The following is a 72089-nucleotide window of genomic DNA, read 5'->3' on the forward strand; positions in this document are numbered from 1 at the left end:
ACAAGATTATGCGCATCACAAAGCTCCCTGGATCTTTGAGCTTTGGTGGGATACCTCTTTGGATCACAGCACTGCATTCTTCAGTGAGCATAATGGTTTCCTTCTCATGCCAGCTTCTCTTTTTGTTGATGAGCTCTTTCAAGAATTTTGCATATAGACGCATTTGCTCTAATGCTTCAGCAAGTGGGATATTAATCTCCAGCTTATTGAAGACTTCAACGAACTTGGGGAAGTGTTGATCATTGGTTTCCTTGTTGAACCTTTGAGGATATGGCAGAGGAGGTGTGAAAGTCTTCTCCACCTGCTTTTTTCCTGGAGATGGTTCCTCCATTACTTGCTTCCCTTCCCTTGAATTTTGTGGTTGGTCATCTTTCTCTTTAAGCTTCTCTTTGTCCTTCTTGCTTGCTATCATCTCTTCCTTGTTGTTAGCCTCATTTTTCTCAGATGGCTCTTTGTCATTCTCCTTTGGCTTCTTATTGGCTTCAGTGTTACTCACCAAGGTTTTTCCACTCCTCAGTTGGATGGATTTGCATTCTTCTTTAGGATTTGGAATGGTATCACTTGGGAGTGAGCTTGTTGGCCTTTCAATCATTGCTTTCTTGGACAGTTATCCAATTTTTCTCTTTAAGTTTCTCATTGAAGCTTCCTGATTCTTGCTTGTTAACTCCTGATGCTTCATTATTTTTTCCATTAGTATCTCCAGGTTTGAGATTCTTTGAGTATCTTGTGGTATCTTGTGGTAGTTATTTTGGGGTTTTCTATATGGATTGTGGTTAGTATTTTGCTAGTTGTGGTTGTTTGTGTTTCTTGAGTTATTTTGGTTTGAATTCTTCTGCCAGGGTTGCTGGTTTTGAGTGTGGTTATTTCCCCATCTTAAGTTTGGATAGTTCTTCCAAGAGGTGTTGTATGTGTCTCCATGAAATTCATTCTGGCTGGATCCTTGGTTGTGCATGTAGTTCACTTGTTCCTGCTACTGATCTTCACCATTTTTCTCACTTTGTCCCCACCCAGTTGGTGGTTGATTGGTGACATTCACTAATGCAACTTGTAAGCTATCAATCCTCTTAGCCATTTGCTCAAATTGTTGCTGGATTTGCTGCTGCATCACCGTGTGTTAAGCTAGAATGGTGTCCACTCCTTCCAACTCCAGTACTCCCTTTCTTTGAGCTGGTTGGCATTGCCTTTGATGAGTAAAAAAGTATTGATTGTTTGCCACCATATCAATGAGGTTCTGGGCTTCCTCTGCTGTCTTCATTAATTGCAACGAGCCTCCTGCTGAATGATCTAGTGCCTCCTGAGCTTTCAGAGTCAATCCTTCATAGAAATTATGAAGTACATCCCATTCATTAAACATTTTAGGGGGACATTTTCTAATCAGGGCCTTGTATCTCTCCCATGCCTGATAGAGAGATTCTACATCCATTTGTGTGAAGGTTTGGACCTCTGTCTTGAGCCTGATGATCCTTTGAGGTGGGTAGAACTTGGCTAGAAACTTATTCACTAGATCCTCCCAGCTAGTGATGCTTGATAAACCCCTATTTTATGGTTTATCTTGTGATCAATTGATTGGATTTTATCAAGTCTTTGCACACTTATTCATACAAAATGCATGGTTTTACAATTTCCTTCCTAATTCTGTGCTTTGATTGAAAACATGCTTCGTTGCTCTTAAATTTTACTAATTTTAATCCTCTCTTATTATCATTCGATGCCTTGATATGTGTGTTAAGTGATTTCAGAGATTACAGGGAAGGAATGGCTTAGAAGATGGAAAGAAAGCATGCAAAAGTGGAAGAAATACAAGAAACTGAAGGAACAGCTAAAGCTGTCCAGCCTGACCTCCTGGTACTAAATTGACCATAACTTGAGCTACAGAGGTCTAAATGTTGCGGTTTTAGTTGCATTGGAAAGCTAACGTCCGGGGCTTCACAACGATATATAATTTTCCATAGCTTCCTGGTGCACAAAATTGTGATTACACTTTTCACTGGGTCGTCCAAGTAATACCTTACGTGAGTAAGGGTCGATCCCATAGAGATTGTCGGCTTGAAGCAAGCTATGGTTATTTTGTAAATCTCAGTCAGGAGATTGATGATAATAGTGGTTATATTTATGAAGATAAATAACATGAAATAAACAGTACTTGTAATTCAATAGTGAGAAACAGGTTGAGGTTCCAGAGATGCTCTGTCCTCTGAATCTCTGCTTTCCTACTGTCTTCTTCTCCAAACACACACGGCTCTTTCCATGGCAGGCTATATGATCCTCTCGGATGAAAAAAAATCCATATGCGCTGTCACCACACGGCTAATCATCTGTCTGTTCCCGCTAGCGTCGGAATAGGACCATTGTCCTTTTGCACACTGTCACTTGTGCCCCACATTCGCAGATTTGAAGCTCTTTATAGTCATCCATTTCCAGATCCTACTCAGAATACCACAGACAAGGTTTAGACTTTCCGGATCCCAAGAATGGTGCCAATTGGTTCTAGCCTATACCACGAAGGTTCTAACCTCCAGACTCGGTCCCTGGATCAGAAACTAAAGAGATATGCATTCAAGCTGTTGCCCAATGACTACGTTGAGCTCAGATAGAACGGGAGTGGTTGTCAAGCATGCGTTCATAGATTTGAGAATAATGATGAGTGTCACGGATCATCATCTTCTCCGGATTGAAGTACGAATGAATATCTTATAATAGAATCAAGCGTGATTGAATGGAAAACAGTAGTAACTGCATTAATTCATTAAAACACAGCAGAGCTCCTCACCCCCAACCATGGGGTTTAGAGACTTATGCCATCAGAAATATAATATCAAGTGTAAAAATGTCATAGCCTTCTCAATGAATCTCTAAAAGTAGTTTTTATGCTAGACTAGTAACCTAGGTTTACAGAAAATGAGTAACTAAGTGCAGATAGTGCAGAATTCCACTTCTGGGACCCACTTGGTGTGTGCCTGGGCTGAGTGATAAACCACTATTTTATGGTTTATATTGTACTCAATTGAGTGGTTTTTATTAACTCTTTACCCACTTATTCATACTATTTGCATGGTTTTATATTTCCTTCCTAATTATGTGTTTTGATTGAAAACATGTTTCTTTGGACTTATAATTGCTAATATTAATCCTCTCTTATTATCATTAGATGCCTTGATATGTGTATTAAGTGTTTTCAGATATTATAAGGCAGGAATGGCTTGGAGGATGGGAAGAAAGCATGCAAAAGTGGAAGGAATGCAAGAAGTTGGAGAAATTGCTAAGTTGTCCAGCCTGACCTCTCTGAACTCAAACTACTATAACTTTAGCTACAGAGGTCCAAACGACGCGGTTCTGGTTGCGTTGGAAAGCTAACGTCCGGGGCTTCGATTTGATATATAATATGATATAGTTTACCTGACGCTAGGTGACACGACTGCGTGATCCATGCGGCCATGTCACAATGACGGAAATCTAGCATTGCAAAATTCGAACCCAGCGAATTCTGGACTGTTTTTGACCCAGTTTGCGGCCCAGAAAATACAGATTAGAGGCTATAAAGTGGGGGACTGCATCCATTCATGAGAAGGCTCTCATAATTCATAATTTTAGGTGTAGATGTAGTTTTTAGAGAGAGAGGTTCTCTCCTCTCTCTTAGGATTAGGATTTAGGATTTCTCTTAGTTTTAGGAGTGACTCTCAATCCCAGGTTCAACGTTCTTTTACTTTATATTTATCTCTTACGTTCAGATACTTTAATGCTTATATTAGTTATGTTGCCTATTTGGCTTATGCTACATTCATGTTACGATTTTCTTAATTAATATTATTTGAGGTAATTCAGATTTAAGATTGCTTTGCTTTTAATTTAACTTAGATATTTTCTTCCTTTTGGCTTTGGTTAGGTAATTGGTAACACTTGAGTTGTCAAACTTAGGAGTGGTTGAAATTGGCAGATTTTGCTTTAGCTAGGATTGCTCTAACACTAGTCTCTCCACAGGAGTTGACTAGGACTTGAGAATCAAGCTAATTAGTCCACTTGACTTAACTCAGTGGGATTGAAATCCAATTCTCATCACATTTAATAAGGATAACAAGGACAGAATTTCCGGTTCTCATACCTTGCCAAAAGCTTAGTTTTTAGTTATTTATTTATTTTTATTGCTTTGAAAATATACCTGTGCCCATTGCCCAAACTCCAAATATTCCCAATTTACAAACTCATAACCAATAATAAGAACATACCTCCCTGCAATTCCTTGAGAAGACGACCCGAGGTTTAAATACTCGGTTATCAATTTTAAAAGGGGTTTGTTACTTGTGACAACCAAAACTGTACGAAGGGATTTCTGTCGGTTTGGAGACTATATCTACAACGCGACTATTTTTATGACATTCTTTACTAGCAAAAATCCTAACGTCAAAATGGCGCCGTTGCCGGGGAATTACAAACGTTTGCCTTATTATTGGTTATTGTAAATATTTTTTGCTTTTTGTTTGTTGATTTGTTTTTATTTTTGTTTTTATTTTGCTTTTTCATAAATTAAGAGGTTATTGGTTTTTATTTAGTTATAAAAAATTTTTTTTTCAAAAATTTGTTCTTAGTGTTCATCTTGATATTCAAGTTGTTCTTCACGTTCATCTTGACCTTCAAGCTGTTCTTAGTTGTTTTCTTCGTTTTGATCTAAAAATTTGAAATTTGGTATCATTTTATTGTTTTTCTCTTTCTTCATTAAATTCAAAAATATTTTTAATTAATTTTTTCGAAAAAAAAGAAAAATTTCAGATTTTTATTTTTAAAATTTTTATCTTATCTTATCTTATTTCAAAAATCAAATTTCAAAATTCAAATTTAAAAATTTTCAAAATATAAATTTAAAAATTTGCAAAATTCAAATTTCAAAAATTTCAAAATTTCAAATTTCAAAATTTAATTTTCAAATTCAAAATTTAAATAACCTTTTAATTTAAATTTATTTTCATTTTTAATTTTTATTTTGCTACTATGAACTCTCACCCCTTTGGCTATGAGTCTGGTTACAATTATGTTGCAGGAAGAAGAAATTACAATGAGAACAGGCATCAAGGTTGGAACAATCAAAGATGGGAGGAGCCACAAGGATTTGATCAACCCTTATGGCAACAACCACCTCCAATGGACTATCAACAACCACCACCATATGTCTGTGAACCCTTTCCTCAACATAACTTTGAACCACCAAACTCACAAGCCCCTTTCCGCCATTCACCTCCATATGACCCTAACCCTCAACCACCATACCAACCACCTTATGAGCCATATGAACCATATATAGAACCACCCCAATTCCAATCGAATCACTCCCAACCACCACCACTTTCTTTTGTATCATGTCCAAGTCCGGCAACCCGAGAAGCAGAGGATCGCCTAAGGGAAACAGTAATTAAATTTCAGGCAACCGTTCAACAACTGGGGCAAGTATTAATTCAATGGGCTTCTAGACGCTTAAATACACAAGGATCAGCCACAGCCCCATGTGGACAGTCTAGTGAAGAGCGTAGCATGAAGGAGATACTAGAGGCCCCAGTGGACAAGACAGAGAATGAATTCGTACTAGAACAAGTAGAAGAAGCTGTCATTGTTCAAGAAGAAGAAGAAGTGGTTGAAGACTTAGGAGATGGAGAACCTCCATGGGAAAGTCCACTCATAGAACCCCCTTCCAAGACGTTTGAAATTGATGCTAAGGAGGGTGTACAACCTCCAAGGCATATCATAGTTGAAGACTTGGAAGAGGTTGATCAAGAGATGGAGATTCAAGAAGAAGAAGCACAACCTCCCATGCCCTTGGAAAGCAATGAAGAGGAGATTGAATTGAAAGAGAGCTACCAAGAGGAAGAGGTTGAAATTGAAGAAGCTTGCAAAGAGGTGGTAATTATCAGAGAAGAGCACAAGGGAGTGGAACTTGCAATTTCATTAAAAATACCTCCCTCTAAGTTGCCATCATCCTTCACAACATTCAAGTGGGTAAAATTCATATCTCATAGCTTTCTAATCCCACTTGAATATGGGCTACTGGAGACGGATGGTCAACTTATAGCTCTTTGTGATATTAAGAGTAAGAGGAAGATGGCCAGTGGTAAGAATTGTCCTGCAAGGTTCATCATGGTTGGAAGCTTTAAGTTCAAACGCAAGGGTTGGTATAAAGCTCAACTGAGTGGGTCTAGGAAGTTGTTTGGTCACTGCAGTGAGAATTCACATCACCTTTCACCCGGCTGGAAAAATGCAGATCGAGACAAAAACGGGTGTAAAAGTAAAGTTTGGAATCCTGGAATCTGTTCTGGCAATTGTCACCCTGGGAGCCTAAGAATCTGTTTGAAGCTTCTTAAAGGCTTTACATCCCTAGTTTGGGACCCCGGAGGCCATTGGAATCACAAACATTAGTGGAGATTCCTGGATGAGTTCAAACACAAGCCACCATAACAGGGAGCTCACCAAATGTCCAACTTAAGGACTTTAACTAAAAGTGCTAGGTGGGAGACAACCCACCGTGGTATGATCGTTCCTTTCTCATTTTTATTTAGTTTTATTTGTTTTTGAATTCTATTTTATTTTGTTATATTGAACCTGGAGTTTTGCATCACATTCATATTAACACTGCATTCTGCATCTTTTCAGATTAAAAAAAAAAAAAGCGAGCATGCAACGCGATTGCATCAGCGACGCGTCCGCGTCGCAAGGAGATGAGAGACAATATTAATATGAACAGAGAGTTACACAGGAGCAGCGTTGGAGGCGTGCCAATGGCACAAATCACCCCACGCGACCGCGTCGCTGATGCGACCCCGTCATATGGGAATAATGGCCTCCCACGTGACCGCGTGCCCCACGCGGCCGCGTGACCAGGATTTCGACGTCAAAAGAGTGCATGGCCGAAAGTTGAGCTGGAGTTGGGCTAGACCCGTGCTAGTAGCACAAGCCCTGCCACGCGAACGTGTCACCCACGCGTCCGGGTCATATTGGAAATAAGGCCACCCGCGCGATCGCGTCGACCACGCGACCGCGTCACCCAGAATTTTGGAAAAAAGAGTTTCGAACAGAGAGTTGTGCGACCGCGAGGCTGCACTCGCGCCACTAGCACAAATCAAGTCACGCGATCGCGTGCCCCACGCGTCCGCGTCACCTGACCTTATTGCGCACCATGCGACCGCGTCACCCACGCGACCGCGTCGCCAGCGTCGCACAACCTATCCAGATTAGTGCCAATTTTCTTATCTTTTCTTTTCTATTCCTAAATTCTCCCTTCTCTCTCCTTTCTCACTTTCTTTTTCTACTTCTCATTATTTTTCACTTTCATTTTATTTTATTTAATTGCATACTCTCATTCATTGCATATTTTTATTTTTTCTAAATTTATTATTAGTGTACAAATGTTCTTATTCAACTGTTACATCTTTTCTGGTATTTTCTTGGTGCTTCATGACTTGCTTTATTCTGATTGGGTAATATTATTTAAATCAATGCTAATTTTTATATTACTAATATTCCTTTTGCATTGACATGAATTTACATTGTCTTTCATTACCCACCTTTTTCCCCATGGTTGCAAATTTTGCACCACTGGTATGCCATGGCTTCTATTGTTTTCTCCCTTACATGTTGAAGCTACCATGCAATTGAAACCCTTATCATTTGGCATTAACCCACCCATACTTCTTTTATTTTTTTATCTCTATTTCTGGGTTACTCTTCTTCCCTTTTTCTTTCAGGATGGCCACCCGGAAGGGAACCGGAAGACGTTTACATGGGGAGACAGACAAGTCCATCTGCACAATCCTTAGAGAAAAGCAACAGTTGAAACAACCCATCCACCTGCAAATCTCAGCATGCACCGAGGACGGTGCAATCTTTAAGTGTGGGGAGGTCGATACCGATCTCCGTGGGTTAGTACTTTCTTTTCAACACCAATAATCTTATTTTCTTTATTTGTTCATTGTTGCATCTGCATATTTGATTGCATATTTATTTGATTTTGTGCATTTAGTTACTACTTGGTTAAAATAATAAATCTCTTTTTAAGATCCTATTTTTGAAAAAAAAAAATTTTTTTCACCAATTTAAATAAAAATTTTTAAAAATTTTTATGTGTTAAATTTGTTTGAAGTTGTATTTGGAACATGGTTTTTGAGTCAAAGAACACACAACCTGTGAGACTTTGAGCTTATTTACATGGTTACATTATTTAACCATAAATATTTTATTCCTGTGTGTTCCCTTCTCTATGATTGTAATCTATATTTTGTTCCAACCTATATGTCCATTATTTAGTGTATTTACATGTTTGCATATGATTGAGGCCATTATTTGATTTTAGCTCACTTATCCCAAATAAGCCTACCCTTTAAATCACCCTTGTCAGCCACTTTGAGCCTTTTAACCCCCTCTTGTTCTATATTTTACCACATCACTAGCCTTAAAGCAGAAAAACAATTAAATATCCCAATTGAATCTTTGGTTAGCTTAAGATAGTGTGTTAATTAAGTATGGGGAAACTGTGGGAACATGGGTTAATAAAGGAAAAGTATAATGTTTCTAATTTATTTGAATATCAGGAATTTGGGAACCTACTCATGAAAAACCAAAATAGAAAAATAATAGAAAATCCATGTGCATTGATAAGTTATGTTTGTTTCTCTAAAAAAAAAAGAAGAAAAAAAAAAGAAAAAAGAGAAAAACCCAAAAATACTCAATAAATAAGTAAATAAGGGGACAAAATTACCCCAATATTAAGTTTAATAAAAGATCAATGCACATGTGATAAAAATTAAAGAGAATTTGGTACATGAGTTTGGAAATTATACAAAAGTGAGAATTATGGGTAGCTAGGTATGATTTTAAAGTTATATAGAGTATATGTATATTAGGTGAGAGCATAGGTTAATTAAAGATTCATATTATAGCTCACTTGGCCATACATATATCCTTACCTTTACCTCAGCCCCATTACAACCTTGAAAAGACCTCATGATGTTTGCATTGGTACATTAAATATTTGTTGATTGGTTAGACGAAGAACAAGGTTTAGAAAGCATGACTAGAGAAGAGTAGAGTGAAAAACCCTATACACTTGAGAGATTAGAGTGATATACACTACCAGTGAGGGTTCAGTGCTTAATTCTATGTCCCTGCTTTCATAAGCTATCTTCTTACAAGTTTACTTGTCTTTTACTGTATAATTTGAATTAGTGAAATCTGATTTATGTTTGTCTTGAAGAGCTTATTTACTTTTTAACCAAGTAGGTAGAATCATTTCACATTTAGTTGCATTCATATAGATAGGATTGCATTTCATACATTCTATCATTCCTCTTCACCTTTATAGCTTCTCTTGAGCTTAGCATGAGGACATGCTAGTGTTTAAGTGTGGGGAGGTTGATAAACCACTATTTTATGGTTTATCTTGTACTCAATTGAGTGGTTTTTATTAACTCTTTACCCACTTATTCATACTATTTGCATGGTTTTATATTTCCTTCCTAATTATGTGTTTTGATTGAAAACATGCTTCTTTGGACTTATAATTGCTAATATTAATCCTCTCTTATTACCATTAGATGCCTTGATATGTGTGTTAAGTGTTTTCAGATATTATAAGGCAGGAATGGCTTGGAAGATGGGAAGAAAGCATGCAAAAGTGGAAGGAATGCAAGAAGTTGGAGAAATTGCTAAGCTGTCCAGCCTGACCTCTCTACACTCAAACGGCTATAACTTTAGCCATAGAGGTCCAAATGACACGGTTCTGGTTGCGTTGGAAAGCTAACGTCCGGGGCTTCGATTTGATATATAATATGATATAGTTTCCTTGACGCTAGGCGACGCGACCGCGTGATCTATGCGGCCGCGTCGTAATGACGGAAATCCAGCGTGGCAAAATTCGAACCCAGCGAATTCTGGACTGTTTTTGACCCAGTTTGCGGCCCAGAAAACACAGATTAGAGGCAATAAAGTGGGGGACTGTATCCATTCATGAGAAGGCTCTCATAATTCATAATTTTAGGAGTAGATGTAGTTTTTAGAGAGAGAGGTTCTCTCCTCTCTCTTATGATTAGGATTTAGGATTTCTCTTAGTTTTAGGAGTGACTCTTAATCCCAAGTTCAACGTTCTTTTACTTTATATTTATCTCTTACGTTCAGATACTTTAATGCTTATATTAGTTATGTTGCCAATTTGGCTTATGCTACATTCATGTTACGATTTTCTTAATTAATATTATTTGAGGTAATTCAGATTTAAGATTGCTTTGCTTTTAATTTAACTTAGATATTTTCTTCCTTTTGGCTTTGGTTAGGTAATTGGTAACACTTGAGTTGTCAAACTTAGGAGTGGTTGAAATTGGCAGATTTTGCTTTAGCTAGGATTGCTCTAACACTAGTCTCTCCACAGGAGTTGACTAGGACTTGAGAATCAAGCTAATTTGTCCACTTGACTTAACTAAGTGGGATTGAAATCCAATTCTCATCACATCTGATAAGGATAACAAGGACAGGATTTCCGGTTCTCATACCTTGCCAAAAGCTTATTTTTTAGTTATTTATTTATTTTTATTGCTTTGAAAATATACCTGTGCCCATTGCCCAAACTCCAAATTTCCCCAATTTACAAACTCATAACCAATAATAAGAACATACCTCCCTACAATTCCTTGAGAAGATGACCCGAGGTTTAAATACTCGGTTATCAATTTTAACAGGGGTTTGTTTCTTGTGACAACTAAAAACGTTTGTACGAAGGGATTTCTGTCGGTTTGGAGACTATATCTACAACGCGACTGTTTTTATGACATTCTTTACTGGCAAAAATCCTAACGTCACTGAGCTTTCAAGCTTTCACGTTCATATACTCAAAGTTGGCGTTAAACACCACCCCAGGTGCTAGAATGGGCGTTTAACACCGAAAAAGGTGCCAGTTCTGGCATTTTACGCCAAACAGTTTTAGGCTGACTTTAGAGGCTAGTTTGGGCCATCAAATCTCAGGCAAAGTATGGACTATTATATATTTCTGGAAAGCCCAGGATGTCTACTTTCCAGCACAATTGAGAGTTTGCCAATTGGATTTATGTAGGAGGGTTAGAATCCAACAGCATCTGTAGTCCTTTTTCAGCCTCTGAATCAGATTTTTGCTCATGTCCCTCAATTTTAGCCAGAAATTACCTGAAATTACAGAAAAACACACAAACTCATAGTAAAGCCCAGAAATGTGATTTTTGAATAAAAACTAATAAAAATATAATAAAAGTAACTAAAATATACTAAAAACTATATAAAAACAATGCCAAAAAGGGTATAATTTAGCTGCTCATCACAACACCAAACTTAAATTGTTGCTTGTCCCCAAGCAACTGAAAACAAAATAGGATGAAAATAAGAGAATATACAATGAATTCCAAACTTATCAATAAAGATTAGCTTCAATTAGATAAGCGGGATTTGTAGCCTTTTTGCTTTTGAACAGTTTTGGCATCTCACTTTATCCTTTAAAGTTCAGAATGATTGGCATCTATAGGAACTCAGAATTCAGATAGCGTTATTGATTCTCTTAGATCGGTATGTTGATTCTTGAACACAGCTACTTTATGAGTCTTGGCCGTGACCCTAAGCACTTTGTTTTCCAATATTACCACCGGATACATAAATGCCACAGACACATAACTGGGTGAACCTTTTCAGATTGTGACTCAGCTTTGCTAGAGTCCCCAGTTAGAGGTGCCCAGAGCTCTTAAGCACACTCTTTTTTTGCTTTGGACCACGACTTTAACCGCTCAGTCTCAAGCTTTTCACTTGACACCTTCATGCCACAAGCACATGGTTAGGGACAGCTTGGTTTAGCCGCTTAGGCTTGGATTTTATTCCTGTGGGCCCTCCTATCCATTAATGCTCAAAGCCTTGGATCCTTTTTACCCTTGCCTTTTGTTTTAAAGGGCTATTGTCTTTTTTTTTTGTAAGCTTTTTCTATTCATTGCTTTTTCTTGCTTCAAGAATCAATCTTATGATTTTTCAGATTATCAATAACATTTCTCCTTTTTCATTATTCTTTCAAGAGCCAACAATTTTTAACATTCATAAACAACAAATTAAAAAATATGCACTGTTCAAGCATTCATTTAGAAAACAAAAGGTATTGTCACGGCATCAAAATAATTAAACTAATTTCAAGATATAATTCGAAATCATGTACTTGTTCTTTTTGTAATTAAAAACATTTTTCATTTAAGAAAGGTGAATGATTCATAGGACATTCATAGCTTTAAGACACAGACTCTAATTTTTATTAATCATAAAAATATGACATAAAATAAACATAAAAGTAGACCAATAATAAAAGAAAAAAAAATTAAAAACATAAAAATAAATGACTCTTAAAATAGATTTCTAATAACAAAAGTTATCACAGAGTTAGGACTCAACAACCTGCATTGGGAAAGGCAAGTACTCCTTCAATTTGTGGGACGCCTGGCTCTTCAAGGGACAGGTTCTGGCGCTTTTTGTATCTCATGCTCTTGCTTCTCTTGTTCTATGAACAGTTTGCAAAGAATGCTGGTTTGATTCTGCTGTTCCTCTTTGAGTTGATTTGCAGCTTCTTGCAGTTTGGTGACAGATGCTTCTAAGCGAGTCCAGTAGTCAAATTTAGGAATTTCTGGAAGGAACTCATGCGCCCTCCTCTTGATGAGGTTGTCTTGAACTTGCTGTCCATCCATCACCCTTTTGGTGATTGGGTGTTCGACTGGGATATACTCATCAACACCTATTTGTACTCCCGCATCTTTACATAACAGACTGATCAAGCTTGGGTAGGCCAATTTGGCCTCAGTTGATTCCTTGTTTCCAATTGTGTAAATTTCATAAGGAATTAACTGATGGACCTCCACTTCTTTTCCTAGCATAATACAGTGGATCATAACTGCTCTTTTGATAGTGACTTCAGAGCGGTTACTAGTGGGAAGTATGGATCGCCCAATGAAATCCAGCCAGCCCCTAGCAACTGGCTTGAGGTCTCCTCTCTTCAGTTGGTTTGGGACACCATTTGAATTGGTTATCCACTTGGTTCCAGAGAGGCATATGTCCTCTAGAACTTGATCCAACTTTTTATCTTTAGCCATTCTCCTGTTAAAGGATTCTGGATCATCCTGCAGTTGAGGGAGTTTGAGAACTTCTCTCACTTTGTCAAGATGGAAATAGATAATCTTGCCTCTGACCATGGTTCGAAAAGTGTAGAAGGCAGATCCCCCCATTCTTTGCTTATCTCTCAGCCACAAATTTGCATAAAATTCCTGGACCATGTTTCTTCCCAAATTCATCTCAGGATTAGCTAGGATTTCCCAGCCTCTGTTTCGAATATACTCTTGGATCTCCGGATATTTGTCTTCTTTCAGATCGAACTTGACTTCTGGGATCACTAATCTTCTGCACACTATTTTGAAGTAATGATCTGCATGTTCTTTGGTGTAGAACTTCTCATGCATCCATTGTAGTTTTGGATTGTTTTATTTCTTGCTTTTTGGAGTGGTTTATTTTCCTTTAGGGGCCATTATCTTGGTCAGTGATCACGGAAAATCACACCAAACTTAGAGGTTTGCTTATCCTCAAGCAAAAGCACATAAAGAAGATGAGTAGATGGAGAGAATGATTCGAATGATGGAGGAGGGGTGATGGCCGAATGTATAAATAGAGGGGAGGGAGGGTATGGTTTCGAAAATTTAAAAAAGAAAAAGATATGATTGAAAGATATGATTGATAAAAGATAAACATGATATGCAAAAGAGAAGTTTGTTTTCAAAATTTAAGAGATATGAAGAAGATATGAGGAAGTTAAATATGAAATTTTTTTTGTTTATGTATCTAAGAAATAAAAGATAATATGAATGTATTGAAAAGATTTGAAAAGAAATTGGGAAGATAAATGAGTTTTTAAAAAAGATTTGAAAAGAATTCGAAGGAGAATTAAAAGGAATTTATAAGATTATGAATTTTTGTTAATGGAAGTTAGAAATTGAATGTTTGTAATGTTTAGATGCAGAAAACTTTGAATTAAAACAAGAAAATTCGAAAAAATTTGGATTGAAAGTGAAATTACCTCTCCCCTGTCTGTTCTGGCATTAAACACCCAGAATAATATCCATTCTGGCGTTTAACGCCCATCTGGTGGCCATTTTGGGCGTTTAACGCCCAGCCAGGTATCGTGGCTGGCGTTAAACGCCAGAAATCCTTCTTCACTGGGCATTTTTCTGAACGCCCAGAATGCTGCCAATTCTGGCGTTAAATGCCCAGAATGCTACCTATTCTGGCGTTTAACGCCTAGAATGATACCTTTACTGGCGTTAAACGCCCAGAATGGTAGCCATTCTGGCGTTTAACGCCCAGTTTGCCTCCTTACTGGCGTTTTGACGCCAGTGAGCTCCTTTTCTCTGTGATTTCTCTGTTTTATATCTTGAACCTCCATTTTCCTGACTTTTTCACTGAAAATATGTTAATTAACAAGAAAAACAAAATTAAAAAGACTTATCTAACTGTTACAAACATCTAATTATTGATAATGGCTGGGATTCTTTATTGTCTTTAGCTGGACTTTACTGAGCTTTTAACTTAGTCTAAGCTTTGAGATTTCTTGCTCAACATTTCCCTCAAGATAATGTTTGATTCTTTATCCATTAACAATGAACTTTTTGTCAGAATCAATATCTTGAAGTCCTACATAGCCATATGGTGATACACTCGTAATCACATATGGCCCCTTCCACCGGGATTTCAATTTCCCGGGGAATAATCTGAGCCTTGAGTTAAACAGCAGGACCTTCTATCCTGTCTCAAAGACTCTAGATGACAACCTTTTGTCATGCCATATTTTTTATTTCTCCTTATAAATCTTGGCATTTTCGAAAACATTGAGTCCGAATTCTTCCAGCTCATTCAACTGGAGTAATATCTTCTCTCCAGCTACTTTAGTATCAAGGTTTAGGAATCTGGTTGCCCAGTAGACCTTGTGTTCTAGTTCCACTGGCAGATGACAGGCTTTTCCATACAAAATATGGTATGGAGAGGTCCCTATAGGAGTCTTGAATGCTGTTCTGTATGCCCACAGAGCATCATCTAGACCTCTTGCCCAATCCTTTCTACGGACATTTACAGTCTGCTCCAGGATCTGCTTTAGTTCTCTATTTGAGACTTCAGCCTGCCCATTTATCTGTGGATGATATGGAGTTGCTACTTTATGGTTGATTCCATATCGGACCAGAGCAGAGTCAAGCTGTTTATTACAGAAATGAGTTCCTCTATCGCTGATCAGTATCCTAGGGACACCGAACCTGCTGAAGATATTCTTCTGGAGGAACTTCATCACTGTCTTAGTATCATTAGTGGGTGTTGCAATTGCCTCTACCCATTTAGATACATAGTCTACTGCCACCAGAATATAAGTGTTTAAATATGATGGTGGGAAAGGCCCCATGAAGTCAATGCCCCATACATCAAACAACTCAATCTCTAAGATCCCTTGCTGAGGCATGGCATAACCGTGAGGCAGATTACCAGCTCTCTGGCAACTGTCACAGTTACGTACAAACTCTCGGGAGTCTCTATAGAGAGTGGGCCAGTAGAAGCCGCATTGGAGGACCTTTGTGGCTGTTCGCTCACCTTCAAAATGTCTTCCATATTGTGATCCATGGCAATGCCATAGGATCTTCTGTGCCTCTTCTCTAGGCACACATCTACGGATCATTCCGTCTGCACACCTCTTAAAGAGATATGGTTCATTCCACAAGTAGTACTTTGCATCAGTGATTAATTTTTTTGTTTGCTGCTTACTGTACTCCTTGGGTATGAATCTCACAGCTTTATAGTTTGCAATGTCTGCAAACCATGGTACTTCCTGAATGGCAAATAGTTGCTCATTCGAAAAGGTTTCCAAGATCTCAGTAGAGGGGAGGGACACTCCTGCTGTTGGTTCTATCCAGGACAGGTGATCTGCTACCTGGTTCTCTGTCCCTTTTCTAACTCTTATTTCTATATCAAACTCTTGCAGAAGTAACACCCTTCTTATGAGTCTAGGTTTTGAATCCTGCTTTGTGAGGAGATATTTTAGAGAAGCATGATAAGTGTACACGATCAATTTTGATCCCACTAAATAAGATCTGAACTTGTCAATGGCATAGACCACTGCAAGTAACTCCTTTTCTGTGGTTGTGTAATTCTTCTGTGCATCATTTAAAACACGTCTGGCATAATAAATGACATGCAGAAGCTTGTTATGCCTCTGTCCCAATACTGCATCATCACACATTAGTTCGAATGGTAATGTCCAGTCTGGTGCAGAAATAACTGGTGCTGTGACCAGCTTAGCTTTCAAAGTTTCAAACGCCTGCAGACACTATGTGTCAATGACAAATGACGTGTCAGCAGCTAGCAGATTGCTCAGACGTTTTGCAATTTTTGAAAAATCCTTTATAAACCTCCTATAGAATCCTGCATGCCCCAGAAAGCTTCTGATTCCCTTAATATTGGCAGGTGGTGGTAAATTTTCAATTGCCTCTACCTTAGCTTTATCCACCTCTATTTCCTTGTTCAAAATTTTGTGCCCAAGGACAATTCCTTCAATCACCATAAAGTGACATTTTTCCCAGTTTAAAACCAGGTTAGTCTCTTGGCACCTTTTTAGAACAAGTGCTAGATGGTCAAGGCAGGAGTTGAATGAGTCTCTAAATACTGAGAAGTCATCCATGAAGACTTCCAGAAACTTCTCTACCATATCAGAGAATATAGAGAGCATGTACCTCTGAAAGGTTGCAGGTGCATTGCACAGACCAAATGGCATCCTTTTGTAGGCAAATACTCCAGATGGACATGTGAATGCTATCTTTTCTTGGTCCTGAAGATCTACTGCAATTTGGTTGTAACCTGAATAGCCATCTAAAAAGCAGTAGTATTCATGACCTGCTAGTCTCTCTAGCATCTGGTCTATGAATGGTAAAGGAAAATGATCCTTTCTGGTGGCTGTATTGAGCCTTCTGTAGTCAATACACATATGCCACCCTGTAACTATTCTTGTAGGAACCAATTCATTCTTTTCATTATAAACCACTGTCATGCCTCCCTTCTTGGGGATAACTTGGACAGGGCTCACCCAGGGGCTATCAAAAATAGGATAAATAATCCCAGCCTCCAGTAACTTAGTAACCTCTTTCTGCACCACCTCTTTCATGGCTGGATTTAGCCGCCTTTGTGGTTGAACCACTAGCTTAGCATTATCCTCCCATAGGATCTTGTGCATGCACCTTGCTGGGCTAATACCCTTAAGATCACTTATGGACCACCCAAGAGCTGTCTTGTGTCCTTAGCACCTGAATTAGTGCTTTCTCTTCCTGTGGATTTAAAGCAGAGCTTATGATCACCGGAAAAGTGTCACCTTCTCCTAGAAATACATATTTCAGGGATGGTGGTAATGGCTTGAGCTCGGGTTTAAGAGGCTTATCCTCTTCCTGAGTTGTTTTCAGAGGTTCTTTCGTTCTCTCTGGTTCCTCTAGATCAGGCTGAACATCCTTAAAAATGTCCTCTAGCTCTGATTCGAGACTCTCAGTCATATTGACCTCTTTTACCAAGGAGTCAATAACATTTGTACTCAGGTAGTCTTTTCATGTGTCTGGATGCTACATAGCTTTGACAGCATTCAACTTAAACTCATCATCATTAACTCTCAGAGTTATCTCTCCTCTTTGGACATCAATGAGGGTTCGTCCAGTTGCTAGGAAAGGTCTTCCTAGAATGAGGGTTGCACTCTTCTGCTCCTCCATTTCCAGCACTACAAAAAATCAGTAGGAAAGGCAAATAGCCGAACCTTTACAATCATGTCCTCAATTATTCCTGATGGAATTTTAATGGAGCCATCAGCAAGTTGGAGGCATATTCAGGTTGGTGTAACTTCATCAGTCAAACCAAGCTTTTTGATAGTGGATGCAGGTATTAGGTTGATACTTGCCCCAAGGCCACACAGAGCTGTCTTGGTACAAGCACCCTCTAATGTGCACGGTATCATAAAGCTTCCGGGATCTTTAAGCTTTTCTGGTAAGCTTTTCAGAATTACTGCACTGTATTCTTCAGTGAGAAAAACTTTTTTAGTTTCTCTCCAATCCTTCTTATGGCTTAAGATCTCTTTCATGAACTTAGCATAAGAGGGTATTTTCTCAAGTACCTCTGCAAATAGAATCTTTATTTCAAGAGTCCTGAGGTAGTCTGCAAAGCGGGCAAATTATTTATCCTATTCCGCTTGGCGGAGTTTCTGAGGATAAGGCATCTTGGCTTTATATTTTTCAACCTTAGTTGTTGCAGGTTTATTTCCTACAAATGTTGTTGGAGAAGCCTGCTTAAGGGGGTTATTATCAGCACTTGCAAGTGTCTAACCCTTTTGTGGCATTTGAACGCCAGAATTGGGGGCTACATGGGCGTTTAACACCAGATTGCCACCCTTTTCTGGCGTCTGGACGCCAGAATTGGCTATCTCTTGGGCGTTTAGCGCCACTTTTCCATCTTTTTCTGGCGTTTGAACGCCAAAATCATTCTTCTCTGGGCTCTTACTGTCCTCAGAGGGATTTTGGGTAGTGGTTTGGTTATCCTTTGTCAGCTGTTCTTTTCTTGGCTTCCTGCTACTTTGGATTGATACATTCAGTGTTTTCCCGCTCCTTAATTGAACAGCTTGGCATTCTTCTATTATCTATTTAGATAGCTGCTGTCTTGTCTGATCCAATTGTGCTTCCATATTTTGGTTAGCATTTTTAGTGTCCTGGAGCATCTCTTTGAATTCTACAAATTGTTTTGTTATGATAAGCAATTGCTGATTGAGTTCAGCAACTTGTTCTTGAGGACTAAGTTCAGTGGATACTGCTTTAGCCTCTTCTTTTAGGGAGGACTCACTACTCCAATACAGTGCTGATATCTAGCAACTGTATCAATGAGCTCTTGAGCCTCTTCAATTGTCTTTCTCATAAGTATAGATCCACCAGCTGAGTGGTCTAGAGATATTTGAGCTTTTTCTGTAAGCCCATAGTAAAAGATGTCTAACTGCACCCACTCTGAAAACATTTCAGAGGGGCATTTCCTTAGCATCCCTCTGTACCTCTCCCAGGCATTATAAAGAGATTCATGATCCTCTTGTTTAAAGCCTTGGATGTCTAGCCTTAGCTGTGTCATTCTTTTTGGAGGGTAATATTGATTCAGGAATTTGTCTGATAACTGTTTTCATGTTGTTATGCTTGCTTTGGGTTGGTTATTTAACCACCTCTTAGCTTGATCTTTTACAGCAAATGGAAACAGTAATTATCTATAGACATCTTGATTCACTTCTTTATCACGTACTGTGTCAGTAATTTGTAAAAACTATGCCAGAAACTCAGTAGGTTCTTCCTGTGAAAGACCAGAATACTGGCAATTTTGCTGCACCATGACAATGAGCTGAGGATTTAGCTCAAAACTGCTTGCTCTAATGGGGGGTATACAGATACTACTCCTGTATATAGCAGTAATGGGGTTAGCATATAACCCCAGAGTCCTTCTAGACTATTCATTTCCACTTAGATCCATAATGGAGAAAAGGGAATTGATGTGAATTACAAATAAAATATTTTTTTATTTTTATTTTATTTAATTAAAAACAAACCGAATAAGTAAATAAAAAAAGAAGATAAAATAAAATAATTGAAAAATAAAATATAAAATTCAAAAACTAAAAGAAAAAGAAAAAGAAATTTGAAAACTAAAATAATTAATTAATTAAGAGGATTTGAAAAACTTTGGATATGATTTTTGAAGAAGATTTTGAATTTTGAAATTTTAAAGCTTAAGACAAGATAAAATAAAATTTTTAAAATAAAATCTTAATTTTTAATTGAAATTTTTGAAAATTCGATTAAATAAATAGAAAAGATATTTTTGAATTTAGTGAGGGAAGAAAAAAACAATAAAATGACACCAAACTTAGAATTTTTAGATCAAAACAAGAAAAACAAACAGAAAAACTTTGAATATCAAGATGAACACCAAGAACACTTTGAATGTCAGGATGAACACCAAGAACAAATTTTAAAAATTTTTAAGAAAATAATACACAAAGGACACCAAACTTAAAATTTTTTTTATATTTTGGACACTAATAATTCGAAAATATATAAGATAAACAACAACAAACACCAAACAAGAAATTTTATAGATCAAATAAGGAAAATTATCAAGAACAATTTGAAGATCAATGAAGAACTAAGAACATATAATTCGAAAATTGAAAGAAAAATAGAGTCATGCAATTGACACCAAACTTAAAATATGAAACTAAACTCAAACAGAAGACTAAATTATGAAGTTATTGGTTTTAAAATTTTTTGAAAATAATTTAGAAAAATAAAATAAGGATTTTAAAATTTTAACCAAAAACAATAATAGAAGACTCAATTTTTGTGACTCTAAACCAAAAAGATAAATTTTTCCTAATCTAAGCAACAAAATAAACCGTCAGTTGTCCAAACTCGAACAATTCCCGGCAACGGCACCAAAAACTTGGTGCACGAAATTGTGATTACACTTTTCACAACACTGCACAACTAACGAGCAAGTGCACTGGGTCGTCCAAGTAATACCTTACGTGAGTAAGGGTCGATCCAACAGAGATTGTCGGCTTGAAGCAAGCTATGGTTATTTTGTAAATCTCAGTCAGGAGATTAATGATAATAGTGGTTATATTTATGAAGATAAATAACATGAAATAAACAGTACTTGTAATTCAATGGTGAGAAACAGGTTGAGGTTCCGGAGATGCCCTGTCCTCTGAATCTCTTCTTTCCTACTGTCTTCTTCTCCAAACACGCACGGATCTTTCCATGCCAGGCTATATGATCCTCTCGGATGAACAAAAATCCATATGGGCTGTCACCGCATGGCAAATCATCTGTCGGTTCCCGCTAGCATCGGAATAGGACCATTGTCCTTTTGCACACTGTCACTTGTGCCCCACATTCGTAGGTTTGAAGCTCTTTACAGTCATCCCTTTCCAGATCCTACTCAGAATACCACAGACAAGGTTTAGACTTTCTGGATTCCAGGTATGCTGCCAATTGGTTCTAGCCTATACCACGAAGGTTCTAACCTCCGGACTCGGTCCGTGGATCAGAAACCAAAGAGATATGCATTCAAGCTGTTGCCCAATGACTACGTTGAGCTCAGATAGAACGGGAGTGGTTGTCAGGAACGCGTTCATAGATTTGAGAATAATGATGAGTTTCACGGATCATCATCTTCTACGGATTGAAGTACGAATGAATATCTTATAATAGAATCAAGTGTGATTGAATGGAAAACAGTAGTAATTGCATTAATTCATTGAAACACAGCAGAGCTCCTCACCCCCAACCTTGGGGTTTAGAGACTCATGTCGTCAGAAATACAATATCAAGTGTAAAAATGTCATAGCCTTCTCAATGAATCTCTAAAAGTAGTTTTTATACTAGACTAGTAACCTAGCTTTTCAAAAAATGAGTAACTAAGTGCAGATAATGCAGAATTCTACTTCTGGGATCCACTTGGTGTGTGCCTGGGCTGAGCTTTCAAGCTTTCACATTCATATGCTCAAATTTGGCATTAAACGCCACCCTAGGTGCCAGAATGGGCGTTTAACGCCGAAAAAGGTGCCAGTTCTGGCATTTTACGCCAGACAGTTTTAGGCTGACTTTGGACGCTGGTTTGGGCCATCAAATCTCAGGCAAAGTATGGACTATTATATATTGTTGGAAATCCCAGGATGCCTACTTTTCAACGTAATTGAGAACGCGCCAATTGGACTTCTGTAGCTCGAGAAAATCCATTTCGAGTGCAGGAGGGTCAGAATCCAAGAGCATCTGCAGTCCTTTTTCAGCCTCTGAATCAGATTTTTGCTCAGGTCCCTCAATTTTAGCCAAAAATTACCTGAAATTACAGAAAAACAAACAAATTCATAGTAAAAAGTAACTAAAACATACTAAAAACTATATAAAAACAATGCCAAAAAGGGTATAAATTATCCGCTCATCATTGCCCCGAAGCCAGGCGACGCGCACGCGTGACCTGGCAAAAACCCAATCCACGCTAACGCGTGGATGATGCTTCCGCGTGGCTTTGCACCGACCTGTACGAACCAAAAATCGCTGGGAGCGATTTCAGGGCTGTTTCTGACCCAGTTATCGGCCCAGAACACACAGATTAGAGGCTATAAAGCAGGGGACTCAAGCCATTCATTAAAAGAACAATTGATACAACATTCAGAATAGATAATCTTATGTTTTAGATGTAGCTTTCAGAGAGAGAGGCTCTCTCCTCTCTCTTAGGATTTAGGATTAGGATTAGGATTTAGGATTTCTATTATGATTAGGCTACTTCTCTTCATTCCAGGTTCAATGCTCCTTTAATTTATTTTCTACTTTTATTTATTCTATTACTTTAATTGTTATTTATCTTTTCAATTTGGCTTATGAACTTCACGTTAGAGTTGATTTCTTTATTTAATATAATTTGAGTTATTTCATATTTAAGATTTCTTTCTTTTATTTATGTTACTGCTGCTTCCAATCTGAAGGCATTTTTATTCGAGTAGATTTTCTCCCTTTTTGCTTTGGTTAAGTAATTGGTAACACTTGAGTTATCAGACTTAGCAGTTGATTGAAAATTGGGAATTGTTGATTGATTTGGATCGCTCTAAAGCTAGTCTTTCCACAGGAGTTGACTAAGACTTGAGGATCAAATTGATTGGTCCACTTGACTTTCCTTTATTTAGTAAGGGTTAACTAAGTGGGAGCAAATAACAATTCTCATCACACCTGACTAGGAGAACTAGGATAGGATTTCCAGTTCTCATACCTTGCCAAGAGATTTTCAAATTATTAATTTATTTTTTCTTGTCATTTAAATTATTTGTTCCCTATTTCAAAAACCCAAAAGTATACCTTTTTCCATAACCAATAATAAATCATACTTCCTTGCAATTCCTTGAGATATGACCCGAGGTTTAAATACTTCGGTTATAAATTTTATTGGGTGTTGTTACTTGTGACAACCAAAATTTTTGTACGAAAGGATTCTTTGTTGGTTTAGAAACTATACTTACAACGCAATTATTTTTATAAAATTCTTTACTAGCAGAAATCCGATCGTCAAAATGGCGCCGTTACCGGGAAAATTCTTTACAACATGATTATTAATTTTTATTTTCTTTAGCTACTATGAATTCTCACCCCTCTGGCTTTAAGTTTGGTTCCAATGTTGTTGAAAGGAATGGAAGTGGTATGCGAAATTGTTACTCTGAGGTTGTAAAATTTGTTGTTCGTTCTCTCCCTGGCATGGCGCCAATAACTGGTGCACAATACCATGGTCCAAACATAACTTCACAACTTCGCACAACTAACCAGCAAGTGCACTGGGTCGTCCAAGTAATAAAACCTTACGTGAGTAAGGGTCGATCCCACGAAGATTTTCGGTATGAAGCAAGCTATGGTCATCTTGTAAATCTCAGTCAGGCGGATATGAAATGGTTATGGAGTTTTCGAAAATAAATAATAAATAAATAGAAAATAAAGATAGAAACACTTATGTAATTCATTGGTGGGAATTTCAGATAAGCATATAGAGATACTTTCGTTCTTCTGAACTTCTGTTTTCCTACTGTCTTCATCCAATCAGTCCTACTCCTTTCCATGGCAAACTTTATGTAAGGGCATCACCGTTGTCAATGGCTACATCTCATCCTCTCTGTGAAAATGGTCCGATGCGCTGTCACTGCATGGCTAATCCTCTGGAGGCATCACCGTTGTCAATGGCTACATCCCATCCTCTCTGTGAAAATGGTCCGATGCGCTGTCACTGCATGGCTAATCATCTGGAGGTTCTCAATCATACTGGAATAGGATTTACTATCCTTTTGCGTCTGTCACTACGCCCAGCACTCGCGAGTTTGAAGTTCGTCACAGTCATTCAATCCCTGAATCCTACTCGGAATACCATAGACAAGGTTTAGACTTTCCGGATTCTCATGAATGCCGCCATCAATCTAGCTTATACCACGAAGATTTTGATTAAGAGATCCAAGAGATAATCATCCAATCTAAGGTGGAACGGAAGTGGTTGTCAGGCATGCGTTCGTATGGGAATGATGATGATTGTCACGTTCATCACATTCATATTGAATTGCGAATGAATATCTTAGAAGCGAAATAAGTTGAGTTGAATAGAGAAACAGTAGTACTTTGCATTAATTCGTGAAGAACAGCAGAGCTCCACACCTTAATCTATGGAGTGTAGAAACTCTACCGTTGAAAATACATAAGTGAAAGGTCCAGGCATGGCCAAATGGCCAGCCCCCAAACGTGATTAATATGATCTAAAGATGAACTAAAAATCATAAGATGATCCGAAGATGTAAATACAATAGTAAAAAGTCCTATTTATACTAAACTAGTTACTAGGGTTTACAGAAGTAAGTAATTGATGCATAAATCCACTTCCGGGGCCCACTTGGTGTGTGCTTGGGCTGAGCTTGAAGTTTACACGTGCAGAGGCTTCTTCTGGAGTTGAACGCCAAGTTCTAACGTGTTTTTGGCGTTCAACTCTGGTTCGTGACGTGTTTCTGGCGTTTAACTCCAGACTACAGCATAGAACTGGCGTTCAACGCCCATTTGCGTCATCTAAACTCGGCCAAAGTATGGACTATTATATATTGCTGGAAAGCCCCGGATGTCTACTTTCCAACACAATTAGAAGCGCACCATTTTGTATTCTGTAGCTCCAGAAAATCCACTTTGAGTGCAGGGAGATCAGAATCCAACAACATCAGCAGTCCTTCTTCTACCTCTGAATCTGATTTTTGCTCAAGTCCCTCAATTTCAGCCAGAAAATACCTGAAATCACAGAAAAACATACAAATTCATAGTAAAGTCCAGAAATGAGAAATTTAACATAAAAACTAATAAAAACATCCCTAAAAGTAACTAGATCCTACTAAAAACATACTAAAAACAATGCCAAAAAGCATATAAATTATCCGCTCATCACAACACCAAACTTAAATTGTTGCTTGTCCCCAAGCAACTGAAAATCAAATAGGATAAAAAGAAGAGAATATACTATAAATTCCAAACTATCAATGAAACATAGCTCCAATCAGATGAGCGGGACTTGTAACTTTTTGCCTCTTGAATAGTTTTGGCATCTCACTTTATCCATTGAAGTTCAGAATGATTGGCATCTATAGGAACTCAGAGTTCAGATAGTGTTATTGATTCTCCTAGTTTCGTATGTTGATTCTTGAACACAGCTACTTTATGAGTCTTGGTCGTGGCCCTAAGCACTTTGTTTTCCAGTATTACCACCGGATACATATATGCCACAGACACATAATTGGGTGAACCTTTCTAGATTGTGACTCAGCTTTGCTAAAGTCCCCAATTAGAGGTGTCCAGGGTTCTTAAGCACACTCTGTTTTTGCTTTGGACCTTGACTTTAACCGCTCAGTCTCAAGTTTTCACTTGACACCTTCATGCCACAAGCACATGGTTAGGGACAGCTTGGTTTAGCCGCTTAGGCCAGGATTTTATTCCTTTAGGCCCTCCTATCCACTGATGCTCAAAGCCTTGGGATCCTTTTTATTTACCCTTGCCTTTTGGTTTTAAGAGTTTTTGGCTTTTTGCTCTTGCCTTTTGGTTTTAAGAGCTTTTGTATTCACTGCTTTTTCTTGCTTCAAAAATCACTTTTATGATTTTTTAGATTATCAAATAACATGTCTCCTTGTAATCATTCTTTCAAGAGCCAACATATTTAACATTCTTAAACAACAACTTCAAAAGACATATGCACTGTTCAAGCATTCATTCAGAAAACAAAAGGTATTGTCACCACATCAATATAATTAAACTAAGTTCAAGGATAAATTCGAAACTCATGTACTTCTTGTTCTTTTGAATTAAAACATTTTTCATTTAAGAGAGGTGATGGATTCATAGGACATTCATAACTTTAAGACAAAGTTACTAAATACTAATGATCATGTAATAAGACACAAACATGGATAAGCACTTAACATAAAGAAAACGAAAAATAGAGAATTTAAGAACAAGGAATGAGTCCACCTTAGTGATGGTGGCATTTTCTTCTTGAGGAACCAATGATGTCCTTGAGCTCTTCTATGTCTCTTCCTTGTCCTTGTTGCTCCTCCCTCATTGCTTTTTGATATTCTGTAATTTCATGAAGGATGATGGAGTGCTCTTGATGTTCCACCCTTAATTGTCCCATGTTGGAAGTTAATTCTCCTAGGGAGGTGTTGATTTGCTCCCAAAAATTCTGTGGAGGAATGTGCATCCCTTGAGGTATCTCAGGGATTTCTTGATGGTGAGCTTCCTCATGAGTTTCTTGAGCTCCATGAGTCGGCTCTCTTGTTTGCTCCATCCTTTTGTTAGTGATGGGCTTCTCTTCCTCAATGGGAATGTCTCCTTCTATGAAAGCTCCAGCTGAGTAACATAGATGGCAAATAAGATGAGGGAAAGCTAGCCTTGCCAAGGGGGAGGACTTTTTGGCTATTTTGTAGAGTTCAAGGGAGATAACTTCATGAACTTCTACTTCCTCACCAATCATGATGCTATGAATCATGATGGCCCGATCCACAGTAACTTCAGATCGGTTGCTAGTGGGGATGATGGAACGTTGGATGAACTCCAACCATCCTCTAGCCACAGGCTTAAGGTCCAGTCTTCTATGTTGAACCGGTTTGCCTTTTGAGTCAATCTTCCATTGAGCTCCTTCCACACATATGTCCATGAGGACTTGGTCCAACCTTTGATCAAAGTTGACCCTTCTAGTGTAGGGGCGTGCATCTCCTTGCATTATAGGCAAGTCAAACGCCAACCTCACATTTTCCGGACTAAAATCTAAGTATTTCCCCCGAACCATGGTGAGATAATTCTTTGGGTTCGGGTTCTTACTTTGATCATGGTTCTCAGTGATCCATGCATTGGCATAGAACTCTTGAACCATTAGGATGCCGACTTATTGGATGGGGTTTGTTAGAACTTCCCAACCTCTTCTTTGGATTTCATGTCGGATCTCTGGATACTCATTTCTCTTGAGCTTGAAAGGGACCTCGGGGATCACCTTCTTCTTGGCCGCAACATCATAGAAGTGGTCTTGATGAGCTTTGGAGATGAATCTTTCCATCTCCCATGACTCGGAGGTGGAAGCTTTTGTCTTTCCTTTCCCTTTTCTAGAGGATTCTCCGGTCTTAGGTGCCATCAATGGTAATGGAAAAACAAAAAGCTTATGCTTTTACCACACCAAACTTAGAATATTGCTCGCCCTCGAGCAAGAGAAGAAAGAATAGATGAAGAAGAAGAAGAAAATATGGAGGAGAGGAGGGAGAGGTATGTTCGGCCAAGAAGGGAAAAAGAGGGTTGTGTTGTGTGAAAATGAGGAAGAATGGAGGGCTTTATATAGGGAGGGGAGGGGGTTAGTTTCGGCCATATAGGTTGGGTTTGGGTGGGAAATTGATTTTGAATTTTGAAGGTAGGTGGGGTGTATAGATGTGAGTGGTGAATGGAAAACAGAAGGGATGACTATGAATGGAGAGAGAGAGGGTGATATAGGATTATGAGGAGGTAAGGTGAGTGGAGGTATGTGGGGATCCTGTGGTGTCCACAGATCCTGAGGTGTCAAGGATTTACATCCCTACACCAATTAGGCATGTAAAATGCCTTTGCATGCAATTCTGGCGTTTAAACGCCGAATTGATGCTTGTTCTGGGCGTTCAACGCCCATATGCAGCATATTTCTGGCGTTGAACGCCAGCTTCATGCTTGTTTCTGGCGTTCAGTGCCAGCTTTCCTCAGTGTGCATTCCTGGCATCTGAACGCCAGGATGCTGCCTGTTTTGGGCGTTCAACGCCAGATCCATGCTCTGTTCTGGCGTTGAATGCCAGCCAGATGCTCTTTACTGGCGTTTAAACGCCAGTAAGCTCTTCCTCCAGGGTGTGATTTTTCTTCTGCTATTTTTGATTCTTTTTTTTATTTTTCTATTTATTTTGTGACTCCACATGATCATGAACCTAATAAAACATGAAAAAACAATAAAAATAAAAATAGAATTAGATAAATAAAAATTGGGTTGCCTCCCAACAAGCGCTTCTTTAATGTCAATAGCTTGACAGAGGGCTCTCATGGAGCCTCACAGATGTTCAGAGCATTGTTGTGACTCCCCAACACCAAACTTAGAGTTTGGATATGGGAGTTCAACACCAAACTTAGAGTTTGGTTGTGGCCTCCCAACACCAAACTTAGAGTTTGACTGTGGGGGCTCTGGTTGACTCTGTTTTGAGAGAAGCTTACTGTGCCTCTTTTCCATATTTACAGAAGGATGTCCTTGAGTTTTAAACTCAAGGGAGTCCTCATTCAATTGAAGGACTAGTTCACCTCTGTTAACATCAATCACAGCTCTTGCTGTGGCTAGGAAGGGTCTTCCAAGGATGATGGATTCATCCTCATCCTTCCCAGTATCTAGGATTATGAAATCAGCAGGGATGTAAAGGCCTGCAACCTTTACTAACATGTCCTCTACTTGTCCATAAGCCTGTTTTCTGGAATTGTCTGCCATCTCTAATGAGATTTTAGTAGCTTGTACCTCAAAGATTCCTAGTTTCTGCATTACAGAGAGTGGCATGAGGTTTATTCCTGACCCAAGGTCACATAGAGCCTTGTCAAAGGTCATGGTGCCTATGGTACAAGGTATTAGGAACTTTCCAGGATCCTGTTTCTTCTGAGGCAATCTCAGTTGATCCAATGCATTTAGTTCATTGGTGAACAGGGGAGGTTCATCTCCCCAAGTCTCATTACCAAATAGATTGGCATTCAGCTTCATGATTGCACCAAGGAACTTGGCGACTTGTTCTTCAGTGACATCCTCATTCTCTTCTGAAGAGGAATACTCATCAGAGCTCATGAAGGGCGTAAGGAGGTTTAATGGAATCTCTATGGTCTCTAGATGAGCCTCAGAGTCCTTTGGTTCCTCAAAGGGAAACTCCTTATTGATCACTGGACGTCCCAGGAGGTCTTCCTCCTTTGGATTCACGTCCTCCCCTTCCTTCTTGGATTCGGCCATGATGGTTATATCAATGGCCTTGCACTCTCCTTTTGGATTCTCTTCTGTATTGCTTGGAAGAGTACTAGGAGGGGTTTCAGTGATTCTTTTACTCAGCTGGCCCACTTGTGCTTCCAAATTTCTAATGGAGGACCTTGTTTCATTCATGAAACTCACAGTGGCCTTAGATAGATCAGAGACTAAGTTTGCTAAATTAGAGGTATTTTGTTCAGAGTTCTCTGTCTATTGCTGAGTGGATGATGGAAAAGGCTTGCTATTGCTAAACCTGTTTCTTCCACCATTATTAAAGCCTTGTTGAGGCTTTTGTTGATCCTTCCATGAGAGATTTGGGTGATTTCTCCATGAGGGATTATAGGTGTTTCCGTATGGTTCACCCATGTAATTCACCTCTGCTATTGCAGGGTTTTCAGGATCATATGCTTCTTCTTCAGAAGATGCCTCTTGAGTACTGTTGGATGCAGCTTGCATTCCATTCAGACTCTGAGAAATCATATTGACTTGCTGAGTCAATATTTTGTTCTGAGCCAATATGGCATTTAGAGTATCAATTTCAAGAACTCCCTTCTTTTGAGGCGTCCCATTACTCAGAAGTGTACATAAACTGGTTGTTAGCAACCATGTGATGAGATATTTTGGTGAGAAACGAATCTCTCCCAAAACACCACAAATCTAACCGGCAAGTGCACCGGGTCGCATCAAGTAATAAAAACTCACGGGAGTGAGGTCGATCCCACAGGGATTGAAGGATTGAGCAATTTTAGCTTAGTGGTTGATTTAGTCAAGCGAATCAAGTGTTGGTTGGGTGATTTGTGATTTGCAGAATGTAAATTGCATGAAATTAAAGAGAGCAGGAAATTGAATTGCTGAATCTTAAAGAACAAGAAATTAAATAGCAGAAACTTAGAGTGCAAGAAATGTAAATTGCGGAATCTTAAAGTGCAAGGAATGTAAATTGCTTGAAATGTAAAGGGGATTGGGATGTGGATTTGCAGAATTTAAACAAGGAAAAATTAAATTGCATCAAACAGAAGAGTAAAAGGGAATTGGGATTGAACCGGATATGAAGCAGAAAAGTAAATGAACATAAGAAGCAGTAAACAGAGAATTGAAATGGGAAATTCAGATCTCAGGACCCAGAGACTAGAAAAACCAAGTCTAGATCTCAATGCCTTCCTAGATCCAACAAGAACAATTGCAAGGAAATTGTAAATTGCAAAGAAAAGAGATGAAGAGCAATTAACCGGAAATGAAATTCAATTAACAGTAAAGAAACAGAGAGATCCAAGATTGAGATTGAAACAGAATTTCTTCAATTCTCCAAGATCCAAGACAAAAGTAGAAAATGAAATTGAAAGCAATGGAAACAAAGAAATTAAAGTTCACTCAAAAGCTCTTCGAAAACTATTATGAAAATTCCAAAAGGAAAGCTCCCCGAAGAACTTGAATTCTATCCTATTTATACACTTTCAAAAATGATCTTCAAGCCTTGAGTTGGGCCTTTGCTCTTGGTGGAATTGGGTTGAAAGAGGCCTTGGTTGATTACTCTTGAAGTTTGGAGAAGAACCAAAGTGAACCAATTGAACCGGTTTTGAGGTTAGCAAAAGTTGGACCAAAAGTTTGAGCCAAAGTTAGGGGTCTAACTTTGGCTCCAACTTTTCATAGCAGCAAACACATTTTTCTGGTATGCACGTTGGTGCCAACGTTAGGGGTCTAACTTTGACCCTAACGTTGGCCTTCCCTTATATGCTAATGGCGCCAACGTTAGCCTCCAAGTTAGGGGGCTAACGTTGGCGCAAACGTTGGCCCTTCTCCCTTATGTTTTCATGTGCCAACGTTAGCCTCCAAGTTAGGGGGCTAACGTTGGCGCAAACGTTGGCTTGCCAGGGAGGAATTCATGTGCCAACGTTAGCCTCCAAGTTAGGGGGCTAACGTTGGCGCAAACGTGGGATGGCCAGGGAGGAAATTTCAAGTTCCAACGTTAGCCTCCAAGTTAGGGGGCTAATGTTGGGGCTAACTTCTTGCTTCCTGGTTCAATTTCACTTATTCCATTGTCCTCTCTTCACTCCTAGCCATTCCTCTTTGCTTCAACCTTTCTCCAAGCTTTCTTCACCTATCATTAATCAACCAAACTCATCAAAGCTATGCTCAAACTCATGAGATATTCATTCTTTCATAATATGTAACAAATATAGCATAAAACCTCATGAAATGGCATGAATTCATATATGGTTGGTTCAATCAAGGGAAACATGAAAATCTACTCAATTAGCTTGCTTGTAGCTCAAGAAAGTGCATAATTCTAATGAAAACAAAAGAAAAAGACTAGTTAAAATAGGCTAGGATGACTTGTCATCACAACACCAAACTTAAAGCTTGCTTGTCCCCAAGCAAGAAAAGATTTATGCTCCAAGGTTCTTTCAATTAAGATGGATTGAGGAACAATTGTAAAGTGCAGTGAGTGAAGTGATCAAGTATCAGTGGGGTGAACTCTAAATCATATGCTCATGCAAGGGCTTCAGTGCTCACTAGTCCTTACATGTTGGGAGTCATAGGTCTTAGGATTTTCATCCAAATGGTATCATGGAGATCTCTTTATATGTAGTCACCTTGAAGCAGCTTATAGTTTCTATGCTTTGGCCTCGACTCTAAGTATCATGTCTCAAAGCGGCTCTTTAGATAAACTTTCAATCAATACTCCTAAACCAGTTGGTTTTAAGGTATTAGGTGTTGAAGCACCCCTAAGGATTTACTTGCTCAAGCCTCTTTCCTTGACACATCTCAACCACAAGCATTTACTAGGATAACAACTCTTTGAGTTTTTGTTTCTTTCTTTCTTTTTCTGCCTAGTAATTGATGCTCAGAGCCTTGGGCCATATTCCTTTTGTTTTTGTATTTTCTTTTCTTTCTTTTGTTTTGTTTGCTGCTTCTTGGATCAATAAATTTTTGAGAATCTCCACAATACTTCTTTGAACTTCATGTCCCGCCTATGAGCTCCCATGCAAGTTTTCACAAGCATGCAACCTCAATACATGATCATACAACTAGAACCACCACTTCTCCTAATCTTTTGCTTGCCTCAAAATTGTTTAATTCCTCAATCCTTCTTTTCAAAGAACTTTCATGTGATGCATTTCTTGAAAATTGAGTGCAAACAAGTTTTGAAGATAAGAATGTTGTGAATGATCAAGCATCTTGCTTATTGAATTATAAAGAAAGACTATGCTATGCAGGCAGGCAGGGCAGATAAGGATACAATCCAACTTTCAATTACAGCAATATTTGATGCAAAACAATTACTTAACAATACAACCTGTTGAAGTTTACTTGCTTTCCTTCTTCTCATCATCATTGTTGCTGACCTTCATGTTCATCTTTCTCCTTTTTGATGATGTTCAAATCTCCAACAGCTTGTATGACATTCTGCAATGATATTGAAAGTTGCTTGTTCCCCAAGCACTTGGAAACAATGGTTAATTTTTCATGATTTATTTGCGGGCTTTTTGAACTTACTTTGGTGTGGGAACACCAAACTTAGTACCTTGCCAATGGTTAACCATTTGTGATAATTTCTTTTTCTTTTTCAAAAGTGATAGAACTGAAAACTAAGAAAAACAGTAAAATGGCTAACTAGTTCATCCAGTATGCTTGAAGCCTACATTATACAGAAAGTGAGAATGTGTGTTATAATGGGATTTTGGTGTAACACCAAACTTAGAATCCTGCATTCTCTTTTAAATTGTTTAGGTGTGCAACACCAAACTTAGCTTCTTGCATTCTAGATAGAACTAATTAACCATTTTATTAAAATAGTTATGAACAGAAAACTACCTCGGGTTGGGTTGCCTCCCAACAAGCGCTCTTTTATTGTCACTAGCTTGACATCCTTCACTCTGTGCTCATGGAAGTTGAGGCTTCTGTTGCCTTAGGTTTCCTCCTCTTGCTATGGGCTTCCTTCCCTCTGTTTCTCTTTCCATAGCCTTCTTGTTTTCCTCCATGACTCCCTTCTCTTTCAACACAGCATCCTTTTCATGGTTCTTTGGGTTCAAAGTCCCCTTTTTCTCACCCAATTCAGCAAGGTTTTGCACCAATTGTTCCACTTGCCTTTCAAGTCTTCTGAGTGAAGCCTCCTGGTTCTTGCTTATCATCTCTTGATGCTTCTTTATTTCTTCCCGCTCTATTGCCATCATTTCTTGAATTTTGATGGACCTCTCCATCAGCATTTCTAGAATATAGATCCTTTGAAAGGTTGGAAGTGGTTGTGGCAATTGTGGTGGTTGATGAAGGTCATTTTGAGCGAATGGTGAGGTAGGACGGGGTTGGAAGTGTGTGTGATTGTTGTTGTGGGGGTGTGTTTTAAGTTGATTTTTGAAGTTGGGATTGTTGCAGTTGAAGTCCCTTGGTCTTTGGTTTTGGTTCTCAACCCCCCTCCCATTAGAATGAGTTCTCCAAGGTGGATTGTACACATCATTCTGAGGTCTGTTCTGGAGCATGCTAGAGTGATTGCTTGGAGCTTGTAGTTGCTCATAGCTTTGTTGCTCATGGTTAATGGCCCCAAAGCTTTATTCAGCTTGATTACACCCATATGAGCTTTGAGTCAGGTTGTATGTATGTACTACAGCATGTCTCAACTCAGTGATTTTTTTAGCCATCATATCTAATTGTTGTAGAGTCTGCTGATGCATCTGCTTGTTTTGGCTTATTACTGCACGAGCACCTTCAATTTCTTTCTCTAATGGATGCACTTCTGCCTCTTGCTTAACAATTCTTTGTGATGGGTTAAATTTGACTACGAGTCCATTCATCAGTTCTTCCCATCCGATAATGCTTCCTTGTGGAAAAGCTTCAAACCATTGGACAACATCATTCATGGCTGTGGATAGTTGCTTCGAACCATGGGTTACATTATCGTCCCTGGTGGGGGTATTACTCTCATGATTGCTCGAATTTGTTGAGTTCCCTTCCATGATCTGCACAGTCACAACCAATTCAAGTGAAGATAGAGCATATTCAGGCCAGGATATGATTGAAGGATCAGTTGACACAAAGTATCAAACAGTTGGCAAACTTGAGAGAGAAATGAACGAAAACCACTCCTCTCGTTTGTTTTTCAAACTATGAAAATCATATTCAGCAGGATGAGCCAAGGAAATTTCACTCTATTGCTAGAATGAGGTTTCTATTAGCTCAGGCAAAACTTCAAACAGTTAGTGGGTTAGTCAAAAATTAAAGAAAAAGTGCTTGATCTAGATCACCACCTCACTTAATCATTGTCAATCTAATCAATCCCCGGCAACGGCGCCAAAAACTTGATGAGATATTTTGGTGAGAAACGAATCTCTCCCAAAACACCACAAATCTAACCGGCAAGTGCACCGGGTCGCATCAAGTAATAAAAACTCACGGGAGTGAGGTCGATCCCACAGGGATTGAAGGATTGAGCAATTTTAGCTTAGTGGTTGATTTAGTCAAGCGAATCAAGTGTTGGTTGGGTGATTTGTGATTTGCAGAATGTAAATTGCATGAAATTAAAGAGAGCAGGAAATTGAATTGCTGAATCTTAAAGAACAAGAAATTAAATAGCAGAAACTTAGAGTGCAAGAAATGTAAATTGCGGAATCTTAAAGTGCAAGGAATGTAAATTGCTTGAAATGTAAAGGGGATTGGGATGTGGATTTGCAGAATTTAAACAAGGAAAAATTAAATTGCATCAAACAGAAGAGTAAAAGGGAATTGGGATTGAACCGGATATGAAGCAGAAAAGTAAATGAACATAAGAAGCAGTAAACAGAGAATTGAAATGGGAAATTCAGATCTCAGGACCCAGAGACTAGAAAAACCAAGTCTAGATCTCAATGCCTTCCTAGATCCAACAAGAACAATTGCAAGGAAATTGTAAATTGCAAAGAAAAGAGATGAAGAGCAATTAACCGGAAATGAAATTCAATTAACAGTAAAGAAACAGAGAGATCCAAGATTGAGATTGAAACAGAATTTCTTCAATTCTCCAATCCAAGATCCAAGACAAAAGTAGAAAATGAAATTGAAAGCAATGGAAACAAAGAAATTAAAGTTCACTCAAAAGCTCTCCGAAAACTATTATGAAAATTCCAAAAGGAAAGCTCCCCGAAGAACTTGAATTCTATCCTATTTATACACTTTCAAAAATGATCTTCAAGCCTTGAGTTGGGCCTTTGCTCTTGGTGGAATTGGGTTGAAAGAGGCCTTGGTTGATTGCTCTTGAAGTTTGGAGAAGAACCGAAGTGAATCAATTGAACCGGTTTTGAGGTTAGCAAAAGTTGGACCAAAAGTTTGAGCCAAAGTTAGGGCCAACTTTTCATAGCAGCAAACACATTTTTCTGGTATGCACGTTGGTGCCAACGTTAGGGGTCTAACTTTGACCCTAACGTTGGCCTTCCCTTATATGCTAATGGCGCCAACGTTAGCCTCCAAGTTAGGCGGCTAACGTTGGCACAAACGTTGGCCCTTCTCCCTTATGTTTTCATGTGCCAACGTTAGCCTCCAAGTTAGGGGGCTAACGTTGGAGCAAACGTTGGCTAGCCAGGGAGGAATTCATATGCCAACGTTAGCCTCCAAGTTAGGGGGCTAACATTGGCGCAAACGTGGGATGGCCAGGGAGGAAATTTCAAGTTCCAACGTTAGCCTCCAAGTTAGGGGGCTAACGTTGGGGCTAACTTCTTGCTTCCTGGTTCAATTTCACTTATTCCATTGTCCTCTCTTCACTCCTAGCCATTCCTCTTTGCTTCAACCTTTCTCCAAGCTTTCTTCACCTATCATTAATCAACCAAACTCATCAAAGCTATGCTCAAACTCATGAGATATTCATTCTTTCATAATATGTAACAAATATAGCATAAAACCTCATGAAATGGCATGAATTCATATATGGTTGGTTCAATCAAGGGAAACATGAAAATCTACTCAATTAGCTTGCTTGTAGCTCAAGAAAGTGCATAATTCTAATGAAAACAAAAGAAAAAGACTAGTTAAAATAGGCTAGGATGACTTGTCATCACCATGTCAATGAGTTCTTCAGCTTCTGCATGCGTTTTCTTTAGGTGAATGGATCCATCTGCAGAAGTATCCAATGACATCTTAGCTAATTCTGACAGACCATCATAGAATATATCCAGGATGGTCCATTCTGAAAGCATGTCAGAAGGACACTTTTTGGTTAGTTGCTTGTATCTCTCCCAAGCTTCATAGAGGGATTCAACTTCCTTCTGTCTGAAGGTTTGAACATCCACTCTAAGCTTGCTCAGCTTTTGAGGAGGGAAGAACTTGGCTAAGAAAACCGTGACCAGCTTATCCCAAGAGTTCAGGCTATCTTTGGGTTGAGAGTCCAACCACACTCTGGCTCTGTCTCTTACAGCAAAAGGGAAAAGCATGAGCCTGTAGACTTCAGGATCTACTCCATTAGTCTTAACAGTATCACAGATCTACAAAAATTCAGTTAAGAACTGAAAAGGATCTTCAGATGGAAGTCCATAAAACTTGCAGTTTTGCTGCATCAGAGAAACTAATTGAGGTTTCAGCTCAAAATTGTTTGCTCCAATGGTAGGGATGGAGATGCTTCTTCCATGTAAATTGGAATTAGGTGCAGTAAAGTCACCAAGCATCCTCCTTGCATTATTATTTTTGGCTTCCATCTCCTCTTCCTGTTCGAAAATTTCTGTAAGGTTATCTCTAGATTGTTGTATTTTAGCTTCTCTTAGTTTCCTCTTCAGAGTCCTTTTAGGTCCAGGGTCTGCTTCAACAAGAATGTTCTTGTCCTTGCTCCCGCTCATATGAAAAAGAGGGAACAGAAAAATAATAAAAATAGGGATCCTTTTTACCCAGGTATAAAGGTTCCCCTGTGTGAGTAGAAGAAGAAAAGAATGTAATGTAAAGAAGGGAAGAAGAGAAAATTCAAACACAGATGGAAGAGGGGGTTCGAATTTGGGTGAGATGAAGTGTTAGTAGGTGAATAAATAAATAGAAGGAGATGAGAGAGAAAGAGGATTTTCGAAAATAAAATTTTAAAAAGGGGTTAGTGATTTTCGAAAATTAGGAATGAAATCAAATTAAAATTAAAAATTTAAACAATTAGTTAATTAAAAAGAATTTTTGAAAAAGAGGGAAGAGATTTTCGAAAATTAGAGGGAGAGAGTTAGTTACGTAGTTTTGAAAAAGATAAGAAACAAACAAAAAGTTAATTAGTTAGTTGAAACAAATTTGAAAATCAATTTTGAAAAGATAAGAAGATAAGAAGTTAGAAAAGATATTTTAAAATCAAATTTTTGAAAAAAGATATGTTTTAAAAAGATATGATTAAAAGGATATGATTTTGAAAAAGATAAGATAAAAAGATCTTTTTGAAAAGATATGATTGAAATTAGTTTTGAAAAAGATTTGATTTTTAAAATCACAATTAATGACTTGATTCACAAGAAATCACAAGATATGATTCTAAAACTTAAAGTTTGAATCTTTCTTAACAAGTAAGTAACAAACATGAAATTTTTGAATCAAAACATTAATTGTTGAGGATATTTTCGAAAACTATGAGATAAAATTAAGAAAAAGATTTTTGAAAAATATTTTTAAAATTTTCGAAAATAAATAAGAAAAATGAAAAAGATTTGACTTTTGAAAAAGATTTTGAAATAGATAAGATTTTTAAATTGAAAATTTGATTTGACTCATAAGAAACAACTAAATTTTAAAAAGTTTTGATAAAGTCAATCCAAATTTTCGAAATTTATGAGTGAAAAAGGGAAAGATATTTTTTTGATTTTTGAATTTTTAATGATGAGAGAGAAAAACATAAAAAAATGACTCACAACATGAAAATTATGAATCAAAACACATGATGCATGCAAGAAAATTATGAATCAAAACACCTAATCTGAGCAACACGATGAACCGTTAGTTGTCCAAACTCGAACAATCCCCAGCAATGGCGCCAAAAACTTGGTATGCGAAATTGTTACTCTGAGGTTGTAAAATTTGTTGTTCGTTCTCTCCCTGGCATGGTGCCAATAACTGGTGCACAATACCATGGTCCAAACATAACTTCACAACTTCGCACAACTAACCAGCAAGTGCACTGGGCCGTCCAAGTAATAAAACCTTACGTGAGTAAGGGTCGATCCCACGGAGATTTTCGGTATGAAGCAAGCTATGGTCATCTTGTAAATCTCAGTCAGGCGGATATCAAATGGTTATGGAGTTTTTGAAAATAAATAATAAATAAATAGAAAATAAAGATAGAAACACTTATGTAATTCATTGGTGGGAATTTCAGATAAGCGTATAGAGATACTTTCATTCTTATGAACTTCTGCTTTCCTGCTGTCTTCATCCAATCAGTCCTACTCCTTTCCATGGCAAACTTTATGTAAGGGCATCACCGTCGTCAATGGCTACATTTCATCCTCTCTGTGAAAATGGTCCGATGCGCTGTCACTGCATGGCTAATCATCTGGAGGCATCACCGTTGTCAATGGCTACATCCCATCCTCTCTGTGAAAATGGTCCGATGCGCTATCACTGCATGGCTAATCATCTGGAGGTTCTCGATCATACTGGAATAGGCTTTACTATCCTTTTGCGTCTGTCACTATGCCCAGCACTCGTGAGTTTGAAGTTCGTCATAGTCATTCATTCCCTGAATCCTACTCGGAATACCACAGACAAGGCTTAGACTTTCCGGATTCTCATGAATGCCGCCAATCTAGCTTATACCACGAAGATTCTGGTTAAGACATCCAAGAGATAATCATCCAATCTAAGGTGGAATGGAAGTGGTTGTCAGGCACGCGTTTGTATGGGAATGATGATGATTGTCACGTTCATCACATTCATATTGAATTGCGAATGAATATCTTAGAAGTGGAATAAGTTGAGTTGAATAGAGAAACAGTAGTACTTTGCATTAATTCGTGAGGAACAGCAGAACTCCACACCTTAATCTATGGAGTGTAGAAACTCTACCGTTGAAAATACATAAGTGAAAGGTCCAGGCATGGCCGAATGGCCAGCCCCCAAACGTGATCAATATGATCTAAAGATGAACTAAAAATCATAAGATGATCCAAAGATGTAAATACAATAGTAAAAAGTCCTATTTATACTAAACTAGTTACTAGGGTTTACAAAAGTAAGTAATTGATGCATAAATCCACTTCTGGGGCCCACTTGGTGTGTGCTTGGGCTGAGCTTGAAGTTTACACGTGCAGAGGCTTCTTCTGGAGTTGAACGCCAAGTTATAACGTGTTTTTGGCGTTCAACTTTGGTTCGTGACGTGTTTCTGGCGTTTAACTCCAGACTGCAGCGTAGAACTGGCGTCCAACGCCCATTTGCGTCCACTAAACTCTGCCAAAGTATGGACTATTATATATTGCTGCAAAGCCCTGGATGTCTACTTTCCAACGCAATTGGAAACGCGCCAGTTTGAGTTTTGTAGCTCCAGAAAATCCACTTTGAGTGCAGGGAGGTCAGAATCCAACAGCATCAGCAGTCCTTCGTCTACCTCTGAATCTGATTTTTGCTCAAGTCCCTCAATTTCAGCCAGAAAATGCCTGAAATCATAGAAAAACATACAAACTCATAGTAAAGTCCAGAAATGTGAATTTAACATAAAAACTAATAAAAATATCCCTAAAAGTAACTAGATCCTACTTAAAACATACTAAAAACAATGCCAAAAAGCGTATAAATTATCCGCTCATCAGGAAGCTATAACAGGAACATGCATCAAGGTTAAAACAATCAAAGATGGAAGGAGCCACGAGGATCTGATCAAGCCTTTCGGCAACAACAACTTCCAAGATACCTTGGACAACGACCACTCTACAATGCATGCCAAGACAATATTCATGGTGGACCCTTTCGTGACAAACCACCTCCACCAAATTACTATAGTCAAGAGCCATTCCGAGGAGCATACCAAGATGATAGATATGGTGGACCCCTTGTAGTTACCAACAAGCCCCATCATATACCTATGAACCACCTCCTCAACATAGTTTTGAACCACCATACTCACAAGCCACCTACAACCATTCACCTCCATATGACCCAAACCTTTATCCACCCCAATTCTAATCCAATTACCCCCAAGAACCACCACTTCCATATGCACCATGTCCATATCCATTGATGCAGGAATCACAGTCTCGCCTCAAGGAAATAGTAGATCAATTTCATGCAACCCTTCATCAACTGGAGCAAGCAATAAATAAATTACCTTCCAAACATTCAGACACTCAAGGAACCCCAATGGCTTCATGTGGAGAATCTAATGAAAAACGTAGCATGAATGAGACACTAGAAACTCCGGTGGATAGTAATGAGCATGACTTTGTATTGGAACAAGTGGAGGAAACCAGAATTATCGAAGAAGAGGAATTGGTTGAAGACTTGGGAGATGCGGAACATCCATGGGAAAGCCCAGTCATAGAGCCCCCTTCTAAGGAGTTTGAATTTGTTTTTGAGGAGGGTGTACAACCTCCAAGGCATATCATGGTTGAAGACTTTGAAGGGGATGATCAAGAGATGGATTCAATCATTGATGAATTCTTATCTACATTTGAATCCTCTCCCATTGGACTTGACATGGAGATTAAAGAAGAAGAAACACAACCTCCCATGCCCTTGGTAAATAATGAAGAAGAGATCGAATTGGAAGAAAGCTACCAAGAGGAAGAGGTTGAAATTGAAGAAGCTTGCAAGGAGGTGGAAGTTGTCAAGGAAGAGCTCAAGGGAATGGAGCTGGAAATCACCTTGCCAAAGTTGTTGGAGACTTCTCCCCCAAAGCCATCACCATCCATACCTTCATTCAAGTGGATAAATCTTTCATCTCTAAGCCTAATTAGCTCACTTGAATATGCTTTGCTTGAGACGGATGGGCAACTTAGAGCTCTTTGTAGCTATAAGAGCAAGCGGGAGATGGTTAGTGGTAAGAGTTGTCATGCAAGGTTCAATATGGTTGCATGCTCCAAATTGAAGTATAAGGTTTGGTATAATTCTCAATTGAATGGGTCTAGGAAATTGTTTGGATGTCTCGGTAAGAATTCCGACTGTTCACCACCCAAGTGGAAATATGATGATCAACAAGAAGACAGGTGCAAAAGCAAGGTTTGGGACCCTGGAATTAATTCCAACAATCAACACTCTTGGGGCCTTGTCACTTGCTTTAACTTGCTTGAAGGCTTTATGCAATTAGTGAGGGATCCCGGAGGCCATTGGAATCACAAACATTGATTGAGATTCCTAGATGAGTTCAAGCACAAGCCACCATAACAAGGGACTCACCAAATGTCCAACTTAAGGACTTTAACTAGAAATGCTAGGTGGGAGACAACCCACCATGGTATATTCTTTCCTCTTTGTTCTTAGTTTTATTTTATTTTATTTTCATTCGTGTTCATTCATAATTTCTGCATAGTCATCTGCATTCTGCATTTTGCATTTTGCATTCTGCATACTGCATAAAAAAACGTGTCCCACGCATGCGCGTGAACTACGTGCACGCGTCACATGCGATGCTAAACCTTACAGAGAGTTGCACGGGAGCATAGCTGGAGGCCTGCCTCAGGCACAAACATGCCCCTGACGCGTTCGCATCAATTACAAAACCAGCCTTCCACGTGTACGCGTCACCCACGCGTACGCGTGACCCAACAAATCGGCGTAAAGAGGTGTTAGGCCGAAAGTTGTGCTGGCCTGGTGCGGGCACTGTACCCAAGGCACAAAATCACCCACGCGTACGCGTCCCTGGTGCATGCGTATCATTTTGCTTTCAGACCACCCACGCGTACGCATGGACGATGCTTACACGTCGAATGGCCAACTCACTTTTCCCGCGTACACGTGATGCACGCGTACGCGTCGTGTCCCGTTTTTAATTTCCCTCCCTTTTATTCTATCTTCTCTCCTTCTTTCTTCTTCTTCATCTCTTTAACTTCTCATCTTTTATTCTATTTTACTTAATTTATTTGCACGCTCTCATTCATTGCATTTTAATTTTGTGCATATTTTTATTTTCTAAATTTATTATTTTTCCATTGGTGTTAAATTTTCTTTTTCAACTGTTGTATCTTTTTTGGTATTATTTTGGTGCTTAGTGACTTGTTTTACACTATTGGATGATTTTATTTATTTGTCGAAAGCCAATTTTTATGATACCTGTGCTCCTTTTGCATTAACATGAATTTATACTGCCTCTTTCCCATTGTTGCAAATTTTTACACTCTTGATTTGCCATTTGCTTCAACTGTTTTCTCACTTGCATATTGTAGCTACCATGTAATTGAGACCCTTATTATTTGGCATTAACACCCATATTTTAATTATTTTCTATCTTTATTTCAGGGTTACTTTTCTTCTATTCCTCTTCTTTCAGGATGGCCACCGGGAAAGGAAAGGAAAAGAAACTTCTATATGGGGTAACAGACAAGTCCATCTACACAATCTTTGGAAAAAAATATCAGTTGGAGCAACCCGCCCACTTGCGCATCTCAGCATGCACCGAGGACGGTGTAATCTTTAAGTGTGGGGAGGTCGATATCGATCTCCATGGGTTAGTTATTTTCTTCTCAACACCAATATTTTATTTTCTTTGTTTGTTCATTGTTGCATTTGCATGTTTGATTGCATATTTGATTGATTTTGTGCATATTTTACCACCACTTGGTTAAAGTAAATATTTTCTTTTTAAAGAAACTTTTTATAACATTTCACTAATTTGATTTAAACTTTTTGAAAAACTTGTTTGAAGAAATATTATATTGGAACATGGTTTAGAGCTCGAACACACAAAACCAGTGAGATTTTGAGCCTACTTGATTGGTTGCATCTTATCAACCAATATTTTATTTTTTTTGGTATGTGTTTTTCTCTCTAAAATTGTGATCTTTGTCTTGCTTAATTCTATATTTCCATTATTTGATGTATGCATGCACTTATATGATTGAGGCCTTGTTTCACTTAGCTTACATACCCATATGTCCTTAACCTTTTTCATTATCCTTTGCAAACCAATTTTGAGCCTATTTTACCCCTTTGTTCTTTACTTTAGCTCATCACTAACTCTAAGCGGAAAATAATAATGTCCTTAATTTGAATCCTTGGTTAGCTTAGACTAGAAAGAGTGCTTATGATTTAAGTGTGGAAAAAGTGGGTTTGGAAACATTTAGTTTGAGAATTGAGTATGTTAGAACTTTCTGGAAAGGTGAAAGAATGTTGAGAATATGTTCATGCATTCAATAATTTAATCATATGCATTGAGAAAAAACAAAAGAAAAAAAATTAATATATATATATAAAAATAAAAAAAGAAGAAAAAAGAGAAAAATAAAAGAAAAAGAGCAAATAACAAAAAGGGGACAAAATGCCCCAAAGTAATTAGTGAAAGCAATGCATATGTACTGTACTCGAAATTAGGATGCATGAATATGTGGAAAACATGGTTAATGAATAGTTAGATTTTGAATTGTAATTACATGGATTGACTTAAGTTAGGTGGAATGTTTAAGTTAATTAAAGATTCAGATTTTAGTCCACTTGGCCAAATACAATCCTACCTTGACCCTAACCCCATTACAACCCTTAAAAGACCTCTTGATATGTGTATCTGTGCATTAAATTTTTATTGATTGTTAGAAGAAAAGCAAGCCTTAGAAAGCAAGGTTAGTAGAGAATTGAGAGAGTCAAACCTTAAACACCTGAGCGATTAGAGTGCATACACTTCCAGTGAGGGTTCGATGCTCGATTCTTTGTTCCCGGTTTTCACGAGCTATTTTCTTTTGCAAGTTTACTTGTACTTTATTTTGAGATTTGAATTAGTGAAATCCAGTTCATATTTGTTCTTAAAAGATTTGTTTACTTTTAACCAAGTAGATGAAAGCATTTTGCATTTAGTTGCATTCATATAGATAGGTTACATTTCATACATTCTACCATTCTTTTTCACTCCATTATAGCTTCTCTTGAGCTTAGCATGAGGACATGCTAATGTTTAAGTGTGGGGAGGTTGATAAACCCCTATTTTATGGTTTATCTTGTGCTCAATTGATTAGTTTTTATCAAGTCTTTGTACATTTATTCATACAAAATGCATGGTTTTACAATTTCCTTCATAATTCTGTGCTTTGATTGAAAAAATGCTTCGTTGCTCTTAAATTTTACTAATTTTAATCCTCTCTTATTACTATTCAATGCCTTGATATGTGTGTTAAGTGATTTCAGAGATTATAGGGAAGGAATGACTTAGAAGATGGAAAGAAAGCATGCAAAAGTGGAAGGAATACAAGAAACTGAAGGAACTGGTAAAGCTGTCCAGCCTGACCTCATGGTACTAAATCGACCATAACTTGAGCTACAGAGGTCCAACTGATGCGGTTTTAGTTGCGTTCGAAAGCTAACGTCTGGGACTTCGCAACGATATGTAATTTGTCATATCTGCCTCGAAGCCAGGCAACGCACACACGTGGATCACGCGGATGCGTGACCTGGCAAAAATCCAATCCATGCTAACGCGTGGATGACGCTTCCGCGTGGCTTTGCAGCGACCTATACGTATTCTGGGCTATTTCTAACCCAGTTTTCGGCCCAGAACACACAGATTAGAGGCTATAAAGTGGGGGACTCAATCCATTCATTAAAGGAACAATTGATACAACATTCAGAATAGATAATCTTAGGTTTTAGATGTAGCTTTCAAAGAGAGAGGCTCTCTCCTCTCTCTTAGGATTTAGGATTAGGATTAGGATTTAGGATTTTTATTATGATTAGGCTACTTCTCTTCATTACAGGTTCAATGTTCCTTTAATTTATTTTCTACTTTTATTTATTTTATTACTTTAATTGTTATTTATCTTTTCAATTTGGCTTATGAACTTCACGTTACAGTTGATTTCTTTATTTAATATAATTTGAGGTATTTCAGATTTAAGATTTATTTATTTTATTTATGTTACTGCTGCTTCCAATATGAAGGCATTTTTATTCGAGTAGATTTTCTCCCTTTTTGCTTTGGTTAAGTAATTGGTAACACTTGAGTTATCAGACTCAGCAGTTGATTGAAAAATGGGAATTGCTGATTGATTTGGATCGCTCTAAAGCTAGTCTTTCCACAGGAGTTGACTAGGACTTGAGGATCAAATTGATTGGTCCACTTGACTTTCCTTTATTTAGTAAGGGTTAACTAAGTGGGAGCAAATAACAATTCTCATCACACCTGATAAGGATAACTAGGATAGGATTTCCAGTTCTCATACCATGCCAAGAGATTTTCTAATTATTAATTTATTTTTTCTTGTCATTTAAATTATTTGTTTTCTATTTCAAAAACCCAAAAATATACCTTTTTCCATAACCAATAATAAATCATACTTCCCTGCAATTCCTTGAGAGACGACCCGAGGTTTAAATACTTCGGTTATAAATTTTAATGGGTTTTTTTACTTGTGACAACCAAAATTTTTGTACGAAAGGATTCTTTGTTGGTTTAGAAACTAAACTTACAACACGATTATTTTTATAAAATTCTTTACTAGCAGAAATCCGATCGTCAATGCTTCCTTGTGGGAAGGCTTCAAGCCATTGAGCGGCCTTGTCCCTCAATGAAAATGGGAACAGCAATAGTTTGTATATGTCTGGATGCACACCATTGGACTTCACTGTGTCACAAATCCTCAGAAAGGTGGATAAGTGTTGGTTTGGATCGTCCAGCGGGCTTCCTCCATATGAGCAATTGTTTTATAATAAGGTGATGAGTTGGGGCTTCAATTCAAAGTTGTTTGCATTGGCATTTGGGGTAAGGATGCTACTCCCACAATGCCTTGGATTAGCAAATGTATATGAAGCCAAAACTCTCCTCTGCGGCTGACCATTGTTGTTGGCCACTCCCACTGTTGGATTTGTTGGATTTGTTGAATACTCCTCCATTTCTTGATATTCTTCTTCAAAATGTTCTTCTTCTCCAACAATTCCCTTTCCTCTTGCTTCTCTTCTTAGTCTTCTAAGAGTTCTCTCGTCTTGGTCACAAAAGGTAAGGATCTCTCTCCTTGCTTCTGACATACAACAGCAAGAAAAACAAACACAGAACCAGAAACGAAAATAATTCACTCTACTGATAGAGTGAAATTAGTGTTAGCTTAAGCAAAAATTCAAACAGTTAATGTGCTTAGTAAAAATTAAAAGAAAAAGTGCTTAATCTAGACCACCACCTTACTTAATCATTGTAAATCTAAATCAATCCGTGACAACGGCGCCAAAAACTTGATGTGTTGAAATCGAATTTCAACACCAAACTCACCGGCAAGTGTACCGGGTCGCATCAAGTAGTAATTACTCACATGAGTGAGGTCAATCCCACAGGGATTGATGGATTGAGCAATTTTAGTTAGGTGGTTAATTTAGTTAAGCAAACAGTTGATGATTTGAGTGAAACTTGAATAACAGAAGCTAAATTGCATGAAAATAAAGGGAGAGGGGAAATTGACAGAAAGTAAAGTGCAGAAGAGTAAATTGCATGAAACTTAAATTGCAAGAAAGTAAAAGAGCTAAATCTTAAAGAGTAAGTAATGTAAATGACTGAAGTTTCGATTGCAAGAAATGTAAATAGCTGAAGCTTAAAGTGCAAGAAATGTAAATTGCTTGAATAGTAAAGGGATGTGGGAGCTGGGATTTAGAATTTAACAAAGAGAATGTAAAGAGAGATTAAGCAGAGAAGTAGAAGATGAACTAAGTTGCTGAAGATCTAAACAGAAAATAAAATTGCTTGAAGAACAAAACAGAAATTAAACTTAGCTCAATTGCAAAATCTAAAAGAGAACTTGAAGATCCAAGAGGAGCAATGAGATTAGAATAAGGATCTAGATCTCAATTACACCCTTGATCAAACAGAAAATAAATTGCACCAGAAATGTAAATGAAACAACAAATAAAACTCAGATCCAATTCTTAGAACAATTGAGAAGAGAGGTAAAAGATGATTCTTAAACTTAGAATCAATGGAGCTCTTCAATCTCAATTCAAATTCCAAGAACAGATAGCAAGAGTTGTAGAGGAAATGAAAATGAAGGCAGAAAGCTAAATCCAATTTCAAATCCTTAGAATTTTGCAGAAGAAAACAAAGATGAATTGCAGATCAAGGATTGAAACAGAATTCCTTCAATCTTAATCCAAAATTCAAAAATAGAAAATAGAAGTTGGCAAAGTAAGAACAAGGAGGAAGAGAACTCAGCTCTCAATCCCAATTCCCAAATTCAAAATGAAAGCTAAAGTGAAAACTAAAATTTAGCTAAAAGGTAAAACAAAAATGAAAGAAGGTTTTCTCTAAATCAAACTAAGTCCTATTTATAAACTTTCTAATTTTGGTTTTGGAATTTGGAGTGGGCTTTTTAAGTTGGTGAATAAATGGATCCCAAATGGGTATTTGATTTAAACTTGAATCATGGAGCATCTTCTAGGGGGCGCTCGGTCAACTAACCCAACGTAGCGCTACCCATTGCCTTTGGCCTTCGATTTTGTTTTTGTGTCGTGCCAAGCATTTGCACTCTAGCGCTCTGTTAAGGGACTTCACGCAGCGCCCTTTGTTTGCATAAGGTTCCAAATTCGAACCCTGGTGAAGCCACTTTGCTGCACATTTCTCATGAAGAGTAGCACTTAGTTAAGTAAGGGAATAGAGCGCCCCCTCTTTTTTCTTCCTTGTAGCGATCCTTCCTTGCTAGCATGTGTCTGGTTCGAACCTTGCTAGCTTCATTTTTGACACTTTCCTTGCATACTAGCACTCCTTCCTTCTCTTGGTTCATGGGTTCGAATCCTGGCTCCTTCACTAGCAATTGTCGCATCATAATTTTCTTTAGAATAGATCCCGATAAAGTTAACTAAGTTAACTGAGCGCTATGCCTTTGCCTTGTTCCCTTGGGCGCTCAGTTACTTGTTTCAACGCAGCATCCTTGCCTTTGTGCACTTGGCTTTGGTTGCTTGGTCTCTAGCACTCAAATAGAGAGCGCTACGCTCAATTAGTGAGCGCTATGCCTTGGCCTCTTGATGCCCCTTTGGTGAGTGCCACGCTTTTGTGTCTTGGGTCACGCTTTTCAAAGCGTGGCCTAAAGTCCAAAGCGTGCTCTAACTTCAAAAGTGTGCCAAAATCCCTTTTGTCACCCTTTCTTCACCTACAAATAATCAAAACAACCAATCAAAGCATCTCCAATTTCACAACAACTAATTCTAGCTTAAACCTTATGATTTTGTGTCAAATAATTAATGGTTGATTGAATTGACATAACCATGTAGATTCACTCCAAATCACTTACTTATGATGCAAGAAAGTGCATAAAACCTAACGAAACAAGTGAGAAATGCTTGAAAAACTAGCATAAGATGACTTGTCATCAAGACGCATACACATCACTCAAAATTCATTTAGCTCCAGAATTGAACTTTTTATTACCACGTTGGGGGTAACGTTGGATGTCCAACGCTCCCTCCAATGTGAGCATCAACTATTCATGCAGAGTCTTACTCTGCTTCTCTTCTAACATTGGAGGCAACGTTGGTGGTCCAACTTGGCCACCAACGTTGCTTCTTCTTCATCTTTTTCCAAGCTCCTTCTTCAACCTTCCTCCATGCTTTCTTTCACCTATCATCAACCAATACATGCATCAAACCCTTGCTAAATCATGAGAATTCTCCTCATTCTTAGGACACAAGTAATTATAACATAATTCTCATGATGGTCAAACTGGCGTTTAAACGCCCACCAGAGACCTTTTTCTGGCGTAAAACGCCAGAACTGGCACCAAATGGGCCCAGAAAGTGGATTTTTGCACTATCTGCACTTAGTTACTTATTTTCTATTGTCCTTCATGAATTAACGCAAGTACTATTGTTTTTCTTTCAATTAACACCTACTTCTTCTCCAAGATATACTTTCGTACTCAATTCAGTTAAGTCAGAATAAAAGGTGACCCGTGACAATCATCCACTATCTTCGTTACTCCCTTAGCCAAGATCTGCGTGCCTGACAACCACAAGCGGTCTACATGATGTTCAACGTAGTCATTGGACGACAGCCAGAGTATATTCTCTTGGGTTTCTAATTCACGGACCGATTTCGTGAGGTTGGAACCTTCTTGGTATAGGCTAGAACCAATTGGCAGCATTCCTGAGATCCGGAAAGTCTAAACCTTGTCTGTGGTATTCCGAGTAGGATCTGGGAAGGGATGACTGTGACAAGCTTCAAACTCGCGAATGTTGGGCGCAGTGACAGTGTGCAAAAGGATACAGAGATCCTATTATGACGCTAGTGAGAACTAACAGATGATTAGCCGTGCAGTAGCTGTACCTGGTATTTTTCATCCTAGACGAAAAATCTGACAGTTGATTAGCCGTGCAGAAATCGTACCTAGTATTTTTAATCCGAGAGGATCATACAGCTTGCCGTGGAAGGGAGCACGCATGATTGGAAGAAGACAATAGGAAAGCAGAGGTTCAGAAGTAACAAAGCATCTCCAAATGCTTATCTGCAATTCCAACCAATGAATTACATAAGTATGTTTATTTTGTTTTATGTTTTATTTATCTTTTAATTATCAAAACCTCATAACCAATTGAATCCACCTGACTAAGATTTACAGGATGACCATAGCTTGCTTCAAGCCTACAATCTCTGTGGGATCGACCATAACTCACGTAAGGTATTACTTGGACGACCCAGTGCACTTGCTGGTTAGTTGTGTAGAGTTGTGAAAAGTGTGATCACAATTCCGTGCACCACGCACGTGTGAATTTGAAGTTGCAAGGCAACGCGTGCGTGTACATGACGCATACATGTGGATAGTGAAATGGCCAAGGCAACGCGTACGCGTCGATGCTTACACGTGATTTTTTTAGTGAAATCGTTCCTGGCGAATTCAGAGGAGCTTCTGGCCCAATTCTGAGTGGAATTTTGGCAGGAAAAGATAAAAAGGACCAAGGATTGAAGGGAATGATCATCTTGAGATTGTTTGACACTTTTTACACTTTAGTCTAGTTTAGAGTTAGTTTCTAGAGAGAGAAGCGCTCTCTTCTCTCTAGTATTAGGATTAGGATTAGGTTTAATTCTCCTCTAGATCTAGGTTTAATTCATGCTTTGATTTACTATTCCTCTTCAATTCCTTGCTCCTCTACCTTTGCTTTCTCTAGTTTTGTAATTCACTACTTGTAATTATTCACTTGTTGATGATGTACTCTTGCTTCTTTTATTTTCATCTTAATGCAATTCATGTTTTATATTCCATTGTTGTTTAATTGAGTTGTTGTTATTGTTTCTTCATAATTGGAGAGTTATAGATTTTCCTTTCTTGCAATTCTATCTTGCCTTGCTTTTGTGCCTTCCAAGTAATTGACAAAATGCTTGGAAGGATGTTAGAGTAGATTTTAGTGTTCTTGGCTTGGGATGGTAATTTAGGTGAACTTGAGTTACTAATGTCCAAGTGTTGGTGATTGGTGTTGATTGACTCTAGCGTTCCCTATATTAATTAGTGAGAAGGTTAGGACCTATGAATTAGGATTAGTGTAGCTCATTTGACTTTCCTTTATTCGTTAGAGGATGACTTAATGGGATTAATCCTTGCAATTATCATGTTGTGGTTAGTGTCAAGGAAAGATCCTTGACCGTCATCCCTTGCCAAGACCTTTTCACATTTGATATTCCATTTACTTTCTTGCCATTTATCTTTCATCTTCCTTATTCCAAAACCCCATATACTTGTTCCATAACCAATAACAAGAACACTTTCCTGCAATTCCTTTGAGAGACGACCCGAGGTTTGAATACTTCAGTTATTAATTTTAGGGGTTTGTTACCTGTGCAACCAAATTTTTGTATGAAAGGATTCTTTGTTGGTTTAGAGACTATACTTGCAACGAGATTTCATTGAGGAATTCTATACCATCAAAAATTCATTCATCAAAATGGCGCCGTTGCCGGGGAATTGCAATTGTGTGCCTTGTTATTGGTTATTGTATATATGTGAATATTGTGAATATGTTTGTCTTTCGTTTCTTTGTTAGCTCTTGCTAGTTTTAGGATTTGGTTTTTTTGTTTCTAATTAGCTCTTGTTTTTACTTTCCATTTTCACTATGAATTCTCAACCATTTGGCTATGAGTTCAGTTCAAACTATGTTGTAGGAAGTGAAAATTACAATGGGAATATGCATCAAGGATGGAACAATCAAAGGTGGGAGGAGCCTCAAGCATATGCTCAACCTTCTTGGCAACAACCTCCACCGACTCCTTATAGGTATAATCCCACTCCTAATGCAAATTAATCTAATGGCTATGGTGAACCCCCTTGTGACTATTAACAACCACATGCCTATGAACCTCACCCTCAACATAGGCCTCGACCATACTCACACCCCTTTTCAGCAAACGCCATTCCATGACCCTTATCCATCGTATAACCAATCACCCTTACCACATCCTTGTGACCATTATGTAAGAAAATCTATAGAGCCGCCATAATTCCAATGCCAATACTCCCAAGAACCACCTCAATACACATCATCTTTATATTTCCATCAAGTGGAACCACCTTCCTATTATGATTCCTTTCTCTACAATAATGAACCTCCTGATGAGTCTGAATTCACACCCCATTCAAAAATGGTGAATCAGTTCTTTTGGCAAGTGCACCAAAATTATTGTCAAGTAATAACCCATAATGGAGTGGGATCGTATCCACAGAGATTGGTAAATTTGAGCAGTGTTAATCAATTGATGAATTAGTCAAGCGGACAGATAGCTTGTGATTGCAGAATTATAAATGACAGAATTGTAAATGGCTAAAATATAAAGGAAAGTAATAAAGTCCAGAAATGGAAATGGCAGAATGTAAAGTGCAGAATCATAAATGACTTAATTGTAAATGGGAATGGGGAATTGCAAAATGTAAAAGCAAGCTATAAAGAAAGTGATAGATAAGAATGGGAAAATTCATTGAGATCAGGAGATGTTGTCTCTTTGGATCAATTCTAGCTTATATCCTCTTCAATCATGCAACTCATCGACCTCGTGGCAATCATGATTGATTGAGCCCCAATCCCTTGGTGTCTTAATCTCTCATATCTTGATCAATAGCCAATTCCTTGGTCTAATTGCTCATGAAGAGAGATATGCTTGGTCCCTGATTATACCACACTTTATCATAGGTCCAAGTAGAGGGAGGATTATATGTCACCATATCCAAACACCAAAACCCAGATCCTACTCAAGTGTGAGAAGGGATTTCAAGCATGATTTCATGTTTCCTTTCCCAAGGTTCCCATGAAACCCATTTCGCATTCAACCTCTTTTCCAAGATAATTGAACACTAAGCATTAAAAACGAAATTCCTTCTAGAAAATCAAAGAGAAGATGAAGAGAAGAAGAATTTCACTATCATCAATCCATCAAGTACAACAGAGCTCCCTCTCTCAATGAGAGGGAATTTAACTATTCATAGCTCAAAGAAAAGTACTAAAAATTAAAGAAGATGATGAAGTGTAAAAGTGAATTTAAAACTAGTCTCTCTAACTGCTTAACCCCTTTTTCAGTACTTCTTGGGGGTGTCTATACTACTCCTAGCTCTCAAAATAAAAGAATTACAAAAGTGAAAAAGGAAAATTACAATTTGGAGGGAAAAGAAACTCAGTAAGCGTGACTTCCTAGCTGGCATGTGGCTGGCGCTTCAGTGGTGTGTCACGTGCTCCTCCAATTCTGGCTTGGCTTGCCACGCCCAGTCCCTCAAGTGGCACGCTCTTCTTCAATAACATCCCTGGCGTGCCACGCCTTAGAGCTTAAGTGGCACGCCCAGGGTCTTTTAATACTCATGTAGCCTGGCGTGCCACGCCTTCGAGCTCAAGTGGCACGCCCTAGCCTCTTTCCTCTTCTTCTTACCTCCGGAGACTTGAACTAGCGTGGCACGCCCAGGGTCTAGTGTGCCACGCCTTTGCTGCACGCTTGAACAAGCTCTCTGGAAAGTTGAACTAGCGTGGCACGCCCAAGGTCTGGCATGCCACGCCCTTTGTAAGCAAGTGATTCTTCTGTTTGGCGTGCCACGCCACGAACTCAAGTGGCACGCCCCAATGGCTTTTGCTTCCTGAATGACACTGGCGTGCCACGCCTGGGATTCAAGTGGCATGCCTAAGTGAGGAATAGTGAATGGCGTGCCATGCCCTCGACACCAAGTGGCACGCCCATGTATTTGGCCTCCTTCATCCTTTCTGGAAACTTGTACCAGCATGCCATACCTAGAGGCTGGTGTCCCATGCCCATTATCTTGCCTTGCACTACAAGAAAATAAGCTTTTTGCCACGCTTTTAAAGCGTGCCGAAAAGGGCAAAAAAACGTACCGATAGCTTTTCGCCACGCTTTTTGAGCTATCGGCACGCTTTTGAAAGGGTCACATCTGCGAGCGTGCCGATAGCTCTATTGCCACGCTTTTTCGATCTACTGGCACGCTTTGTTTTTTTGCCACGCTTTGATCTATTGGCACGCTTAAAAGCGTGGCTGTATGTATAACCCTGTAGCCACGCTTTTAAAGCGTGCCTAAAAGTAGACATACGGCCACGCTTTTAAAGCATGCCTAAAAGTAGATATACAGCCACGCTTTTAAAGTGTACCAAAAAATAGATATACAGCCACGCTTTAAAAGCGTGGCCTAATCCTTTTCAAATAAAAAAAAGAAAAAATAGAAAATAAAATAAAAATATTAATAAGTTAATCTTTAAAATAAAATAAAATACTAAAAAATTAATCTTCCATTGATTTATATGAATTATGTACATAACAAGATATGAATGAAACAATTAAGAAAAAATAAATTCAACTTCCAAAATAAACATTTAAAAAAATTACAACTTTATATTAAAAAAAAATCTAATCTAACTCCTAAACAACATCCAAGACTTTTCAGCAATCTTTGACGCTGACACCAGGGCTAAGGAACTTCGCACTTGGCAAGAATCTGAAGAGAGAAAAGCAGGTATGTGAACTGAATTGAAAGCCAAAGTAACTAGTGACTTAATGCACGCTGATCAGCACTTCAACATATAGATAAATGCATAAATCAATTTAAGTTATATATACTTACAGCAACAACAAAATCTCTAGCGCCAACAGCAAGAATATCAGCACAGAAACACAACACCAGGGCACAAGCTCTCTACTTGAGATTTTATGGTATCTATGACTTCAAAACCTCTAATAGAATTAGCATTAGGACCTGCTGTCATTTCTCCCGTAAAAGTTGATGTATCATCTACTAGCACTGATGCATCACATCCCCGGAACAAGAAATTGTTAACAAAGAACTAAAATTAATTGTTTCCTAAAACTAAGATTGAAATAATGTACGTATAGAATTCATTTATTTGCTACCTAAGAAATATAAGCTTCACTGTCAAGTTCTTCTTAGTACACTTCAGAAAAACAGCAAGCAGTAACCAATTTAGAAAAATCATATAAAATCCATCTTTGCTTGGATTCTCCTAAATTTTGGTGTGGTTGAACTAGACTTACCCATCTTTCACCCAGTTCAAGTTCCAGAACATTTTCACTTCTCTAGAAAAAGTTATGCCCCTCGAAATATGGTTTTGTTTTAAGAAAAGGGAGCTGTCACAGCACTGAACAGACCTGCTTCCAGAAGGCACAACTTTCTCTACAAAATTCGAATTGTCCTAAACTTTGGACATAAAATACTAGACATCCTAATATTTCACCTCTTTTTGGTTTCACCTCCAAAGAGTTTCAGAGTATTGAGATATGTGGTTTTGAAGTTGCTGTTCCAGAATTCAGACAGCATTCTTTCTGCAGAAAATGACCATTTTCTAAAAATCATATCTCCAAACCCACACGTTGGAAAATTCTGAAATTTTAGGAGAACAATCCAGACATCTAAAGGTTTCATAGAAAAATAATTTTACTCATTTTGAATGGCTAGATTTCTGCCAGTTTTGTTCACAAAGTGCTGCCTGAAACTGCATAATTCTGCAACATGTAACCTTGGGTTTTGAGAGGTCAAAAATTGATTCCTAGCTTTTCACTCACTCTAACCTTGCATTCTAACTTTATTTTACCTATTGTGACTTGTTAGAAAGATTAAATGAGCCCCATGTGTTCATTAAGATCATCAACCAGCTCAAGGTTTTCAAAACTGAAATAACTTGTACTATATATATATATATACACATAATGGATCCTCATTCATTTTTCAACAAATAAAATTTCAGCAATCAATTTAACTCTCACCAAGTAAGGAGGATCTGCCACTACTATTTTGAAGGAATGCGCACATAATGTGAATATATAGGCAATGTAATTGAATAACAATTTCATATATCAGCATGAATGAAATTCAAATTAATGGATATATCATATATATTTTAACACCATTAGTGGCATTCAATTGGTTTGGTAATGATCATCACAATAACAAACTGATAGCACCAAACTAATAAATAATAATAATCACTAAAGTGTTAATCAGGGGTGCAGCAACATGAGACCTAAGATATATTAGAAAGATTAGATAATATTTGAATCCCATTTTGGTGTAGACAGCCAATAAAGAGAAATGTCTGAAGTGAAAATGTCTGAACTGAAAAAAAAAACTGAAGGGGGAAAAAAGAGTTGGATGTAAAGAAGAAAATGGGATTAAAAAAACATTTATACACAAATAAATTAAGAGCTCTGTGTTTAGAAGCAGAAGTAAAGCTTTAGCGGCCATAGGAGAAAACACAAATAAAACATTTCTAGATCCTGCACTTATCCAATTCTGTGTTGTAAAGTATATTCAATCACCTGTTAGAAGCAGAAACAAACCTACATGTAGTAAATAAATTGTTGTCAGTTTACTTGTACATACTAGAGAGTAGAGACAGCCACAAGTAAGCCTAGACACTTTATTAGCATTTGAAGGCCAATGGAATATCAGAACTAGGCTCAAATAAGAAAGGCATATTTTCATTTTTCAATAGAAGATCCTTTTTATTTAATGGCACAACCAGTGAAAAAGAAATACTGAAATGGTTACGTTATTCTGCCACAGGATGTTTGACAAGGAGGAGGAACATTTTCAATCGTAATGTTTAAGAGATATTTCCATGATTACTTAGGTTCCTAACATTGCCATCAAGACAACTTTACAACTCATAAATGATAATTACATTTCTCAGAACTTTTTTATTATATATGTCTTTTTTGAAAGAAAATGTATTCATAAGTCTATCGACAAGATCTATGTATTTCTCAAGTCCACAAATGTTCTGCAGCAACATGTTTTACATGGATACAGTGAAAGCAAACAAGAATAATATATTAAAAACGACAGATGTAACATACCCAAGTGCAACAGCACTATCCTTTTGGCTATTTTGTAAGACTTCAAAGAGCTCCTCCAGAGGTGCCCTATAGTCATTTAGTCCTTTATTAAAGAGATACACCAGGGCGCTATACAGGCCATGCTCCCGACATAATGTCACCACCTCAACAATGTATCAAATATAAGCACTCAACAGTTAGACAGTTAGGCCAATAGAAGAAATAAAGGGCAAGGGAAGAGGTTTTAGAAGAGCTAATAACAACCTGATTAAAATCCAATGATGAAATATCCATGTGAAGTACACATTGCTCAACCCGCTGTAACCACCCTTTAGCACTATAATGCTCTACCAGTTCTTGTATAATCTTGAGAAGAGGGATAGAAATACAAAGAAGAAAGGTATTAGAAGAATTAAGAATGAAAATTCAAAAGCCAAAACTTACTGTCATTGCAGTAGAGGCTGGCTTTAGAAGTTGTGCAGCTTTAGCAAAACTGCTTTGCACAGAAAGTTGCCTAGATAACCAATCAAAAAGGTCTTTACGCCCTTCCGCACCAAGTTTAGAATCCATCAAGGCAATTGTAATATAAGGAACCTACAATAGTAGCATACTCAGAGGATAGACACAAGACAGAAGAATCACTTAACAAAAGATTGAAACAGACCATTTTATCAAGATGAACAGCAGCAAGCCACAAATCCAAAGTATTGAGTGCACATTCTCTCATGTGCTTCTTGTTGTCACCAAGGGATTTCAATATATCAGCCAGAATACCCTGAAACAAACAATAAAGCATAACTTGAGATGACAACACAAGATTATTAACAAGATAGAAAATACAAAAGCAGAAAACGATCCAACAAGAAATAATCAGAACAAATAATCAGAACCAACAAGAAATAATCATAACTGAAAATCCTAAAAACAATCAAAATAGAAACAAATCCTCTAAAAAAAATCAGAACAAATAAATAAAAAATCATAACAAAAAATTAAATAATTTAAAGCTTAGCAAAATGAGAAAAAAATCAAATAATTAGAAGTTTAGACAAATAAAGAAAATAGAAAATCAAGTTAAAACCCTAAACCAGGAATCGAATCTTTACCGCCACCGCCAGAGATGCATCCGGCGCCGAGCTCGACAGAGATGCCACCGATCGTTTCCTTCCAGATCCTGCCGCCGATTCATGGATAAACACCATAGACGTCGGCACTAGCAGAATGAAGGTTGGCGCTGACGGGTTGCTGCTGACGAGCGGCGCTGACGAGTTGCGCTGACGAGTGGTGCTGACGGTTGGCGCGACACGTGTGAGAGAGGGAGACGGTGGCGTGGGGCATGAGCGAGGAGGGAGGGATGGACGTAGGTGCTACGACGGGTTGGAGGGAGGGGTTGTGACGGGTTGAGAGAGGGAGACAGCGGCGTTGTTGGAAGAGGGAGTTATGGCTGTGTTACGGTTGCAGAGATGAGAAGGGTGAGTGATGGCGAGCTAGGGTTAAATGATTTTCGAAACAAAGTGTAGTGTATGTTGTTAATGTTATTACTTTTAGTCTAGGTTTATATGTTAACACTTAGAAAAAAAAAAGTGAAGTGTGAAAAAAATGGGTGGAAACTAAATTTTGGAAGGAGGGAATTCTATGGGTATGGTTTTTGAGGGTGTCTAAATAAACATAGGATATGGGCACGCTTTAAAAAGGTGATAATTGGAAGACTATTTAGTCACATTTTGCAAGCGTACCGGTTTCCCTCTATGGCCGTGCTTTTTAAGTGTGACAAAAAAAAGCGTGGTCAAATCACAAATTATTGGCCACTCTCATAAAAGCGTGCCGATTTCCCTCTATAGCCACACTTTTTAAGCATAACAAAAAAAGCGTGGCCAAATCACATTTCAGTGGCCACCCTCGCAAAAGCGTGGCCATTGACCACTTTTAAGAACGCTTTAAAAGCGTGGCAAAAAAAAAGTGTGCCAACAGGCCTTTTTTCTTGTAGTGTTGGTTCTAACAGTTGGTGTGCCACACCCAGCACTCAAGTGGCATGCCATAGTGAGATTCTTGGACTGGCGTGCCATGCCTTCGATACCAAGTGGCACGCCTAAGTGAGATTGAGAGCCTGGCGTGCCACGCCTTCGACCTCAAGTGGCATGCCCAGAATTCATTGGCCTTCAGCTCCTTCTATGGGATTTAGTACCAGCATACCACACCATACTGCTCAAGTGGCACACCCATACAATTGTGGACTTCTCAAGCTTGGCGTGCCACACCTGGTTCCTCAAGTGGTACGCCTAAGTGACTTTTTGGAGCTGGCGTGCCACGCCTTCGATACCAAGTGGCACGCCATGGTGATGATTCCTCCTGGAGTGATGAGCTGGCGTGCCATGCCCCTTGGCTCAAGTGGCACGCCTATAGTAGGTGATGCGTTAGGCGTGCCACGCCCAACCTGGCATGCCACGCCCAACCTGGCATGCCACGCCCCTTTAGTGTCCTCCATTGTTGCTCTCTGGAACTTTGTAATAGCGTGCCATGCCCAGTCCCTGGCGTGCCACGCCCATGTGAATGCTTGAGACTCCCCTCTGGATTTCAGTACTGGCATGCCACGCCGGTGCATTTTTTGTGACGTTTGCTCCAAGTGGCACGCCAGTTTCACACGCCCAGCTTCTTTGTTGCTTTCTTCCCATTTTTGAGGTCTTTTTCACCTGATATTCAGCACAACTCATCTCAAAGCAATGTACCATAATATTCATCAAATAATGCATGAATTGCAATGATCAAATGAGATTTATGCTCTTTTATGATCCTCTTTATGCAAAAAAGAAGGGTAGATGATGCAAGTCATCACAACACCAAACTTAAGTTTTGCTTGTCCCAAGCAAATCAATGTGAGTATGCCTTTTATAAATTGAGACCTTGGCCTTGACTGAATGCAACATGACTAAGGGTAGGACTAAGTGTTAAACACATGTATGAATGTTTTAATGTCATAAAGAACTCTTAGATCTTTGAGGGTTCTATCAAGAATAAGCTTCAGGGGTCCTTTCTATTGATTGTCACCTTTAAGTAGTAAGAGTTGTTTCTCTTTCTTTTTGGTTGTGCTTTCTTGACCACGACTCTAAGTGTTCTGTCTCAAGACAACCCTTTAGTAAAGCTTTCAATTAGCACTCCCAAACTAGTTAGTTTTAGGGTACTAGGTGTTGAAGCATCCTTAAGAATTTACTTACCCAGGTCTCTTCTTAAAACATCTTCACCACAAGCTTTCAGCCCATAACACACAGATTAGAGGCTATAAAGTGGGGGAATACATCCATTCATAGGGGAGCTCGCCAATTTTCACTTTCCATGATTTAGATTTAGTTTGAGAGAGGTTCTCTCCTCTCTCTCTTAGGATTAGGATTAGGATTTAGGACTTCTCTTAGTTTGTAAGAGTGACTCTCGATCCAGGTTTAATATTTACTTCAATGCTTTTATTCGTACCTATAATTGTTGCCAACTTGACTTATGAAACCTTTCCATGTTATGATTTGAATTAATGATTATTTGAGGTATTTCAGTTATTGATTGCTTTCTCCTTAATTTGTGTTACCATTGCTTTCTATCTAAGGATATTTTTATTCCAACAATTTTACTTTTTTCCCTTTTGGTCTTGGTTAAGAAATCAGTAACTCAACATTATTAAACTCAGCATAATTGATAATCGTTATCTTGCTAATTGAACTGAACTTCAATAATCCCAACTTTTTCTTAGGAAATAAATAGGATTCGAAGGTCAAACTAATTAGTCCCTTGACTTTCCTTTACTTTAGTAAAGGTTAACTAAGTGGAATTTAGATTCAACTTTCATTATTGTTGAGAGAGATAACTAAGTTGGACTTCCAATTTCTCTTATCTTGCCAGAGGTTTACTTTAGAGTATTTATTTACTTTAAGTGCCATCTACTTCACTTGTCATTTAAATCACTTACCTCTCACCTTCTAAACTCCGATTACAACCTTTATAGCCAATAATAAGAACATACTTCCTTGCAGTTCCTTGAGAAGACGACCCGAGGTTTAAATACTCGGTTATCAATTTTAAGGGGTTTGTTACTTGTGACAACCACAACTTTTGTAAGAAAGGTTGATTGCTTGGTTTAGTAACTATACTTACAACGAGAGTTTCTATAACCTCTAAACCATCAATCCTCAGTTCTTCAAAATGGCGCCGTTGCCGGGGAACTGCTAACGTGTGCCTTATTATTGGTTATTGTAAATATTTTTCTTTTGCTTGTTTCTCTATTTTTGTTCTTCCTTTTCATCTTTATTTGCTACCATGAACTCTCACCCCTCTCGCTTTAAGTTTGGTTCTAACTTTGTTGAAGGAAATAGAAGTTACAGCAGGAATGTGCATCAAGGCCAGACCAATCAAGGATGGATGGAGCCAAGAGGATCTAATCAACCCTTCAGGCAGCAACACCCTCCGAGATATCCTAGACAAAGACCATTATACAGTGCATACCCAGCTGAAGGATATGGTAGATAACCTTGTAACTACCAACAAGCCCCACCCCGTACATATAAACCATCCTTTCAACATAACCTCGAACCACCACACTCACGAGCTTCTCTTCACCATTCGCCACCATATGATCCTTCCTTACCCCAGTACCAATCCAATCACTCCCAATCACCACCACTTTCCTATGTATCATGCCCAAGTCCGGCAACCCGAGAAGCAGAGGTTCGCCTAAAGGAAACAATAAATAAATTTCAAACAACCATTCGACAACTGGAGCAAGTAGTAATTCAATGGGTTTCTAGATGCTCAAATACACAAGGATCAGCCACAGCCCCATGTGAACAGTCTAACGGAGAGCGTAGCATGAAGGAAATACCAGAAAGTCCAGTGGATAAGACAGAAAACAAATTCGTACTAGAACAAGTAGAAGAAGCTGTCATTGTTCAAGAAGAAGAGTTGGTTGAAGATCTAGGAGATGCTAAACCTCCATGGGAATCCAGAACTGAGGAGAACTCCGTCAAGGACGCTACAGTTGATGCTAAGGAGGATATTGTACAATCTCCAAAGCAAGTTGTTTATGAAGAATCAGATGGAATAACCCAGGACACAAATTCCCTTGATGATGATAGTCACAAGTCAAATTCTCTTAGTAATGAACTTGCATTAGCAAGTGAATTCTCTGAGATTGAAGAATCTTCCCCAAGTGAATATGAAAATGATGCGGAGGTAGATTTCTCTCAACCTCCAATCTATGACTCAAGTGATGAGGAAGACATAGAAGACTTTGACCAGGGTGATACTACATTTGAAGACTCTTACAAGGAAGTGGAGAAATTCACAAAAGAACCCAAGGGAGTAGAACTTGCAGAACCACCAGAAACACCTATCCCAAGGCCATTACCACCTAATACAAGCTTCAAGTGGGTACAATCCTTAACCTATAACTTTACTTATTCACTTGAATATGGTTTGCTTGAAACAGATGGCCAGCTTAGAGCTCTTTGCGGCTTTAAGAGTAAGAGGGAAATGGCTCATACTCAGAGTTGGTGCACAAGGTTCAATAAGGTTCCACGCTTCACCTCGAAGTACATGGATTGGTATCATGCTCAATTGCATGGATCACGGAGAATGTTTGGTCACCATGGTGAGATTCTTCTTTTTAAACCGCCCGGATGGAAACATATAGCTCAAGACGGAGGCGGATTTAAAAGCAAGGCTTGGGATCCTACAGTTTATTCTGACATTCGTCACCCCGGGAGTCTGAAAATTTGTCTGAAGCTGCTCAGAAGCTTTACATGCCTAGTATGGGACCCCGGAGGCTATTGGCATTCCAAGCACTGGTGGAGATTTTTGGACGAATTTAAACATAAGCCGCCATAGCAGGAAGCTCCTACAATGTCCAACTTAAGGACTTAAACTAAAAGTGCTAGGTGGGAGACAACCCACCATGGTATGGTCGCTTCTTTTTCAATTTATTTCTTGTTAATTGCTTTCATTTTTATTTCCTTTTCATTTTACTTCATTGAACCTGGAATCATGCATAGCATTCATGTTAATCATTGCATTATGCATCTATCATACACATAAAAAAAATGCCACGCGACGCAACTGCATCAGCGACACGTCCGCGTCGCAAGGAGAGGAGAGAAAATAAAAACGAACAGAGAGTCACGCTGGAGCGTGGCTGGAGGCGTGCTAATGGCACAAATCGTCCCACACGACCGCGTCGCTGACGCGACCGCGTCGCTGACGCGACCACGTCATATGGGAATAATGGCCTCCCACGCGACCGCGTGCCCCACGCGGCCGCGTGACCAGGATTTCAACGTAATAATGGTGCACAGCCGAAAGTTGTGCTAGAGTGGTGTTGGACTGGCGCTGGACGCACAGTCCATCTCACGCGACCGCGTGCACCACGCGGCCGCGTCACATCCTACTAAGTGGCCACTCACGCGATCGCATGCCCCATGCGATCGCGTCACCCAGATTTTTGGCAACATGCAATTTAAATAGAGAGTTGTGCAAGCGCGAGGCTGCCCTGGCACCAGCAGCATAAAACGGGTCACGCGATCGCGTCAATCAGTTTAAGCGCAAGTCGCGCGACTGCGTGCCCCACGCGATCGCGTCGATTGCGCCGCACAGCTTATCCTAATTTGCCAAATATCTTATCTTTTCTTCTCCAATCCTAATTTCTTCTATCTTTTCTTCTTTCTTCTTTCTTTCTTACTCTTCTCATTCCTCTTATCTTTTATTTTATTTTATTTATTTGCATACTTTCATTCATTGCATTTTAATTTTGTGCATATTTTTATTTTCTTTTCTAAAACTATTGGTGTTCAAATGTTCTTATTCAACTGTTATATCTTTTATGGTATTATCTTGGTGCTTAGTGACTTGTTTACACTGTTGGGTAATATTATTTAAATCAATGCTATTCTTTTATGATATTTGAATTCCTTCTTGCATTGACATGAACTTATATTGATATTTTACCCACACTCCTTCCCTTGGTTGCATATTCTGCACCACTGGTATGCCATGGCTTCTATTGTATTCTCATGTACATGTTGAAGCTTCCATGTAAATGAGACCCTTTTCATTTGGCATTAACCTAACCATACTTCATTTATTTTCTTATCTCTATTACTGGGTTACTTTTTCTTCCCTTTTTCTTTCAGGATGGCCACTCGGAAGGGAACTAGAAGGCGTTTGCATGAGAAAACAGACAAGTCCATCTGCACAATCCTTGGAGAAAAGCATCAGTTGGAGCAACCCGTCCACCTGCACATCTCAGCATGCACCGAGGACGGTGCAATCTTTAAGTGTGGGAAGGTCGATACCGATCTCCATGGGTTAGTTACTCCTCTATCTCAACACCAATGATTTATTTTCCTTATTCATTGTTGCATTTGAATGTTTGATTGCATATTTGTTTAATTTTTTGCATATTTTACCACTTGGTTAAAGTAATAAAATTCTTTTAAGACCATATCTTTGAAAAAAATTTCACTAATTTAAATTTAAAAAAAAAGAAAAAAAATTTTTATGTTAAAACTTGTTTGAAGTTGTATTTGGAACATGGTTTTTGAGCCAAAGAACACACAACCTGTGAGATTTGAGCTTATTTATATGGTTACATTATTTAACCATAAATATTTTATTCCTGTGTGTTTCCTTCTCTATGATTGTAATCTATTTTTTTGTTCCATTCTATATGTCCAATATTTAGTGTATTTACATGCTTGCATATGATTGAGGCCATTGTTTGATTTTAGCTCACTTATCCCAAAATTAGCCTACCTTTTACATCACCCTTGTTTGCCCCCTTGAGCTTTTAAATCCCTTCTGTTTTATAACCACATTACTAGTCTTAAGCAGAAAAACAAAATAAGAATCCCAAGTTGAATCCTTGGTTAGCTTAAGATAGATATTGTGTAAAATTTAAGTGTGGGAAATTTTATGGGAACATGGGATGATATGAAAAAGTAGGGAATTAAATTGAATAAGTTATTTGAAAATTTGGGAAGTATGCTCATGTGAAATCAAAATAATTAAATTACCATGTGCATTGAAGAAAAATATATTAAGTAATTAAATAAGGGGATACAAAAAAAAATAGAAGAAAAGAAAAATGAAAAAAAAATACCCCAAATGCAAAATAAAAAAATCAATGCACATGGGACAAAATTCAAAAAATAAGTTTGATACATGAGCATGTAATACAAAAGTGGGAAAAAATTTTGGGTAGCTAGGTAAAGTATTTTTAAATTATATAAAGTATGTATATGTTAGGTGAGATCTTAGACTAATCAAGGATTCACTTTGTTAGCTCACTTAGCCTTATATATATATACCCTCACCCTTACCTTAGCCCCATTACAACCTTGAAAAGACCTCATGATGTTTGCATTACTACATTAAATTTTTGTTGATTGGTTAGATGAAGAACAAGGTTTAGAAAGCATGACTAGAGAAGAGTAGAGTGAATTACCCTATACACTTGAGAGATTAGAGTGATATACACTTCCAGTGAGGGTTCAACGATTAAATTCTATGTTCCCTGCTTTCATGAGCTGTCTTCTTACAAGTTCACTTGCTTTTTATTGTATGATTTGAATTAGTGGAAATTGGTTTGTATTTGTCTTGGAGAACTTATTTACTCTTAACCAAGTAAGTAAAAGCATTTAGCATGTAGTTGCATTTCATACCATTCCTCTTCATCTTTATAGCTTCTCTTGAGCTTAGCATGATGACATGCTAGTGTTTAAGTGTGGGGAGGTTGATAAACCACTATTTTATGGTTTATCTTGTGCTCAATTGAGTGGATTTTATCAACTCTTTACCCACTTATTCATACTATTTGTATGGTTTTATATTTTCCTTCCTAATTATGTGCTTTGATTGAAAACATGTTTCTTTGGACTTATATTTGCTAATATTAATCCTCTCTTATTACCATTAGACACCTTGATATGTGTGTTAAGTGTTTTCAGAGATTATAGGGCAGGAATGGCTCAGAGGATGGAAAGGAAGCATGCAAAAGTGGAAGGAATACAATAAGTTGGAAAAATTGCTAAGCTGTTCAGCCTGACCTCTTCGCACTCAAACGGCTATAACTTTAGCTACAGAGGTCCAAATGACGCGGTTCTAGTTGCATTGGAAAGCTAACGTCTGGGGCTTCAATTTAATATATAATTTGCTATAGTTGCTCCGACACCAATTGATGCGAACGCGTGGGTCACGCGGACGCGTGACCTGGCCCACACCCAATCTGCGCGGCCGCTTGGACGACGCGGCCGCGTCACCTTTCCGTGACCTGAACGTAACAGAAATCGCAGGGGGCAATTTCTGGACTGCTTTTGACCCAGTTTTCAGCCCAGAACACACAGATTAGAGGCTATAAAGTGAGGGAATACATCCATTCATAGGGGAGCTCGCCAATTTTCACCTTCCATGATTTAGATTTAGTTTGAGAGAGGCTCTCTCCTCTTTCTCTTAGGATTAGGATTAGGATTTAGGACTTCTATTAGTTTGTAAGAGTGACTCTCGATCCAGGTTTAATATTTACTTCAATGCTTTTATTCGTACCTATAATTGTTGCCAACTTGACTTATGAAACCTTTCCATGTTATGATTTGAATTAATGATTATTTGAGGTATTTCAGTTATTGATTGCTTTCTCCTTAATTTGTGTTACCATTGCTTTCTATCTAAGGATATTTTTATTCCAACAATTTTACTTTTTTCCCTTTTGGTCTTGGTTAAGAAATCAGTAACTCAACATTATTAAACTCACCATAATTGATAATCGTTATCTTGCTAATTGAATTGAACTTCAATAATCCCAACTTTTTCTTAGGAAATAAATAGGATTCGAAGGTCAAACTAATTAGTCCCTTGACTTTCCATTACTTTAGTAAAGGTTAACTAAGTGGAATTTAGATTCAACTTTCATTATTGTTGAGAGAAATAACTAAGTTGGACTTCCAATTTCTCTTTTCTTGCCAGAAGTTTACTTTAGAGTATTTATTTACTTTATGGGCCCTCTACTTCACTTGTCATTTAAATCACTTGCCTCTCACCTTCTAAACCCCGATTACAACCTTTATAGCCAATAATAAGAACATACTTCCTTGCAGTACCTTGAGAAGACGACCCGAGGTTTAAATACTCAGTTATCAATTTTAAGGGGTTTGTTACTTGTGACAACCACAACTTTTGTAAGAAAGGTTGATTGCTTGGTTTAGTAACTATACTTACAACGAGAGTTTCTATAACCTCTAAACCATCAATCCTCAGTTCTTCAGATCGCCAATAACGTCTTCGAAGCCATCATAGCCCATGTTAAATACCACGTTAACTACACTAACGCTCCAAAAAGGGCAATTGGCCACATTAAGAGTCACGTTAACTCAGTTAACGTGAACTCTAACGTGGAAGAGAAAGATAATGCCAACGTTAGTGACACTCACCTTTGTCACTAACATTGGACTAAGCCCATATTGGCTACGTTAAGAGCCACGTTAACTTAGTTAACGGGAACTTTAACGTGGAAGGAGCAAGGAATCACCAACGTTAGTGACACTCACCTTTATCACTAACATTGGACTAAGCCACTATGAGCCACGTTAGTTGCCACGTTAATTACATTAATATGGAAGCTAACGTGGATGAAAGGGATGATGAGCCAACGTTAGTGACACTCACCTTTGTCACTAACGTTGGAGATGGCAATCAACACCACGTTAGTGGTCACGTTAATGTAATTAACGTGAGGCACTAACATGGAAAAAGGGCGTTTTGGAGTGTTAGTGAAAAAGGTAGGTGTCACTAACGCTCTCGAAGATTTGGCAAGCCTATGTTAAAGGTCACGTTAACTATACTAATGTGAACTCTAACGTAGGGAGAAAGGGGTACTCTCAACATTATTGGGAAAGGTAAACCCCAGTAACATTTACGATGGGCCAAGAGGCAACGTTAGTGGTCACGTTAGTGCCACTAACGTTGAAGTTAATGTGGACCATTTTGGGTTAGGAACGTTAGTGAAAAAGGTAATTGTCACTAACGTTCTCGACACCACATTTTCACTTAACGTTAACACCACTAACGCCCTAAGCTAAAGTCCATGCCTACTGCACACTTTCTCTGCAAGTGAAGCTGAGCCCACTAAAGATGATAACTGCTTCAACTCAAGATCAAAAGGCCCATATCCAAGACTTGAAGAGCCAACTAGAAGATCAGAAGAGTAGTATAAATAGGAGTAATTTTGAACTAGAGAAGAACTTTTGGATTGGGAGAACTACTTTCTGTATAATTTTACTTTCTCTGTAACTTCTAGTTTTACTTTCAGAATGCACTCTCCATCTTTGTTTTCCATTCTCAGAGCCATGAACAACTAAACCCCTTTCATTGGGTTAGGGAGCTCTGTTGTAATTTGATGGATCAATAATAGTTTTCATTATTCTTCTTCTTTCTTTTCTCTTGATTTTAATAGAAAGCTTTCAATCTTCATCCAATTGGGTAGTTATCTTGGAAAAGAAGCTATTCATACTTGGATCTCTTCAGAACCTTGGAAGAGGAATGAAGAGATCATGCTAGAAATGCTTTCTCATGTTGGACCAAATTAGGGTCTGGATGGATATAGTGACATGTAATCCTACCAACACCTTGATTTGGAAATACATGTGGTATAATCAGTGACAATACTTCATCTCTTCTCATGAGCAATTGGACCAAGGAATTGGCTATTGATCAAGATTTGAGAGATTGAATTACCAAGGAATTGGAGTTCAATCACTTAAGATTGCCAAGGAGATCAATGAATGCATTGATTGAGGAAGAGATGAACATAAACTTGATCCGGAGAATGCAACATCTCCTAAGCCCAATGAAACCCCCTTTTCTGATCTTACCCATTCTCTTTAATTTCTGCAATTTACTTTCATGCTAAATTCCCCATTTCCCATTTAAGATTCTGCAATTTACTTTTTGTCATTTATATTCAGCTCTTTATTCCCAGCATTTACATTTTCTGCTATTTACTTTCCGCCATTTAATTTCTTGCAACTTTCACATCAAATTCTGCTTAGCTCGACTAGAACATTCCTCTAATTAAAGTTGATTGACCAATCAATCCCTGTGGGATTCGAACTCACTCTATTGTGAGTTTCTACTTGACGACAATTCGGTATACTTGCCGAGGGAAATTGTTGAGAGACAAGTTTCCGTGCATCAAGTTTATGACGCCGTTGCCGGGGATTGATTTTGTATCAACAATGATTAAATTGGTGGATAACTAGATTGAGCATTTTTATTTCTTTTGTTTGATTTAATTTCATTTGAGTAATTTACTTTCAGTTTTAGTTATTTCCTTCCCTTTACCCTTTACCCGTTTGTGGTGTTATCTGTGCATTTTTTTTACTATTTAGTTCACTGACCCACTAACTGTTTGATATATTGCATCACTCACACTAACAGCATTTCTAACAAGAATACTCTCTGCATCTACCCCCTTCTTGCTTTTGCCTTGTTGGTTGTATGACAGGTAGAGGAAGCGGGGCTTCAACTTCCTTTGATTCTGAACCTGAGAGAAACTTCCTTAGATTAAGGAGGGAAGCAAGAGGAAAGAGAGTAGTTCGTACGGAGGAAGAAGAGGAGTATTTTGAACTAGACATGGATGAGAATATGGAGAACCATCATGAAGAAGAGGCTCACAACCATGGCAGAGAAGGCCCAGTGCATCATGCTGGGCAAGAGAGAAGAGTTCTAGGATCCTACATCAATCCAAACCCAGGAAACTGTGGAAGTAGCATCCAAAAGCTAACCATACATGCCAACAACTTTGAACTAAAGCCACAACTCATCACCCTTGTTCAGAACAACTGTTCATTCGGAGGAAGTGTTCAAGAAGATCCCAATCAACATCTAACCACCTTCCTGAGGAGATGTGACACTGTGAAGTCTAATGGTGTTCATCCTGACACCTACCGACTACTTCTATTCCTTTTCTCACTCAAGGACAAGGCATCTAAATGGCTAGAATCCTTTCTGAAGGAGAGTTTAACAACCTGGGAAGATGTGGTGAACATGTTCTTGGCGAGATTCTATCCTCCTCAAAGAATCAACAGGTTGAGAGCTGAAGTTCAAACTTTCAGGCAACAAGATGGTGAGACTCTATATGAAGCATGGGAGAGGTTTAAGGATCTGACAAGAAGGTGCCCACCAGATATGTTCAATGAATGGGTGCAGTTACACATTTTCTATGAAGGTCTTTCTTATGAATCAAAGAAGGCAGTAGACCACTCATCCGGGGGATCTCTGAACAAGAAGAAGACCATTGAAGAAGCCATAGATGTAATTGAGACTGTAGCTGAGAATGACTACTTCTATGCTTCTGAAAGGGGCAACACTAGAGGAGTAATAGAGCTAAACAATGTGGATGCACTACTAGCTCAAAACAAGATGATCACCAAGCAGCTGGCTGACCTTACCAAGAAGATAGAGAGGAGTCAAGTAGCAGTAATCACCACCTCAACAGCAGCTCAAGAAGGAATAAATGAAGAAGCAGATGGTGATCAGGAACAAGCCAACTACATTAGAAATCTACCTAGGCAGAACCATGACCCATACTCCAAGACTTACAATCCTGGTTGGAGGAACCACCCAAACTTTGGGTGGGGAAATCAACAAGACCAAGGCCAAGATCAGAGACGCCACAACCCCAACAACAATGCAGCTCACCAACATTCCACACACAGATCATATCAGCACCCACTTAACAACACACCTCAACATCCATACCAAAGCCAAAATGGCCCTTCCCATCCCTCCAATCTCAACTCACCATCATCAGAAGAAAGACTATCAAGGATTGAGACTCTACTTGAAGGCATATACAAAGAGATTCAAGATAACAAGGTGTTCAAAGAGGAGGTGCGAGCTAATCTTAAAAACTAGGGAGACACCATTCAGAGGCTGGAATTTCAAGTGGGATGCCTCTCTGAAAAGATTCCCAAACCTACTGATAGCTTCCCAAGTGACACAGAGAAGAACCCGAGAGGTGAAGCAAAGAAGGTTAGATGGGAAGATTGCAAGATGGTCACTATAAGTGATAAGGGGACTGAGGAAGAGCCGAACAAACCATTAGAACAACCTAGAGATACATCAGTAGAGAAACAGGAAGAGGATCACCAAAAAACGAAAATTTCACAGAAGGAGCTGTTGAGACTCTATGCACCCTTTCCCCAAAAACTCAAGGGTGGTGTAGAAAAGAGAATATACTCAAGGTTTCTTGACATGTTTGCATCTCTCCAAGTAAACATACCATTCATCAAGGCCCTCCAACAAATGCCCTCATACATTAAGTATATGAAGGAGCTGCTGACCAGGAAAAGCTCACTCAAAGGAGGGCAAACAATAGTGATGAATAAGGAGTGTAGTGCTCTCATTCAATCAGAGATGCCTACAAAAAGGAAGGACCCAGGGAGTTTTCACATCCCCTGTGCCATAGGAGAAACAATGTTTGACAAAGGACTCTGTGACCTAGGAGCAAGCATCAACTTAATGCCTTTATCCCTTATGAAGAAGCTGCAGATCAATGAGCTAATGCCCACAGACGTAGTCATTAGGCCAGCTGACAAAACTCAAAAATAAGTAGTAAGAGTGGTTGAAAACGTGTTGGTAAAGGTTGGGAACTACTTCCTTCCTACAGACTTTGTCATATTGGAAATAGAAGAGAGTCACCTTCACCCAATCATATTGGGAAGACCATTCCTAGCTACAGCCAGAGCGCTCATAGATGTGGAGCGAGGAGAGCTAATATTGACGATACATAACGAACAACTCGCATTCAATGTCTTCAAACCCTCACAAGAAGCAGATCAGGAAAGCAAGGAACCAAGGAAAGAGCACGACAAAGCACTGGTGGAAGAAACAAGCATTGAATCACAGGGAATCCCTTTGGTTGATGAACAAGATAATCAGCAACTGTCACAGCTTAAGGAAAATCAGAAGGAACCTAAACCACCAGAGTCATATGAGACCAGCAACAACATTTCCTTGAAAGAAGAGGCCACAAAGAGTAGGGCAACATCAAAAGGAACGAAGAGGAAGGCACCAAGGGGATGGAGGAACAAGAAGATCCCTACAGAGGATTTCTCTCCAGGGGATAAAGTGATCTCAGCTTACTTCCTAGATAACCCACCTCATCTCCCCACCATCCCATCTCAGCTACCTAAGGTTTTCACCATCAACAAAGTTCTCTCCCTAGAGCATGTAGAGATCCTTGATGAAGCCAATGGATATAGGTTTACTGCAAGAGGGGAAGATCTGAAGCATTACCAACCACCCTGACAAAGGGCAGAACGTCAAGCTAGTGATGCTAAAGAAGCGCTTCATGGGAGGCAACCCATGTTTTATATGCTTTTAAAAGTAGTTAATAATGCAAGGTTCATGAAATCCAAATCAACTCTGACATATACTTGAATGAATCCTTTTATGCAACATATAGTGAAGAACAAGTTTGGTGTTCAAGGCACACTAAGAGAACATGAATGCAATTCATATCATGTCACTCTTAGAACCTTGAACAATTCCTTTTACT

General features: G+C 38.5%; 2 non-coding genes across 2 annotated transcripts; one reads left to right on the top strand and one right to left on the bottom strand.

Annotated features, from left to right (window-relative positions):
• Nucleotides 1–36314: 36314 nt before the first annotated feature.
• On the top strand, nucleotides 36315–36422 carry LOC112752797 (small nucleolar RNA R71). Its single transcript, XR_003177212.1, has one exon. It is a non-coding gene; the product is annotated as a small nucleolar RNA R71 (small nucleolar RNA).
• Nucleotides 36423–69613: 33191 nt separating this feature from the next.
• Nucleotides 69614–69720, bottom strand: LOC112752162 (small nucleolar RNA R71). The gene has a single exon (XR_003176610.1). It is a non-coding gene; the product is annotated as a small nucleolar RNA R71 (small nucleolar RNA).
• Between the last annotated feature and the right edge of the window lie 2369 nt (nucleotides 69721–72089).

The sequence above is a fragment of the Arachis hypogaea genome, chromosome 15, assembly GCF_003086295.3.
Source record: "Arachis hypogaea cultivar Tifrunner chromosome 15, arahy.Tifrunner.gnm2.J5K5, whole genome shotgun sequence".
NCBI lineage: Eukaryota > Viridiplantae > Streptophyta > Magnoliopsida > Fabales > Fabaceae > Arachis > Arachis hypogaea.